The 72089-nt window shown below is 38.1% G+C and overlaps 1 protein-coding gene across 3 annotated transcripts; it reads right to left on the bottom strand.

Annotated features, from left to right (window-relative positions):
* Positions 1–24802: 24802 nt before the first annotated feature.
* Positions 24803–50880, bottom strand: VSTM2A (V-set and transmembrane domain containing 2A). Of its 3 annotated transcripts, none has more exons than XM_033194494.1 (5): positions 50395–50880; positions 48402–48568; positions 46195–46245; positions 43017–43353; positions 24803–24891 (listed from the first exon to the last, which is right to left on the bottom strand). In XM_033194494.1, exons 1-5 carry the CDS (start codon positions 50471–50473, stop codon positions 24803–24805), a joined length of 723 nt encoding a protein of 240 aa, XP_033050385.1. In that variant the 5' UTR covers positions 50474–50880. The 3 variants fall into 3 exon arrangements, with proteins under 3 accessions (XP_033050385.1, XP_033050386.1, XP_033050384.1); XM_033194495.1 differs by lacking the exon at positions 24803–24891 and adding an exon at positions 24937–25013; XM_033194493.1 differs by lacking the exon at positions 24803–24891 and having other exon boundaries at positions 42707–43353.
* Between the last annotated feature and the right edge of the window lie 21209 nt (positions 50881–72089).

Raw genomic sequence — 72089 nt, 5'->3', positions numbered from 1 at the left:
AAGCTTAAAAAGAAACTAAAAAAGTCCTCCCTTGACTCTATGTTCTCCTCCAGCAATGCCCTCCTTATCTGCTGACTTTTTAGAAAAATGTCTTGAAAACATTTTCTACACTTCTTTTCTTCGTTTTACATTCTCTCATTCCCTCTTGAACCCATGTAACAAGCCTCCATTCCTACCATTGTACAGAAACCTCACTCAAGGTCATTTGTGACCTTTATGTTTTCAATTCCAGTGACTATTATTTCTTGGTCCTCTTTTTTTTCCATGTGACAGCAGCAGTTAAACAACTTGCTCTTCTGTTCTTGCTTTAAAAAGTTTCTTCAGTTGGCTTCAGGGAATAGTTTAAATTACTCCTCCATCTGAAGGTATTTCTGCTAATGTAAAATCTCTCAGAGGAAAATTCTTCAGAAGTCAAGAACCTCTAGAGAATTATTAAAGAGGGACCATTTTCATGAATAGAAATTATCTTTATTCATGTAAATGGAGGAGGTGAGTAAGCATCAGTTATTTTTCATTTAAAACTCTTTTTCTCCCATTTGCCTGTTTACCTCATGAATAAGAATTTCGTGGTCAGCAAAGTTCCGTCTTGTTTTATCAATGCAATTTCATTTTGTTGTTTTGTTTAATAAGAAATTAAAGTGCACAATAGGATGCCCATGGTGATTTCTAGACACATTGTTCAGAAGGATGTGTCCTTCATGTGTGCATGGCTTTGGGTGGGTACATGGTCTCCTGTTGGCAGTCACCTGTCTCTGCTGTTAATTTATTTACTTCCTATTAAAGATTTATGGTAGTTTACAAAGAAAACTAAAATCCAAGCAGATAATAAATGTTAAAAGTGGAAGCATCAGAAAATAGACTAAAGATGGAGACAAAAAATGGTGCCAGAAATAAGACAAAGTTGAAAGAACTGAGTCAGCCAGAAGCTTTCCAGCAGAGAAAGCAGAAAGGAAAACCTTTTAGTTATATAAATCATTGTCCACAAGATGAAAATAAACTAAATTTTCAGAAGACGTACAACTAATTTCTTATGAGCACCAAAGAGGACTTCCTCTCAGAGATAATCACTGCATGTGGTACATAAAATTATCTTTGACAGCATCATTTACATAAGCTCCGTGAATGTGTTCACAGCTTCTTTATTTTTCATATGATATCATTAGATGTATGTGCTATTACGCTAAAGTGAACTAGAATGAGAGTAAGAATTCTCATGGCCAGTGTGACAAGGCCTATCTACGTAGATCTCTGATTTCTTTTGACCTAGAGATGAGGAAGTATTTTCAGGCAGGGAAAGACAGCAGTCCTTCCCCTGAAGTGTGGATTAGCTCAATAGAATTTTAATACGTTCTGAGTAGCAATGAGCTCAAGACTATGTTCCCCAGATGAGTTGCTTGAGTGCACGGAATCTGCTTCCTAATGGGAACCAAGCCACATGACATAACAAATAATCACTTGAGGTAGTGTTAATATTCTCTTTTGAAAGTTTGAGATTACCAAGGCATCTGTCCAAACGGAGATATACTTTCCTTCATTTCAATGACACTCTCTCTTACAAGTGAGCAAAGCAGTCAAGAAAACCAGAGTGACACCAAAAAGCCGGTTCATTGAGTAAGAGCAGAAAATTACAGTCATGTTAGGACACAGGGTATGAGCCCAGGAGCTTAACACCCACTAATGTCAACATAGAATGCTCAGTGTGTAGACAAATTAAATACCAACTAGACAAGTGGACATTCTAGATGGTTCCAAATTAAAATTGGGTGCCTTTTCTCTTCATGAGTTTAAAAATGCCTCAATGCTTTCATCATCTCGAGTTCCCGTTCTATTTTCAGATGTGTGTAAAGAGGTTGTTGGTGGTATGTATTTGTAATACTGGAGTCTTCTCTATTGTGTTCAATTAAACAAATCACCAGTGCATAACAAACAGCCTACAATCACATGAAATTACTCCTGCCTTGTTAAAATCTCATTTGTTAAAGGAACTCTTAAAAACTTAAGGTGCCTCCGAGGAAAAATTATTACTACTCATACTGCAATAGGAAATAATGCTCCATATAAATCAATACCAGCAGGGATGTTCTTATTTAAAAGGGATGCGCAGGTCAATTGCTAATTTCCAGTTGACAGCGTAATTTAGTAAGGCATACTGTGCCCTTATGGTGACTAGTGATCATTTTCAGAAAGAGCAGGGGTTATTTTTGTCAGATTCTGCTAGAAGCAATTTGCAATAGAAATAAAATAGAATAAAAACTTCAGATAGCTTCTTTTTAGATATTTTCTTTATCATAGACTTTAAACTGAGTGGCAGGAAAATTAGTGACAGGTGATTGTCTTGGCCAGGCTGAGTTTGGTTGAAGGAGTGCTTTGCCAAATGAAGCTGGGACTCTTGAACCCAGAGGCCTCAGGAAGGAGGCTGGAGGGGTGGCATGCAGCCGAGCCTCTGACCTCAGGTGTGAGGACAGCCACACAATAACAAGCCGCGTCTGCGCTCTGGATCAGGGCTTCCTGAACAGCATCTCCCGGGAGGTCTTGCTGAAATGCAGATTTTGATTCAGGCATGTGGGAGGGCACTGAGATTCTGCATTTCTAACAAACTTGCTGGTGATGAAGGCGCTGCTAATCTCAGAAACACACGGGGTAGAAAGGCTGTAGGCTATTCAGTTTCATCCAAGGCAGCCTTATCCACCCGCTACCCACAGGAATTACCTTATAAGGGAACATAGGGAGGCATGGTGCTGCTTATTTCCGTTGCCCATTACTTTATTTCCTAAATAAGAATAGTAGTTAACATCTTTTGAACACTTACTATATAGCAAGCACTGTTCTAATTAAGAACCAGCCTAGGCAACCTAGTGGGACTCTGTCTCTACAAAAAAAACTAAAAAAAATTAGCCGGGCATGGATCTGTGTGCTTGTAGTCCCAGCTACTCCAGAGGCTGAGGTGGGAGGACGGCTTGGGCCCAGGAGGTTGAGGCTGCAGTGAACCATGATCACACCACTGTCCTCCAGCCTGGGCAGCACAGTGGGACCCTGTATCAAAACAAACAAATGAACAAACAAACAAACAAACAGAACCTCACACCGTTACATTTTATGACAGCATTTTATTTAATCTTCCCAACAACCCTGTGATGCAGGTTCTATTATTATCCCTAGTTTATGGAAGAAGAAATTGAGACACAGGGGTTAAGATCTAAAATGATCCCAAAATGTGGCTGCCTGAGCCTGTACTCATTGCATTAGTTCCTGTTCAACATGGCCTGAGCAACAGGTCGTTTAAACTCACACTCACAGCGTCATCTTGAATGTGTTGTGCACAGTTTACTTCCTTTCAGGTTCTAGGGTCTGGTCCATTTATTTGAATATTGATAATGATTTTACCTTTTTACACTATCTGATTTAGAAGCATTGTTTACCATTATTTCCTTGATATTTTAAAACAATGTATAAATACAACTAAAGAAATAAAGAAGCCCTACATAGAAAGAATGGAATAGGCCACGTAAATTGAGTCAACTTGGAAACAACACATCACTGAATCAACATGCTTACTTTAACAAGAGTAAAATCCACTTGGATTTGGCCGCACAATTGTACAGATGATGTCTTTCATACTGTTTATGTTTATTCTATTGCTCATGTCTGCATCAATAGATGGTAAAATTATTTTTTTAAAGTGCTTTAACGTTTTAGAAGTATTAATAGAGGGACTTTCATAATAAAAATTATTAAGTTGTACAGGACAGTAAATATCCTTGAATCCTATAGCTTAATACAACAATCAATAGTGTTCCTGTGTATAGCCTTCTAGCATTAATTATATGTGTGTGTATACTGTGTGCATTCTGTATGCATATGTTGTATAATGTATGTGTGTATATGTGTGTATACGGTGTATATGTTTATTCTGTGTGTATATGTGTATAATATATATGCATGTGTATACTCTATGTATGTGTGTATACTGTATGTATATGTTGTACACTGTGTGTATAAGTGTGTACTGTATATATGTGTATACTGTGTATATACTGTATGCATATGTTGTGTACTGCACGTGTGCATATGTGTATACCACATGTGTGTATACTGTATGTGTGTGTATACTGTGTGTATACTGCATGCATATGTTGTATACTATGTGTGGGTATATGTGTATACTGTATGTGTGTGTACTGTGTGTATACTGGATGTACATGTTGTATACTGTATGTGTGTATATATGTGTATACTGTATGTGTGTATACTGTGTGTATATGCTATATACTGTATGTGTGTATATGTGTATACTGTGTGTATATGTGTGTACTGTATGTGTATACTCTATGTGTGTGTATACTGTGTATATGCTGTATGTATATGTATGTGTGTATACTATGTATATGCTGTATGTATATGTATGTATATGTTATACACTGTGTGTGTAATGTGTATACTGTGTGTATATACTGTGTATAGTGTATGCATATGTTGTATACGTGTATACCATATGTGTGTATACAGCATGTGTGTGTATATTATATGTATATGTTGTATACTGTGTGTGTGTATATGTGTATACTGTGTGTGTGTATGCTGTATGTATGTGTTGTCGCTGTTGTTAATGCAGTACAGTTATTATAAGTGAGGAATCTGAAACCAGGGAGTGATGTCTTTAAATTCTGATTCTACTATACCATCTGGGTGACATTGAGTCACTGAGATTCTACCATACTCTCTTGGTGACACCGAGTCATTGAAATTCTACCATACTCTCTTGGTGACATTGAGTCACAGATACACATTACTTAACCTCTTTGAATCTAAGTTTCTACCTTCAAGAGAGAAAATTGCAGTGTCTACTTCACATGTTTATGAGAATGAAGTAAGTTAATATGTGTAAATATCAGAAATGTGGTTGGCACACTGTGAGTACTTGGTAATATTAGTTATTATCATATTTTGTATAAAATTTCATGCTTTGATATTTTTCAAAAACATTTTTATAATGTTGTAAACATATCCTTTTACCCACTCCCATAATGCTTTGATTATAGAACCTTTGAATTGATATATGGGTTTTTTTTCCATGTTTGGATCCGTTCGTCTTGGAATAGACTATGAAAAGTGGTTACAAATAATTTAAGGCTTTATGTATTATTACATGTATTTAAAACATAATAGTAACACTTATATCTGATTAGTTTTGTGATCAACATGTACCCTTTTCATTAAATCCCACTCTTTTGGGTTCATTTATTTTTAAATGTATTTATGCATGAATTTTCTCTTTTTGCAAAATAAGAACTAAAACAGAGGGCTATATCAAGACCTATTGTCTACTTTCAGGGTAGGAATATTGGTCTCAGCACTTCTAACATCCACCCTGGTCCTTTGTGAGTTCCCATCTCCAATTTGTAACTGCTGAACAAGCAAAGCCTCGGAGTAATTGTCCAGCAATTCACCTCGTGTGGTTCTGCTGGACTAAAATCAGATCGTTCTTCAGTGTGATCTGGCTTGTTTATTGATGTTGAAGAGACAGTGGCATCGACGAAAAACCCCAATTCCCAGATTGCTTGGACATCGAACCTCTTCCTGTCTTCTCTGACCTCATCCTCTGATTGGGAGCAAATATTTCTCTGCTGCCTCACAGCAGCTATAACTCAGCTGAGGATGGCCACTCCTTCCTCCCGGGGAAGAACCATTGTAATCTGTGAGCAGCAGCCCTTTGTGATGGAGGCTTCTCTGTTTTGAGTGTGGAAGACTCCCAGGGACAATTCTAAATCCAGCTTCCCTGATGTTGTAATTAATATAAAACACTTGCAAATTCTAGCAATACACTTACTGTCAATCTTAGCTTTTAAAAATGGAATGAATTTTCATGAGTCTTCCTAGGCCTTATTTTGGAACTTTCTAATGAGACTTTAGTTTAATGGAAGCATAATCGGTAATCTTATTCAAAACCCAAAGGCATTGTACTTTAAGGAAGAACATTTCTAAGAATTCTTAAACACCCTTAATCTTTGGCAAGTTTGCTACTTCTTCTGATGTCTTGAAGGCTATTTTAATTGGTAGGTGGGAAGACATGAGTCACCATCAGTTTCTCACAAACCTTGGTTCCATCCCTGGTAGGGACTGTGTGAGCATTTTGTTTAGCATTGTTGTTTCATAGTTTGGAAAAACATTAAGCCCAAACAGCTTTCATTATTTGCCATGGCAACACAGTAAGAGGTTAAATCTGGTATTTTTAATCCTGGTGCTCGTGAGTTGTCTTTCATGTGCAGATAATAAAATGACACTTTTAATTTTTTATTTGCACTTCAGAAACTTCTTCACATACATTATCTTATTTGCTTCTTGCAGCTGCCATACGAGATAGGCAGGGCAGAACTCATAATTCCCCCTGACAGATGAGGAAATTGGGGCTCAGGGAGGTTAAGTGGCTCATCACCACCATGCCACTTCTCTGGTGAAAGGCATCATTTTTATGGAAAGGAGCATGGAGTAGGAGGAAGACACCGGCTTAGAAAATAGTATCTGTGAATCCTGTCTTTTCCTGTCTTCTATAACTGGCTTGGCCATGTCAGTTAAATTCCCTGAAATCTGTGTTTTTAAATGAGACACCTAAAATGAAACACACCAAATTACGGAAACACCTTAACTGCAAACCGCTAAGGTGAATTGGAAGCTTCAGATAATGAATGTGATGAGCCCGGAGTGGGTAGGTCAGGTAGGGTGGACCAGGCCAACAAAGAGGACAGATGACAAGGCAGGGAGGGGTGAAATGCCAGCAATGACATGGAAAAGCAGCTTTTGTGATGATTACAGCCATGTCCCACACAAGTTTTGGTCAATGATGGCCTGCAAATATGATGGTGGTCCCTGAAGATTATAGTGGAACTGAAAAATCCCTATCTCCTAGAGGCCTAGCCTTCCCAGTGTTGCAGCACATGCATTCCTCAGGCATTTGTGGTGACACTGGTGTAAACGAATTGCTGTGCTGCCTGTCGTAGGAAAGTCTAGCAATACAATGATGTACAGTACCTAATACTTGATCATAATAAATGACTATGTTACTAGTTTATATATTGATATGCTATACTTTTATTGTTATTATTTTATTTTATTTTTTTGAGACAGTCTCACTTTGTCACCCAGGCTGGAGTGCAGTGGTGTGATCTCCACTCATTGCAACCTCCACCTCCCAAGTTCAAGCAATTCTCCCACCTCAGCCTCCCAAGCAGCTGGGATTACAGGTGCTTGGCATCACGCCCGGCTAATTTTTGTATTTTTAGTACAGACAGGATTTCATCATGTTGTCCAGGCTGGTCTCAAACTCCTGACTTCAGGTGATCCACCTGCCTCTGCCTTCCAAAGTGCTGGGATTATAGGCGTGGGCCACTGCACCCAGCTGCTGTTATTTTAGAGTATGCTTCTACTTATTTGACCCTGAAGACCCTCCAGTGGGACAAGATGTGGAGGTGGAAGATGGTGATATTGATGATCCTGACCCCTGTAGGCCTAGGCTAATGTGTGTGTTTGTAAGACATTAAAAACAATTTAAGAAGTAAAAATTATGTAAAAATTTAAATAGAAAAAGTTTATAGAATAAGTATATAAAGAAAATCTTACATATATGTACATGTATATATAAAACCTATATAATGTGTATTTTAAGCAACATGTTATTACAAAAGAGTTAAAAAATTTAAGTTTGTGTACAAAAAGTAAACTAAAGTTAATTTATTATTGAAAAAGTATTTCTTTATAAATTGAACATAGACTAATTATACGGTGATCATAAAGTCTACAGCAGTGCACAGTAATGTCCAAGGCCTTTCCATTCACTCATCACTCACTCACTGACTCACCCAGAGCAACTTCCAGTCCTTCAAGTGGTAAGTGCCCTATGCTGGTGTACCATGTTTTATCTTTTATACTATATTTTTATTGTACCTTTTCTATGTTTAGATATGTTTATATACAGAAATACCTACTATTATGTTACAACTGCCTACAGTATTCACGACAGTAGCATGCTGTGCAGGTTTGTAGCCTAGGAGCAATAGGCCACACCATATAGCCTAGGTGTGTAGTGGGCTCTACCAGCTAGGTTTGTGTTAAGTACACTCTCTGATGTTCATACAATGATGAAATCACCTGAGGATGTATTTCTCAGAATATATCCCCAGTTAAGTGACACATGACTGTATTCGTGATTATTTCCTCTGTTGAAACACTTATCTGTATATATAATTGATGAAGACCTATGACATATTTTGTGCTGAAGAATACGTGGACCTTACTGTTTTGGACATTATTACCTTTTCCCATAGTATCTGCCACTTCTTGAAAATAATTGGATGAATAGGTTTTTTTTTGTTTGTTTGTTTTTGTGAAGAGACATTTTAAAAATAGCCTGAGATGTACCATCCTGAGGCTTGAATGATGTGTTTCTGGGTTGTGTCACTAATGACAACTTGCAGAGCATTGGGGTGTGGTAAATAGGGTTTTTATTGAACCAGAGAGTATCTGGGAAGAATCAGTATGGGATGGGGCCAGGACCACAGGGTGAATCCAGGCCATGAAGAATTCTAATTGCCTACTTATGTAATTTATGTTTTATGGACACATGGGAGATATTGAAAAGTGTTGAGCAAAATTATACTGTGCATTCATTGGATGGGTTCGTTGGTTACCAAGTGGATTTAACAAGCTAAGTGACTTTAACATTGGAAACTATTTACATTGTATGGTTTGTGTATTATTATAATTGTGTACATTTTCTTAATTTGTTAGATGTTTATAATAAATATGTAGATATTGTAAAGAATGTATAGGTTAATGCCTTGTGGCAATAGTTCATGAAACTATTCAATATGTGCATTCTCTACTGTATATTGTGGGAAAACAATACAGGACCTAAGATGAATTAGAGTGCATCAACATTCATTTTGGATTCTAATTTTGCTGAGTTTAATGGTGACAACAGTAACTTTACCTCTTCTAGTTTTCCTGTCAATATAATTAGCATTTTGATTTTAGAGATTTTTGATGGAATTCTTCCCTATTATGTTTTAAGATTGGTTCTCCTGGGGTCATCTTTATTGTTGTTTGATACCAAGAGGATCACCTATTTTTGCAATTTTATCCGTTCTTTCCCAATGCCCATACCCACTCTTCTCAAATTTATGAGTTTCTCTTTTCTACCCTCTCACTCCCTGAAAGAGCATAAAAGGAAGATAAAAGAGAAAGAAGAAAGGTGATCAAATTAATATGTAACAAAAAGAAACATCATTGTCAACTAAAAGCATAGTCATGTTTCTACAGATAGGTATAATTTAAGAAGCTTGTATAAATCATTTTCATTCACTACCTGAAACTGTAGATAATAAAATGCAACGTTGCACCACAATAAACATCTAAAATGATGTGACAATGCTTTTCATTCCAACCATGCTGTTGCTATAATAAAGGGAACCGGTATGTGTTAATACTGGGGAATATGAGAATGTGTGCTGTTGCTGCCAATTTAAAAATGAAGTGAGGCTCTTATTAAACATTTGATGCATTCCTGTCTTGGAACATTAAAATATTTTAGGCATGTCAGCCTTATCCATAACTGTCATTGAAGCAAATACATACAAAACAGATTCTTTAAGAAAAATCTGCAAGAGGTTCTGGGGAAAATGAGCTTAGTTTCAAGGCAACCAGTGCTGTATCTAACACTTTCTGATATTCTGAGAAATTTGAAATATAAGTCAGATACAAAAGAGTTTGACTATCTTTCTGATTCCTGAAATTCTGTAGGATGGAGAATACTCAGAACTCTCTCAGGCTTAAACAAGGAATTTAGGCATTTTCACACACAGCTCAATCAAGGAATCTTCATTCTTTCCTTTATTTTCTTTTGCTTCCCTCCTCCCTTGTTTCCTCTTTCTTTCTTTATATGCATGCATTGTATTTATACTCCATTTCAACTCCAAGAGCCTACACTACTGCTAGAGATAGATATACTTTAGAGAGACTTATGAAATGGGCCACTGGCATCCACCCATAGGTCTGTGATTCACATTTTCAAACCTTTGAATTTGAGTTGCAGACAAAATGAAATCTTACAGCAAAAATTCCTAACTTGGCATCATGTAGAAAATGTGTATGATGTACTTTAAGGGCTCATTGCTTCCATTATAGTTTTCTTTGCATAATCAACATAATCATAACTTTTTAGTAGCATAAGGTTTAGTGTATATTTTGCATCTCAGTGTGTGAAGATATAATTATTGTTTGTCTTGATTTTTAGTTGAAGATATTGACTTCATAATTACTTGGTGACATTGGCATCTGACATTAAAGACATAAGAGTAATAGCAAAGTGATTGCCGCAACTCTGTCCAAATCCTTGACCTCAATCATGCTGAGTGGTTAGAGTGTCTCAAATTGTTTTTGAAACACAGTAAAGTGTGTTGACATATTTTACAGCAACAGAGTCACCTTTTAAAAAAAGATTCATAGCCTTTGTTTTTTAGAGCAGTTTTAGGTTTACAGAAAATTGAACAGATAGTACAGAGAGCTCTAACATACCCTCTCTCTCCTCTACGTTTTCTCCTATTATTACCACAGTGCACTGGTGTACATTTGTAAATATTGATAAACTAATATTGATATGTAATTATTAACTGAAGTCTGTAGTTTACATTAGGGTTCGCACATTGTCTTGGTGTAGTTCTAAAAGTGTACTTCATGTACTCACTATTATAGTATCATACAGAATAGTTCCACTGTAACAAAACTGCTGTGCTTCACCTCTTCATATTTCCCCTGTACCCAGGAATTCCTGGCAACCATTAATCCTTCTAAGTCTCCATAGTTTTGCTTTTCCAGAATGTCATATAGTTGGAATAATACAGTATGCACCCTTTTTAGATTGACTTATTTCACCAAGTAATATGCATTTAAGGTTCCCCCATGTCTTTTTTTGTGACTTGATAACACATTTCTTTTTGTTAATAGGCTTTTACAAAATTCATACATAGTATTTTCCATATATGTGGGGTACATGTGAGTATTTGTTACATGCATATAGTGTGTAATGATCAAGTCAGGATATTTGAGGTGTCCAGCACCTTGAGTAGTTATCATTTCTATGCTTTGGAAATATTTCAAGTCCTCTCTTCTAGCTACTTTGAAATATGCAATACCTTCCTGCTAACTATAGTGGTCCTACTCTGTTATGGGACATTAGAACTCATATCGCCTATCTAACTATATGTTTGTATCCACTGAGCAATGTCTCTTCATTCCCCCAACCCACACACCCTTCTCAACCTCTGGTATCCATCATTCTCTGTATCTGCATGAGATCATCTTTTTTATTGCCCACATCTGAGAACATGCTATATATTTGCCTTTCTAGCTTATTTCATTTAACATAATGACCTCTAATTCCATCTATGTTGCTGCAAATGACATGATTTCCTTCTTTTTTATGGCAGAATACTATTCTCTTGTGCATACAGACCACATTTTCTTTGTCCACTTTTCTGTCAATGGACACTTAGGATTGATTCCTTATCTTTGCGGTTTTGAATAGTGCTGCAATAAGCATGTGAGTGCAAGTATCCCTTTTATGTACTGATTTCTAGGTTCACAGTAAAACTGAGCGGAAAATACAGAGACTTTCCATATGCCACGTGCCCCATGCAAGCATAGCCTCCCCTCCTATCAACATCCCCTACCAAGTTGATGAACCAACATTAACACACCATTATCAGCTAAAGGCCATGCTTTACATTAGGGTTCACACTTGATGTTGTCCATTCTGTGAGTATTGACAAAGCCGGAATGCTATGTGTCCACCATTATGGTGTCCTACAGAGTAGTTTTACTGTGCTAAAATCCCCAGTGTTTCACTTACTTATCCCACCCTCCCCCCAACACTTGGCAACAACTGATCTTTTTATTGTCTCCATAGTTTGGCTTTTGCTGACATGTCATATATTTGGAATCATACAGTATGTGGCCTTTTTAGATTGGTGTCTTTCACTTAGTAATATGCATTTAAGTTTCTTCCATGTCTTTTCATGACATGATAGCTCATTTCTTTTTAGTACTGAATAATATTTGATTGTTGGCAAACCACAGTTTATCTGTTCATCTACTGAAGGACATCTTGGTTGTTTATAGTTTGGGTGATTATTAATAAAGCTGCTATAAACATCTTTGTGCAGAGTTTTGGACAGGCATGTTAGTTTTCTAAGAAACTGCCAAATTGTCTTCCCAAGAGGTTGTACCGTGTTGCATTCCTACCTGCATTGAATGAAAATTCCTGTTGCTCCACATCTTCACTAGCATTTGGTGGTGTAAGTGTTTTGGGTTTAGATATTCTCACAGTTATGTAGTGGATTCCATTGTTTTAATTTGGAATTCCCCAGTGGTATATGATGCTGAGCAGTTTTCATAGGTTCTGTTGCCATTGGCATCATATTTTCTTTTGGAAAGATGCCATATTTTCTCTGGTAAGATGACTGTTCAGATGCTTTAACCATTTTTAAAATGAGTCATTTTTAATTGTTTTCTGTTTATTTGGGATACAACTCTTTCATCAGGTATGACTTTTGAAAATATTTTCTCTTAGTATGTGGCTTGTTTTTACCTTTTAAACAAATAGTTTCTTTCACAAAAGTTTTTAATTTTAATGAAGTTCAACTTATCACTTTTTTTTTCTTTCAAGGAGTATGCTTTTGGTATTGTATCTAAAAACAAATTGCTGAATCCAGGGCAATTTTCCCTAAGTTTTCTTCTAAGAGCTTTATAGGTATAGTTTTACAAGTCTTACATTGCAATCCATTTTGAGTTAATTTTTGTGAAAGGTGTAAGGTCTAGGTCTAGATTCTTTTCTTTTTTCTTTTTGACATTTGAGTGTCTGGTTATTCCAGCACCATGGGTAAAAAGACTATAGTTGCTCCAAAGTATTACCTTTGCTCTTTTGTCAGAGGTCAATAGGCTATAAATGTGTGGCTCTATTTCTGAGTTCTCTTTTTCACTCCATTGATCGATTTGTCTATTTTGTTAATAGCTTTATAGTGAGTCTTGGACTTAGGAAGTGTCAGTCCTTCACCCATGCCCTGCTTCAGTGCTGCATTAACTTGAGTCATTCTTTCATAATTTGCATTATACTTTCCCATTGTGGATTTGCCCACCATATCAGAAGAGAAACTGCATGCTGATTAAACCAAAATGGAAGTCTGGACCAATCATGAAATGATCTTGTCATCAAGAGAAACTAAAGAAGGAATTATTTATTTTCATTTGCTTTGTGCTGGATGCTGAGCAAGTCACTTGAGAAACTTGAGCAAAAGCAGATTAAAGCGAATGTCTAAACCGTTCATTCTCAGGCAGATCCTTGATAGTTTTGCCGTATGTGTATATAGGCTACCGGAGGCAGTTTTTGCTGCCAAAAAACTACCATCACATCTTACAGCAACAAAAATGGCGGAGAGTGCTAATATTTAGATAAAGGTTAAATAGATAATTTGTGAGAAAAAATATTTTCACGACAATTTTTAACATTAAGGAATAAAATTAAAAACCCTAAAAGCTTTTAGAAAAAAAGTTGGAGCAACCCTTAGATAAAATTCAGACTGTCTTCAGGCATTTTCTTTATAATGACAAATACCACAGACCACCTAGGCAATGAATGTCTGCAGAGTATTGAGTGGATGAAAAAAGCACTTAATGCCTATATCCTCATTATATCTATATTTTCAAATATATTTGCATAGATTTATATATTCTCTTATAATTTTAATTCCCTCTATATCACTTCTGTGTCCCTTTCTTCCTATTTTAAATATTTTTTTTTTCTTTTGTCTGGTAGCTGTATGTATCTTTAGCCCATTTTCCAACTAGTTAGTTCTTTTCTTATTTATAATCTCTTTAATATTAAGGGTATAATTCACTTATCTGTGTGTTTCTTTTTTTCCTTTTTTTCAAGTTGTTGTCTTTCAATTTTTTGTTTACTTACAGAAATTTTATGTTTCAACATAGTTTATTACTTTCCCTTGTAATTGCTTATTCCCAGTGCTTCATGCTTAGAAGTTTTTTTGCCACCAATTTCTAATGTCTTGATTTTTCCATGTAATTGTCTAATCCTCTAGAATGTTCATGCGTTTGTGGTGAATAGGGACTATTCAACTCCCTTTTTAATCAAATCATAATCATTGAATACCCCACCTTCCCAGTTCCTGTCCATCTCACCTTTATCATGTATTATTATTTAAATATAATCAAGCACTTTCTAGACCATTTGATGTGTTTCATTCATCTTCCTGTCAATTGCTGGAACTGCACCACAATCTTTTAATTATTGTAGTTTCATTATCTTGGTGGTTAACTCTCCATTCATTTATCTTTAAAAATCTTCTTTGGCTATTTTCCTTCATTTCTTCTCTAAGATCAAGCTTAAAGTAATTTGGCAAAATTCCAAAAAAGAAAAACTCCACAAAAACTATCTAGGATATATTTGGAGATGCATGACTTTAGGAAGGATTGTTATCTTTATAGAGACTCATTCTGAAATAGTGTATAATTTTTCTATAATTAGTCTTCCTTTGTGCCCTCAGTATTTTGCTTTGTTTTGTTTTCTTCATTTAGGTATAACATATTTCTTGACATTGTTATTCTTGTTAAATTTATGTGTGTGTGTTCTCATTGTGAATGTATTTCCATTTCCATGACTTTTTTCTAACTAACATAGAGGAAAATGCTGTTTTGTATATTAATATTTTATCTTTTACCATACTAGAGTCAATTACTAACCCTAAAAAAGTCAGTTTATTCTGTTGTGGCTTTCAGCAGATAATTATATTACATTCCAATTGTAATGATTATACTCTTTCCAGTTTCTCTCTTTTGTGCTCACTAGATTATTAGATCAATATTAAATATTAAACATTAATAGCAGAGATTCTGGTTGTTTCTAAGCTTAATAGAAGTGTTTGTAGTGTTTAAATGTTAAAAATGTGGTTTGTTGTTAGTTTTAAATAGACTTAATTTGTTTTATTGAGAAAGTATCTTTCAAATTCAAGTTTATAAGGTTATTTTAAAAATATTTTAAATGTTATCAATACCATTTATTGTCTATGGAGGTGATTTCTATTTTGCTAGTGTATTGAAGTCTTGTACTATCTTACCTAACTTCGTCGTATTTTAAGTGTATACATATGCTTGGGCTCAATGCCTGGGGCTCCGCCACACAGGGGGTGTTTCAGTTGTTAGAGCTGTTGAGTGACCAACTTGCTGATTGTAGAAACTGGCACTGAGACCCCCACATTCCCAGGATGCTCTGGTATTCAGTTGGTGACACTGGATTCTCTCCATCAGGGAGGGGGTGGGCCTTTGCTTGGGAACACACAGGCTTTCTGCATGTGGGTTTTCCTCTCTGTAGTTGTGCTTTTGCCGGCACTATTATTCCAACATTGCCTCTGATTAATGTGCTTATTGCACAGAGGACACATGTTGAAGGACTCAGTCCCAGAAGACTCACCATGCTACACTTAGCCTCCTTCTCACCCAGAAGCAGCTAACCTAATGAAACAAATGGCCTGGCCTTGGGAAGACTTAGCTATACCCTAATTGGAACCAACACCCAGAAAAAAAGAAGCACTGTCCTAAAGATAGTAGATGATTTGAATCAGCATCTGATATGGGGTGCTGATTTTTCCAAAGCTTGAATATATGGGTCCAGGAATCAAGAACCAACTGGGAGTGTTTCCTCCACTGTTACACAAGATTTCTCACTCACAGAATATTTATCTTCTTCCTTCATCAAGCTCTACTACCTTTGGTTCCAACGGAAGCATGCCTCTACCAAGTGAAAGCACTAGTTTCGTTTAACTGAAAGTAGAGATTACTCCCTGCCATTTTAAGCTTTATATGCTACTGAATATGCTGTAGAGTATCATGACATGTAACTTATATTCTTGTATAGTCTTTTCATGTTTCATCTCTTTCTTTCTTTTTTTTTTTGAGATGGAGTCTTGCTCTGTCGCCAGGCTGGAGTGAAATGGCGCGATCTTGGCTCACTGCAAGCTCCACCTCTGAGTTCAAGTGATTCTCCTGCTTCAGCCTCTCAAGTAGCTGGAATTACAGGCACACACCACCACACCCAGCTAATTTTTGTATTTTTAGTAGAGACAGGGGATTCATCATGCTGGCCAGGATGGTCTCGATCTCCTGACCTCATGATCCGCCCGCCTCAGTCTCCCAAAGTGCTGGGATTATAGGCATGAGCCACCGCGCCTGGCTGATCTCTTCTTATAAGTCTTAAAAATTTATTTCTTCCACTTTTTTATTGAATTTATTACCCAGAGTTTTACTTATTTTGCTATTATTTGTCCAACAACTTTCTCATATCTGTTCTTTAAAGTTTTTCCATTATATAGTTTATTGTTTTTATCTTTATTATTTCTTCTTATCCTGTGGTTCATTTAAATGGTAATTGTTACCTTCTGAGGTTGAGAATATAATTTATACAATTTCTTTCTTGTTTGGAAATAAAATATTTGAGAGCATCCATTTTTCTAAAATTCAGAATTATATATACAAAACATTAATTACCCTTTGTTTTAGTTTGTTCAGGCTGTGAAAATAAGAATACCATAGACTGGATGACTTAATCAAACACTGACTTCCCATGGTTCTGCAGGCTGGGAAGTTCGTAGATTTGCTGAAGATTTGCTTCCGGTTCATGTGTTCATAGTCAGCTGTCTTCTCACTGTGTCCTCACGTGGTTAAAAAGGAAGAGGCAGGTCTCTGCTTCTCTTTTATAAGAGCAGTAATCCCTTTTCATAGACTCCACTCTCATGACCTAATTATTTCTCAAATGCCTCAGCTCCAAATACCCTCACTTTAGAATTAGAATTTCAATTTATGAATTGATGTTTCACCAATATTTAGTCCATCATGGTCATGGTGTAATTCCTTTCTTTTATTTTCAGTGAGGCTGAAAATTTTCATATACTGGCTATGTTTTTCAAGAAAAGTTATAATTTGCCCAAATTTTAAATTGCTGAGATATTTTTCCCTGTTTATTGAAATAAGAGTTTTTAAATTAATATGTGAGGATACTTGATTTTTGACAATTATGTATGTTGGTTTTTCTCCCTTAGTTTTATATCTTTTGATGTTGAATCTTTACCTACTTAAAATTTAGGTGCTGTACTGTCATTTACTCTTTTCTCATTTAGATTTTACTTTGCTAGATTTTTTTCAAAGAGTCCATCAATTATTCATTCATAATGCTGTAAATAGCCCTAATTTATTTATTTTCTTTACTGCCCAATCTTCCTTTTGGTGAATATACTACTTGCTTATATATTCTACTGTTAATGATTGTTATTTATGTTCTTCCCAATTGTGGATTAGTAAAATAATTCTAAGAACAGTTTCACATGGGAGATAGATGTGGGGTAATGGGCATCATTGTTTTGTTCCTCATTTCTGATTATAAAAGGAATAATATTCCATGTGTCATAATTAAGAACAATGTTTGCTAACATTTTTTAAAAATACCCTTTACCAGGGTATAGATGAATGCTTTTCTGTTCCTATAGTTTTCTAATCATGAATGGATAATGAATTTCATCAAATGCCTTTCCCTCATCTACTGAGATCTATGTATGCTTTTTTCTTTTAGTCTGTGTAAGCAAGTCTCCAGCTGCCACCATCTGAAATTCTCCTCCTGAAGACTGTCCTGGAAGCTGCAGAAAACTGTTCTCTCTCCTCATAAGGCAGGCTTGAAGTGCCTAGGTATCAACCTCCAACTTTCTTTTTTCCCTCCCAGGGCCAGCACCCTCAACCGATGACTGACAGGAGCTGGTATTTACATATTCCAGATACTCCTTCGGCTGGGGATAACCCTGAGGTGTGTGTTTCATGCTGTCTGAAACCTCTGTGGGAGTAAACTCCAGTTGCATGCAGTGGTAGTGAGTTTGATAATGTATTCTGCCTAAATCTTTTTAATCCTATTTCGTCCTCCTCTACTGGTGGTTCTTGAAACTACTAAATAAATTGATTCGACTCATATTCTTGTGTCTGCTTCTGGGGGAAATCCAATCTAAGATTGTTGAGCATTTTATTGTTGGTTTTTCCAACTTTGCATTCCTGAAATGCAAATAACCATGCTTATTTCAAGTGATATATTGTATATTGCTGGGTTTGTTCTGCCATTATTCTATGGATGATTTTTGCTCCTACATCCATGAGTTAGATTAACCTGTAATGGCCTTTTCTCTCACAGTCGTGGTCAGACCCTCCAGCAAGATAATGCTTGCCTTATAAAATGTATTGGAGAGCATTCCTTGTCTTTCTATTGACTGCAATAGTTGGTGAAAGACTGGAATTATTACTTCCTTGAATGTTTAAAGATATGTTTGGAGCCATCCATGGCTTCACATATTTTACAAAGTTTTTCCATCCTGTTGAATGTGTATATAAATACATAAAGGCCTCTAAGGTGCTGCTTCTTCCTGATCTCCAGATCTCATCAATAGGACATCGTAGGGGATGGTCAGGCTGACTAAATTATGGCTCAGATCTGGAAAATCAATGCAACTTGGAGGCAAAATTATAATGTAAAGGTACTTCCATCCCTTCCAGGTAAACAAATAGAAAACAACAAAAAACAAGTCAGACACCTTTTTCTAAAATTCTAACTGCAGTAAGGTAGGAAATTACCAAATTATAGACTACAGGACAGGAGCCAGGAACTCTGCTAATTTGCTCCGGTAAGTAGCCCACATGAGGACCAGCAGCAACCACTGTGCTCAGCATGGAAGCAAGTCTGTGGTGGCCCAGAGTGAGGACTCCGCTGCCCCGGGTACTACCAAAGAAAGAGGGAGAGCCACGTTTCCTCCAGGGACAAGACACTACTTTTTACTATTTTGGTAAAGAGGAGAAATTCCTGGTCCTTTCATAAAATTACAGCCTTTACAGGACAGAGAACCAATGCAGACTTTCTTCCATCTTTAAGGTATACCTTTCAACTGTATGTTTAGAAGCTGCAGAAATATTACACGTGGGTATAGTGGTCTCCTAGGGCTTAAGGGGGTCTAAGTACTTGCTGCCTAAATCTTTGACTAAGGCACCTTAGTGACCCCAAGATATAGTATTAGTTCTAAGCCACTGTCTGGTCACACGGCGAGGTGTGAGTATTTTTTTTTTCCTCTAATAGTCTCCAAAAGGCCTCTCTCTGTGGGAGGGTGAGAGTAATACTCCCAGTACACACAGGACATATTATCGTTGGGGCCAATGCGCTCTTCAGTTATGGTGCTCTAGGCTTATAAACTCTGCTGGTGGGTTTAGATCAGGGGGTGTGACTTTATTGTGGTGGTCCATAGCTCTGCTTTCAAGAACTGAAGAACCATTCTTATGAGGTTATACAAATTAAGCGTATCTTCAAGAAGGTTGTCCTTCTCTTTCTTCCCTTGTAGCCCCATGGGCCATGTACCATTCAAAATTGGTCAGACTAGTGATTACTCAGAACTTCATCAAAGTCTGCTCACTCTCTGGGTACTGGGGATAGCACAGGTGGACTCACGGGCTGGCATGCTATTCTCCAGTGCGTTCCTCAAGCTTTGAAGAAGGAAATGTCTTCTGGAAGACCCCATGAGTTGTCACTAGGGGTTGGGGATAACTCAAAATAGGAAGGAGTTCAGAGGATGATAAGCCAGAAAAGAAAGAAAGAAACCCGAAACAACAGGCAAAGACCACAGACATGAAAATCAGCCCCATCGCCTCCCAATGCCAACAAGAGTCACAACCACTTATAGCAGGGGGCAAATAATGCATTTTTTCTTCTTTGAATCATTTCTGACTTCCTGGCTTTTAATAACATAATAAGAGTGTAAAACTAAAGTTATCATTTTCTATGATATATTCTCAATTATGTTTGCTATTGGTATTCTATTTTGGAATAAATACATCTGTGATTTTTATTTCAAATTGTAGGTTGCAAAACCAATTTAATGTTTTGTGTCAAGCATGAACAAAAAAGAGAGAACAAAATAGAAAATATTATAATGCACTGCATATACAAAATAAGGGTATTATTTTATGAAACTTTTGTTTCTTTTCACATACAGTGAGATACAATAAAATACTGAACCATTCTTTAGATTTAACACAATCTGGTGGACAGTTTATATTATGCCTATTTATTTTCAACCTCACCTTTGATTCCTATCTTAGCTGGGGCATAAAGCCAACATAGATTTCAAGACGAGTAAATACATGCCATTCTCCTCTGAGCTTTAACTACCTCAAAATGGTCTGTTTATTTCTTTAACAATGAGAACATAGCTAAGTATGCAATGATTTTATCACAATATTTCTCCAAGACTGTAATTTGTCCTCTAGGGTTTGTATTGTGGGGTCTAAGATCTAGTTTTTTGAATATCTGATAACGTGTGTGGTGTACATATTGCAGCTTCTTTTCTTTACCTTTTTAATTACACTGCTTTCTCAGCACCTGTCTAGGAGTCAGTCTCTTCTTTCTGTCCACCTACCTTTCAATTTATATACTCATGCTTTTATTTTGAATTGCATTTGTAGTTATTACAACGAGTTCAGTGCCACATCCACTCAAAGTGATCCCAATCTTTCACTCTTTGCTTTGGCCCCTCAAAGTGATCAACTGTAAAGCAGAAGTACTGACTGCCTTCAAGCTTCGGGTTATTAGGACCTTAGGCTGAGAGCTGATGGCCCTACATAACTGATCTTCTGGTTTTGTAATGAGAGAACACGGAAGAATCTCTCTGGAAGGAAATTGAACACTTTAATAGTTCTGCCTATCTTTCTTTGCCAGATCAATTGTAAATCAGCATAGAATGTCTCTAGTAATTCGAGAGACATTGTAACTCTAGAAAGTTAGTCTCTACTGCCTCCTGTATCCCTGCAATGTCAATACAAAGGGGCAGCCTGGCTGGAAGACTCAGTGCTGTGCCCCAAGGAGTTTTGCTAACAAGTTAGTTAAGCACCAGAAGAGGTCAGGCTGGGCAGGGAGCTTGTGTCCTGATTTTGCAAGTCATTCATGTTGGAATTTCCACACACTCCTGCTCTGTCCTGTGCCCTCCCCTTGGCGTGGTCTTGTCTAAGGCGCCCTTGCCTGATGATCTTGCCTTTCGCCACTCTCCCCACACTTAATGCTCTTATCCTCTTTCTCGACCTTGAGCAAGCCTAGGTGGACTTTGCCTCTGGGGTTTTCCACAAGTCCTTCCCTTTCCCTGGAAGGCTCAGCTCCCAGATCTCTTGCCTGGCTTCCTATCATTCAGACTTGCATAAATGTCACCTCCTCGGAGCAGCCTCCTCTGACCTCCCTGAGATACAGGGTCACACCCCTGTGTATCATCCTATTGGATTTTCTTCTTAGAATGTATCAGTATCTTACATGTTCTTGCTTTTGAATGTTTATTGTCTATCTCTCCCTAGATCTAGGGAAGAGCCTTATCAATTTCATTGCTGAAACCCTGAAGTCTTAACACTTCCTGAAACACTGAGTGCTCCCATAATTAATGAGCAGTTCTGAAAATAAAATTACTTGGGCCTAATGTTTGAAATTATGTGCACACATATTTTTTTAGCTTCATAGTCTCAACTCCAAAATATAATCATCAGAGTTTTATGTGTTACCTCAGACAGGTTGCATTGACCTCCTGCAATTATTTTTTCTTATACAAACTAAGTTATGTTTACTATTTTCACTTTAAAAAAATATAGGATAAATAACAACCATTTATTTGAATGGCATCTACGTATCCATTGCAAAATTACATTACTATTCCTGAAAATTCAGCCAACATCCTCCTGTATCATTAGTCCATGCTGTTAACAAATTGCAATAATTTTTTTTCTGAACTTAAAAATGTGTTTTTTTGTCCCCCCTCACTCACCCACACATATGTGTGCCTTAGCATATCTTCCTAAATTATATATAGGCAAACCAGTTCAAAATGATAATTAGGTTTTCTTAGATGCTCAAAATCATCTAAACATTCTTCTTTTAGGCCAGCAAATCATAATCAAATCATTCAGAATCAATGAATTGATTCTGGCCATATGAAAGACCATCTCCATAAAACAGATTTGCAAAAATATACATGGAATTTCAGTGGGTTCACGAACTCCACTAAGCTTATTTACTAACCCCGTCTAGCAGCTTTTGCTTTAAATAATTTTTATCTTATTTTATTATTTTATCCTCATCTGTTTTCATTTGCATTATTTTATTGCAAGCAATTTATAAGTCTTTAAGATAGAACAAAAGCATTCAACTTAAATTCAAGTAAGCAATTTTAATATTTTAGGATTCTCTCTTATGATAAACATTACATACTCTTGGAAACAAGGTTGAGAATGCTAACTTATTTTTAAATCTTTATTCATATTCATAGTTATGGTTATTTACAAAGTTATAGTTGCAGAGACAAAATATAAGGTTAAAATCTCTGAAAGATCTCCTTAATTTGTTTTAGTTTCTGTTCCAGTTTTTAAGGTTCCATATTAACTTTTTAAGTTTGAAGCAAATAGTGCACCATGTTCTTTCTCAAAATGGCCAGTGAGTTGGACTCTTGGTGGCACAGTGACAGATAAATCTTCATTATTTTGGACACTGATACAATGAGCCAGTAGCTCATTCCAAACTAGCATATGTCTTTGATTATGAGCATGGCAAACACTGCTGATACAGGTACAAGTCTTTGTTGCTTTAGAAATGACCAATCTCATGACCTAAATTTTGAGTAAAAGTACATTACATGTAGATTTTTCCCAATTTGACTGAATTTGAAACAGTATACTTATGCTTTAATATATGCAAACTTTAAGGCCCAGATAACTTAATAGATGGTATTTATCTTACCATTATTTTATGCATTTTTAAGTATTAAACTTTGAAAGAAAATACATTTCTAGATTAACAAAATAGCGCAATCAAAACTTTTATTAATTTTTCTCATTAAACTGAAATGATAAACCAAATGAATGAGAAAAATGGCAGTAAAAGATTTAGCATGAAATATTATTTCTCAGGTAATGTCAAGAATATTATGAAAATATTCTTGCTTATAACTGAATCAAATAAAATGAATTTACCTTTGAAAAGCAGAGGTACTGATTGCCTTCAAGCTTCGGGTTATAGGACCTTAGGCTGGGAGCTGATGGCCCCACATGGCTGATCTTCTGGTTTTGTAACAAGAGAAAATGGAAGAATCTCTCTGGAAGGAAAACTTAGGTCATTTATCTCTCAAGCTATATCTGTTCCATAATGTGTATGGAACACTTTAATAGTTCTTCCTATCTTTCTTTGCCAGAGTAGAAAACAGGTTCAAAATAAAATAGTCTGAATTATCATAAAGCCAAAAATAAGAATGGAATATTTAAAATTATAATTCACTTAACCAGTGAAAACTGAACACATTAATCTTATTTAGTCAGGGACCTGCCATCATCTTTTGCATATTGTATTTAGCCAACAACCAAATTTTAATTTTTAATTAGGAGACATTAAAATATAATTAGCAGCAAATAACAGAATGACAAAGGTACAGAAATTCATAAAGGTCAAAGGAAGCAGCATTTTTAGCCATAGCAAGAAATGTTCTAACATGAATTTTGGGAATTACGGTGAGAGCTTCACCTTCCCCACATTCACCTCCAAGGCAAATTTTCTAGAAGTAACATTTCTATTTGACAAGAGTACAATGATGATAATACAGAAATAGCTGTCAAAACCAGAGAGTGTACATTCTTCCGAGTCAAGAGACTCTCAAACCTCAATAAACCTTTATCCCATGTATAAAGGAACATAGCAAATTCCAACTTAGCACAGACGTAACAAAATTAATTAATCGATCAGAGACTAATACAATTTTGAATATGCACTTTCCAGAATGAAGCAGAGGACAACAGAGACCATCTGCAGCTCTCAAACCTGTGGAAGTGAAACAATGGATTACAAAATTCACGCAGTGTATGAATTATCAACGAAAAACAAACACTTGGTCAAAAAAAGTTGGTCAGTGGTCCAACACGTAGATATTCTTAAGTATATATTTATATATATAATGATAAAAATTAGCTTGCATGAGGGTCGCAGTACATCTACTTTGAAGTTATAGCACATATACTATAAGCAATTTACAGAATTTGTCAGGTTTGCATATACAGGAATTGCTAAATGAATTAAAATACATTGAAATATAGAACACTCAAAATGTAGTTCTATAAACCTCCTAGGATTGACGGAGATTGGCCATAACCAGCACTTGCCACCATTGAACAAGAACTGTAATCAAGAAAAAGAAGAAAAATCCAAGAAAAAGGGGGAAAATAAAAAAAAAAATCTCTCTTGTGTTATTCCTTATTTAAAGTAATGTCCTCCTTGTTGACTTGCAGTGTTGATAGTTGTGTTCCTGCCCTAAAAAGGGGGTTTTGTTTGATGATAGCTTCTGTTCTGTAGCCTTTCGATCTCTGTTTGCTTCCTGAAGATACTGGATCCTTTAGTAGGAAATCAGTGATATCCATAGTAAATATTCCCTATCCTGATGACATTCAGGCCAACCCTCGAGCAGTCAGTGAGATGATTTTAGTCGCCGAAAGAAAAGGGAAAAAAATAGATCTTGCTATTAAAAAAGTTCCATCGCTTCAAACTAATTCTCTTGAAATAAAAGATCAGTGTTTTGCCAAAGAAAATATGATCAACAAAGCATGTGATAGCCTCTTCATTTATGCTTCCGGAAGCAGGCGCTCCTTGTGTAGTGAATTAGAGTACAGTGGGTGCAGGGTGGTGCTTGGAGTTTAGGGTCAACTTTGCTGTCCGCTCCGTAGATTTTACAGGCGATTTGCTCTTTGCTTTAAGAAGAGAAAGTGATATTGGAAAAAAGTCAGCACTTTAGATTAAAGCAAAGCACCCTTCACAAAGCCACAAACAAGAAGCAGGACAGAAAGTCCATGGCTTGTAGCTATCCTCGCACCTGCGGAAGAAGTTATAAGATATTCGCTCATCTTGAAGATTTCCAACGCTCCTTATTAGGCTGTTTTAAACACATACATATATATATTTAATTAGCTCGCCAGCTTGGCTCTGGTGCTCATGAATGTCTTGGCATGCACTGCAAACAACAACACATACAAAGGATTTCAGTCCCAGGAAGTTGGTGTTGTTTGTTTTGTCTGTTTTCAAACAATGCCATCCCATGGCTGGGAACACCGAGAGGGGCAAATCCAGATACTTTTCCCTCAAGTAATTCCTTGAGGGTCATTCCCTAAAGTCATCTGGTTCTTCCTATAATGGTACCTTAGAACACATCCCTTTTTTTTCCTACTGCGTGAGCATAAATCCACAGGGCATATGACACAACCTGAGAACAGCAGGTTCCTCAACGAGGGGGGAACTTGCTCTAGGGTGGGTGCATTTGGGCATTTACTTTTAGAGTGTTTTTTTTTTTTTTTTTTTAATCCTCGAAATCTTGGAGAAAGTTAGTGCTATCAAGAATTGGAAACTCCTGAAAGAGCTCCAAGATTATCTCAGGGAAGAAATTGTAGTTTTGCATTTTTTTCTTCATATATTTTATTCAATAAGCTTCTAGCTACAAATGACATATTGAATACCTTTATTAGTAAAGAACAAAAATGTGATGAGGATCAAAGCATTACCTTCTTTCATCTTTAACTGGACAAAGATTAAATGTGTGTGAAGGGGGTAAGCGTGGGGAAATGCAATCTTTTGAATACTTCATCTAAACCATGTTTGTGTCCACATTGGCAATGATAAAAATTGTGGCAGAACCCCTTTTTCTCTAAAAGTCACTGTATGTAGAATAAATATTTGGGGCTTCCAAAGTAGCCATTTAGTAAACTCACATTACTATAGTTCTGCTAGGTTACTTTAGTGTTGTCATTGATTTGCCTTACTGGTAGGAGGGCTATGTATTTACCAGTATATAGTATCTGCTCACAGAAACCTAGTGACTGGAGGAAGACTCAGAGGTTAGTAGTGGGGCTCTGCAGAATGGTCCTCTATTCAAGTTGGGTGACAAGTTTCAAAAAATGCAACTGTGATAGCTCAGTTCACATGCAGTTCTAAGTACAGAGATTTTACAAGGAAAATGTACACAATCTATGTAGAACCAATAACATCAGAGCTTTCCAAAATTAAACACGTATTCTCATTATCTTTTGAAGAGAAACTCTTTGACAGGGATTCATTTAATGAAAAAAAAAGAAAGAAAAATAAGTTATTAAATGCTTCCCCAAATAGGTAATGGTCCTTGATTTCACACAAAGTATGTCTGGTATTGAATACAAGTTTTAAAATGATGAAAACAAATATAACTTGGTAAAATAATTCACTATTTAAAATGTATTTTGTGAAATAATGGTTTTCTTTTCAACATGGGCGTTGCAGATTGGCTCGAATTTGTTGAAACTGCACCATAACTTATGTCGTCCCTTTTCTTAATTAATCAACCCTTCATAGGACATGCCCGATCCCATTAGCCCAGTGAGATATTATGGAAACAGCTGCTTCATTTTGACCCACCGTTTCCTATCATACTATATCCAGCATGTGCAAGTTAAAGCGTAATTTACATGAGTATTATAACTAAAGAGAAACCCAATGATGCAGTGTAAAGAACATTTTGAGCCTACTAAAATTTTGAACTTCCATCAGACATGTAATCAACTATTGAAGCATGGTACTTTTGTTTTCAGATTGTAATCATTCAGCCACTCTAGGTGCATAGCATATTTTTAATTAAATGCAATTCATTTTCACTAGGAAAATTACAAAGATTTTTTTCCTATATAGTGAATTCTAAAGCAAATGTGTATTGTCATCAAATCACTGACTGTGTTTCTCTCCTTTCTGTTTTTATGTCTTGAATGAAAAGATATGTACTTCTTTGTATGCCCAAAGACTTTTAGAAGTGACATCTGAGAATCTAAAATGCTATAATTTGTCCTGTGTAATTTTAACAAATCATCATAGTCATTTTCATTCAGATTTATGCTAATTACATAATGCCGTTACTTCTTATCAAACATGTTATGGTTTATTGTATGGAAATATTAACTTTTATGTAACAAGTAAACTTCGGCCACTCTGTGCTCATTTTACAGATAGAAATGCTTTACTTTTGTGAAATACTCAGAGCCAGGGTTGCCGTCAGGACCCCTGAGTTCTGATTTCCTCTGCTGCCACTCACTTTTGAGATCTTAAATGAGATACTATTTCCCCATGTTTCCTAAAGTGAGCATAATAACTGTGTAGAATTGTCTTATTCTCGTCATGTTAGTATGCCAGGTATTGTGTTGTGATAGATTGCCTGTTTTGTTTTATTTGATTTCTTTTGTTCTCTGCTGAGGCCAAGCAGGATAAGCTGTTATCCCCTTAATACAGGCACACGTTTAAGCAACTATTGCCCTCAGATAATTGCCTGTCCATTTATCTGTTCCTAGTAGCTAGTTGTAATCTCTCTCTCCTCTGAACTTCAGCAGTATTTTCTTTTGCTAGGTTCTTTACCAGGCCTACATTGTGTGTAATTAATCATATTTGTCTTACCTCACTGATTATGCTATTAACTCATTAAAAGCAAGGAGTAAAATTTTTTGCAATTTTAAAAATTACTTTCAATGTGTAAAGCAAGGCCTTGAGAGTTTTCAAACTTTACCCCCAACATAAAATGCTCTGTGAAGAAGAAAGGAAGATGCTATTATCTAAATTATATGAAGAAAATTTACAGGCAGTAGGCTTAGATGAAGATAGGCCTAATAGGACCTAGAGGTTTCTCTTGGACACAGACTGCCATTTCATCATGTCCTTCGACATCTGTTTAATCATAATGCCTTTTATTTGCTTTGTTTCTATGCTTAAAAATTTTCATAGTGCTCTCGCAAGTGTAATTCCCCCATCTTTGTAAGGCGGAGGAGGTGTTTTCTTCATTTTGTAAACGGAAGAGTCTGAGAAGTCTTAGAAGTCTAAGCAGGGCAGAAACTTGGCTGCCATTTCTCATCCTTTTCTCTTCCTCATGCAAGAGTGGTGTGGGCCTTGCCTCTCCTGAGATGCAGCAGGCAAGCATTTCTCAAGAGAGTGTGACAAACGAAAGCCCGACCGAGGAGAAACATGGAAAAAACCTTCCAGGTATTAACTTCACTATGGTTATGATTTCAGAGAATAACAGAAATTCCATATATTTCATTACCAAAAGAAAGTAAAATTAAAAACAATCAAAGCACAGTAGTTGAGACCTTGGCAGCCTCAGCAGTCGGGCGGAAACGGTGTGGGGCTGCTCCCCTCAAGTAGACTGCCTGTTGCCAGCCAGAGAGGGCCACTGCCTGGAGAGGTCAGGGTCTGCTTCTGCGTCACTGCCTGAGTGCCACCAGCTCCTGTTCTCATGCCTCTTGCCCTTCCATGCCCCCTCATATGTCCGCCAGGTAGAAGTGCGTGGCTGCCTTTCAGCACCTTCCTTTTCACTTTAGACCTCCGTCTGTGCTACCATTTTTCCCCTGCGTCTGCAGTCACCAGGCTGGGAGACAGTGGGCAGGCTGAACGGTGCTGCATCTCTCCGCGTGCCCACACCTTACCCTCCAAAACGGCTGAAACTATTGGGGACCTGCTAGGTGCCAGGCAACATGCAGTAGGCACTGTGCCTCCATCATATTGGTTAATCCTCACAATAACCCTGTGTGACAAATATGCAGATCAGGAATATGTAACCCAGCAATGTGGAATAACTCATCCTAGCAGGGAGCCATGCAAAGACACAGAAATGAAGAAACAGCAGTGTGGTCCATCAGCACAGAGCAGAAATCTACCGCTTTCTGAAACCCCCTGGGGCAAGCAACCTTGCTCCAATACCCCGCATTTGTTAAATTGAGATGCGCAGCTGTCATTTGAATGTATACTCATCTTTTCAGAGGAAATGCACCACATATAACATCGTTTGCATATAACATACTTCATACTTGATATAAAACTTAACTTTTCCCCAACTCTGAACTGATAAATATTGAATATGAAAACATTACCAGCCTCTTGGTTTTTCTATGCATTAATAAAACGTAAAGCTTGTTTGTTCTTTGCAATGTACCAAATTTCTTATGATATAACAATATTTTGAACTTTTCATAGCATAGACTTTTACAGCTTACAAAGGTTCCTCTGAATTTATTTAAATATTCATTTAATACCTGGCTCTACTATTATTCTAGCATTCCTTCTTCTTTTCAAAAACCTCTTTTCCAAGCTTTTTATTCAAATTTGGTAGTCTGGGCCCAGGAAAGGTTACATTGATGGATCAAAGTACTATCATTAGTTAGTGGCAGGTGGGGGATGAGAACCAGACTTCTGGGCTCTAAGAAAGATCCTGGAAGGGGATGTGGGTATTTAATTCAAAGTGCTGAGTGAAGAAAATGAAATAAACAACTTATTCCATGTACATTTGACCAGTTCTCCAAATATCCACTTTCTCTTGGCTTTGAATATTTTCTGATGGATTAATTTCCTATGTAAATACAAGTTTAGTTGGCTTAGATATGGGGTACCATAAGTATTTTCAGGGCATTGTTCTGCAGAGTTAGGCATGATTCCTGATCGGCTTTTCTTTTCTTTCTCTTCTTGTTTGGGTATCTAATGGAATCAAAAGGAGCAAGGGAAAAGAAAGAAAACATTTTCTACTCCCACCCGCCACCCCACTGTGACTGCGTGGTCTGACTCCAGAATCCTTGTTTTGTAAAAGTGAATATGAGTGAGGGTCATAACAACAAACTTAAAAATAGAAATCCTCCAACAGTAAAAGTAGCAACAGTCAAATACTTTTCTGTCTGTGAAGAAGTCCAGCTTATGAGGAACTGAGTGTCCATTACAGCTCTTCGAGTACACAGGCCCCTTCAACATATTTCTCATTTATTACAGGTGCCAGCTTCAGAAATGAAAATCGCTGTGTGAGAAAAACTGAGCTAGCTTCTAATGCAATTTTTATTCAGGTTTGAACATACTAAATCACTGTTTAAGGGGAAAGGTCAACCAATAGAATGATTTTATCCCATAATTTTTGGAGAAGAATATCTTTTTATTAGAATGCTTATGCGTCCGGTGCCAATTTCTTCCAGAAATCTGTTTTTCAAAAGAAATGTGCTTCACTTTGACCTAATACATAAATTGCCTATTTAATGTGCTCTGGCATGCTGGTAGCAGCTGTTTAAATTTCCTTTCTTGCTTTCCTTTAGTCAGCAAATTTACAGCTCTGTTCTAGTTATGAGGGCTCTTACTGTAGCTGAGGGAGAGTGCAGTTGCCCATGAATGCAGGTCTACAGGACAGGGTGCATGGGTGCCACTCCATTCACCAAAGACCGTTCTCTTCTGTTGCTTAGAATCCTCCTCTGCAGCTGGCAGGCCTTTCTACCTCCTGCAGCAACTGAAGAGTGGATGTGTGCAAGCAATGCTGCCTTCTTCCTGCTGGGGACACGGCACATCTGAAAACAGTACATTTTCATGGTAGCACACCCATACAAGCAAGAACTGATTTTGTGTAGATGGGATGATGGTTATGATAGAAGCTGCCAATAATTTTGAACACTTATGATTTCTTTACCTCTGGCTATGATCCCAGGAGTTAACCATAATCATTTTACTGATAGGGAACTGAAGCCGAAGGAGATTATGTAACTTACTGGAGTTTATTCAACTAGTAGGTGGTACAGGTGAGACTCAAATCTGGATTTTGTTTGACTATAGAGCTAAGATGGTACAAATATTTGCATCATAATTTCATATGGCAATTCCTCACAGCTGAAAACTTTATACTTTTCCAATTCTGCCTATTAAAAATATATAGAGATATGAATGGCTTTGGCAAAATGTAAAGGAGAACAATATAAATTGGTGGAAAAACAAACAGAAACCTTTCCAAGAATGAAATTCTAATACTGCATATATTTAATAACTGCTTTAATGCATAAATAAGAATGATTTATAATTAGCACTCTATTTACTGGTATATAGACAAATGTTGCTAAAATGCTTGAAACTATTTAGTCACAGAGTTTAAAAATGCTTCCTGCCTGTCTGCTTTCATTATTCATTAGCATTCTCTTTATTAATCATGTATAGGTAGTTATTAATCCAGGATTTATTTGAAAAATCACAAATTTCATATTAGGAATTCCACATGTGGTTTTGTTGCCCTGATCATGAATGGTGCTAAATTTGACTAAGGGTTTCAGAAAGTATATTCAAGATGGGGAATGCAATAGAGACAAATGGCATCCATGTGCACTGGCATCCTTTCAGCGATTGTGCACCCAGAGCCCTTCCCTGGCTCAGTGAGGACAGCTTGCCCTGAATTAGGAAGCCAGCAGAAGTGCATCACAGCTAGTATTGTTGACTACTAACTGAAAAGGTCAGAGAAAAGAATAACTCGTGAGTTGAGGAAACAGGGGTCAGTTTGGCTGAATATCTGAGAAATCGCTCATCAGTTGGTGAAATAAAGAATACCTCTCCTTATCTACGTCCTCTTTGAATGTTGCTATAGACCTCCACCGCCAATATTGTCAGAGAAAAATCTCTCATCAAAGCAGGAAAAACATCTCATATTTTTAAAGAAATGGCAACTGAGGAACTCAGAGTGAAAAAAAATAGAAGAAAAAGAAAGAAGGAAAGAAACATAGCTGCAAATATGTGATTTCGTTTCCCATATATCTTCTTAGATAAATTGAAAAATAAAGATATAGCCATGATTTATAAATATAAAAACTAAAGACCAGGAGCGGTAGCTCACCGTTGTAATCTCAGCACTTTGGGAGGCCGAGGCAGGCAGATCACGAGGTCTAGAAATCAAGAACATCCTGGCCAACATGGTGAAACCCCGTCTCTACTAAAAATACAAAAATTAGCTGGGCACGTGCCTGTAGTCCCAGCTACTTGGGAGGCTGACACAGAGAATTGTTTGAACCCGGGAGGTGGAGGTTGCAGTGAGCTGAGATCACGCCACTGCACTCCAGCCTGGGTGACAGAGTGAGACTCTGTCTCAAAAACAAAAAAAAACCCAAAAAACTAAAAAATGAATTTTTATGGTTCATTAATGTCTGACTTTGAGGAAGGAATTATTGGAGGACCTAACGTCAATAGGACCGAAAAGAGCATAGATTATATGGCTTCAGAAAACATACCTGTTTTAACACAAGGAAAATGTCTTAAGATTTTACCCATATTTTTTCGAAGTTTGAGCCAGTGGCTTTACCCTTTTCCTTAATCTAGCTATTTCAAGTTTTCTTAATTAGAATGCTTTATTAATTGCCTTCATTAGTAGAAGTTATCTTCTTAGCTATCAGCATTAAGTAATTAGAAATATTTGAAGCAAGATTTTAAAAATTCACATCTCATTTGTCAAGATATACAAATAAAAGGACAGAAGTAAGCCATTGCCTGGGATTTGTTCATCAAACTTCCCAGACATAATTTGTCCTTAAATATCATTTTAAATAAATTAATATTATCATCATGAATATGTAATGAAGGATAGTCCAGGGGATGTTTTTTAATCTTTTCTGATCACTGCTACATAGGCAGTCTTGAGTTGTTTTCTTAAACATTCTCAAATTACATTAAACTTCAAGTATATTCTTAGCAGTGGTATTATCCTCAGAAGTGTTTTGCACTATACATAAACCAAAACGTAATTTTCTATCCCTAAATATTTAACTCTAAGTACATGCTAAACATAATGCTAGGTGCTGCAATAACACCTAAAGTTCAAGACACAATTCCTATGTTCACAACCTTTATAATATTTTCAGATAGTTTGAAATAGAGTGAGGTTTTAAATTCTAAAGTTTTTTTTTTCTATTTAGTGGTTGTGATTCTATTGCTCAATCCCTAAATGTTGGATTTTTCAAATTAACTATTTACAATGCTAGAAGTTAGAAAATTGCCTTCATAACATATGAATTTGTTTAATCAGAAAAACTAAAGGTAAAAGATTATATGCATGGCTGAAGAACAGGCTCCTCAGGGTGTGTCTGTAACAGAAGCATCAAAATGAAGCAAGAAAAACACTGATCTCATAACAGAGCCCTTCACTGCACAGTGCTTGATACCTTTACATTTTCACATTTGAAGTATTTCACTGCATTATTTAACTTCATTAAAATGTTTCTCTTTGAAGATAATAATAAAATTGCTAGACTTAATTTCATCTTTAAAATTTTCTCTACAGCTTCATATTTGTCAGCTTCATGGACTAAGAAACCACAACTCCTAGATTTTACTATTTGCTTTAATTCAAGCACTGTTTAACCTATATCAGGTATGTTTTATACCTATAGGATTCTTAATTCATGCAAAAATGCTCTCTCAGAGTCTGTTTTGAAGCAGTTGCATTAAGTAAAACATAATACTCATTGATAAATCTTCCTGTGTCCAATTTCCCTTGATACTCCCAATGACAATGCATTGCTCCTCACTTTGATCTTCCTTGGAATTGGGGGCTGTGTGAATCATCTCATTGACAGGAAAAACGATTGCATGATATTTTATTTACTTGTATGTGTTTGATTTATTTAATCAATATGAATTCATCAAGATCACACCTATTTGCTTAGAAAAACAAGACTAACTTGATGGTCAGATTCTCCACCCAGACTCCAGGAAATAAGATATAATAAAATACAAAGTTCCTAATTTCAATGCATTTTCTGAGTAGACCATTTTCACAACAGTACTTTAGGTACATATATGTACATGTCTAGATATTTTTAAGATTTTTGTCATGAACTCTATAATTATACACCATTATTTTACTTTGCTTCACTTTGTTGAAATATTTTATGTGTTTGCTAATTTATTTTCTCTCTCATGAGACAACTGTTTACCATTTTTTAATTGGAAACAATTTAAATTTTCTTTTTCTACTTATAACAAAGTAATATGTTATCATTGTACAATGTTATAAACAAGCAAAACAATAAAAAATTAAAAATAATAACATATTGACTGCTGTACATTTTCTTTTTTTCTTTTATTTTTCCGTGCACGTGGCTCAGACTGATTTAAAGCTTTGTACGCTACATTTTTTCACTTTAAAGTTTTGTATCCTATATTTTTTCACGTGATGTTATGTACTGAGTCCTTTCTAATGTCTCTAAACATTCTTTGAGAATATGATTCTAGAAACTGCTTAATGTTCACTGTATGCTTTAACACATTCACTAGGTAACTTGCCTTTTGGTCATCTGTGTATTTTCAGGTGTATGAAAAACTCCGTGATAAGCATTGCACTTCATGACTCACTATGATATCCTTGGAATTTCCTCCTGGAAGTATAATTTCAGGGACATATGGGCTGCATAATCTAAAGCCTCGTGACGACTCTTCCCTGACAAATTTTCCTTCACAAGGGAAGTACTGATTCACCATGCCAATGGCAATGTAGCAGAATGTCTGATTCACTGTAACCTTTATGATGCTTGTTGATTTAGAAAACTTTTGCCAAGATTATATCTGTCAATTTTTTTTAATGACAAAGGGTTTTGACTGGGACTGCATCAAATCTATAAATACTTCTGAAAAATCTGACATGCTTGCAATTCTGAGATGGGCCATCCAAAAACAAAGCATTGTAACTCATTTATTCAAACCTAAACTCTCTCAATGAAGTGTTTTAGTGGTCATCATATTCATACTACTGATTTGCAACCATATTTTTTCAAAAAATGATTATATATTTTATATTTTTTACTTGTTGCTACTATTGAGGATTCAATATTATTCCTAAAATTATTTTCTACTTTGGTGTTGGAGTTATGTAGAAGGTTGACCTAAGTTTATACTTTTATCTTAATTTTATTCATATTATATGATCACTTTTAATATCTCTAAGTGACTAAGAGTGGGTTATAAAATCATAGCATCTGTAAATATTGACGTTTATTATTTTCCTAAGTATGACACAAATATTTCCTTGTTTGATGCTTTACTTTTTAGTTACATATTATTTAGTTAAATAAAAATTTAAAGTTATAGCTAAATATTTTCACTTGCAAATTATTTTGTAACTTTTAACCTTCAAAGTCACAAGTATCTTATTTTATGTTAATCTTCCTATATTTGATTTTTATTTTCTGCTTAGCTTTTTAACTGGTGTTCATTTGGATATATATTGTAAACTGTGATTATATGTCTCCTTTTGGCATTATTAATTAAATAAATCCTTCACTAATTGTTACATTTTAAAATTCATTAGATATTATTTTGTATAATTTCCGAGCTTTCCAAGTTTGTTTTTATTTGCTTTAATCTCTATTCATATTTCTGTTTCTTTATTGTCCTCTTAAATAATAGTTATTTTGTAGCATATTTTCCTATCTGGTAGGTAAAGAGAGAGAGAACTAGGGCATTGCTGAGCTCACTCACGTGCTAGGTTTACTCTGCTAGATTTTTAAAATTCAATATTTCATTTAATGCTAAAAATGATCCTTGGCAGATAAGTATTACCATATCAGTTTTATACATAAGATTTTGAGGTTCGGAGAGATTTTGTGAGCAGCTCACCCAAAGTAACATGCTGGTAGATAGCAAATCTAGGAATCAAATCTGTATCTACCTGGTACCATAAACTATGAAATTTTTATTATTAATTTATATTCCTATTTCATTTTTGTCTCTTTTTAAGTCTTTAAATAATACTCTAACTTGTTTATGTTTTCAGATGTATTACTAATTACTTTGTGATTTTAAAAACTCAGAAAACCTTTTTTGAAAACTTGAATTTAATTAAGATGAGCACCAGTTTGTATAATTATGGCTTTAGAATACTTGTTATTTATTCAGGTTGCAGTTTAAATTCTTAAAAATACTTTGGAATTTTATCATGTTTTATAATAAAGATCTAGTTACAACCTTGGGCAAGACAGCTGGTGGCTAATATGTTGTGTTTCTTTAGAGGAAAATTTATCATCAATTAATGGCATTGTGACAGAAGAAAAAAAAGAAAGCTCTGAAATTATAAACCACAAAACATAAGCCAGAAGTGGAGATCTAGTCTTCCTTTCTTAACCCATCACTTCCACACACTCAGGAAGGAAAATATTTGCCTAGAAGAAACAGGTGGTAAAAACCATTAACTCTAATCATTTCATTGCTGATAATGGTACATAAGCATATGCAATAATAGTCATATTTTTACAGCAACTAGCCACCGTTTATTCAGGGATTATTAAGTGCCAATCTTCATATGTACATTGGCAAATTCTGTTTCATGTCTCCTTAACTACAGAGGAACTAGTAGTCACAAGCAAGCCTTCTTGTGGCCAGTTATGAATGGAAAAGCCCATCCAACCTACAGCTAGGCCTTGATATTCTAGGCCCAAATAGTTCTGAACTTCAATGAGTAAAATTAAATATGGTTTGCAGGAGAATTTAACCAGTATAGAATCTTAATCTACATAATTCTGGTTCAAATATAGCCCTAGCAGATTCTTTGGCCTGTATTATCCAAATCATTCCCTCATATCTATTTTTCGTCTTATTCATAGACACTTGATTTACATAGTTGCCAATTATATGATAGAATTACAATGATCAAATTAATTTAACCTGTGTAAGCAGCCAAGTTGGCTCATTTAAACAAAAATCAGCAGTAAGGGCTGAATTATATGACTGACTCTACCTCAAAGCAGTGCATCATTTACTCACATATTAAATGAGACAAGCAATCTTCCTGCAAAGACCCTCAGCCCCTCATCTCCCTCCTCCCAATGGCTTTGACATCCCGTGTTAAGATGAATCCTGCTGAATGTGGCCACTCTGGGCTCCTGGCAGCTGTTGCAGCAGCTGCCTCTTAACAGTCAGGTTCATATCACGGTGAACACACAATAATTGTATTTCGGAGTTCAGAGAATCAGCATTCCTGCTGAACTACTACAGATTCCACACATGGAGACACAAGTACCACCTTCACTGCAGCCAGTTTCCTTACAAATACCAGCTGTTGATCACAGGAGTGAACAGATTCACAAAAGTCCACCCCAACACTGGAAACAATAAGAGCAACAGAGCAGAGCCTCTAAAAAAAGAATTTTGTAGCATGACACAGATAGATATACAGATATATGTCTCATAGTAAATGATAAGAAGAAATTTTTTTTACTCTGAAAAACTTCAAAAAGCGAATGATTCTTTTAACTTTTGGAACATAGCATGCTTATTTCTGGTTCTACAATCATGCTGGTTCAGTAGGCACTGGGTGGAGTCCTGGAATATGAATTTTTAATAAGGTTCCTGATGAGTCTGGCATAGGTAGGCTGCACGACTCACTTTCAGAAACACTGTTTGGGAGTCTTGATCAGTTCTGGAGTAGTGGCAAAATTATCTAATTACGAAAACATAATTATACAAAAAAAAAAAAAAGAACATGAGCCCCACTTGTTCAGGGCACATAGAGGAACTACAAAAGCAAGTCACGAAATTTGTAGCCAAGAAGTTATAGTTAGGGTGATCAACTGTCCCGGTTTGCTTAAAACTAAGAGGTTTTCCAGAATGTGTGACTTTCAGCACTAAAGGTTCAACAATACAAGGCACAGTGAGGGCTTCAAAGTAAGTATAAACAAATTGCTGAGAACTTGATGAGTAACGAATTCTGACAAAGAGAAAAGGGGAAAGCTTTAATAAAGGAGTTTTCATTTTTGTAGGAACTCAGCAAATAGGGAAAGGAAACAGCATTTGTAAAGCCATAGAGGTAACAAAATATCTGAAAACATTCCTGCAATACCAAATGGAAAGACTGAATGAGATTAGTAACCCAGAAGAAACAAGGCTGGAGTTAGACTACAAAAACTAATGTTGGCACTTTGAAAATAATAATCATTTCATACATGCTCTGTTGTGATATGTCCCTTGTATTAGAGTTAAAACAAGAAATTCTTATTGGAATAGATTGGATTAGATTAGGAAAATGAAAAGAGCCTGTATTGACAATAAACCAGTATTGGTTAGAACAGAAAAGATGCAGTTTCTCAAGGATGTTTTAGGGAGACAATTACTAGGACAATTCAGTGTGTCAACTGACAGAAGAGATGAGAACATTTTCAAGGCTTCCTCAAGACCAATGACTGTGATGAATGCTATTAAAGCAGTTTGGGGTCATAGGAGGAAGAACATTTCTTTTTAGTGAGAAAGCTAAGATAAATTCAGTTTTGAATATTTGAGTTTTAGATGTCTTATCTGAGTATCTACCAAGAAACAAACCTCACTACAACCTAGTGCCTTAAAATGACAGGAGATCATCATCTGTCTCTGTTCTGCGTATTGTCTGTGCTTAGCTGGGCAGTGCTCACTTGGGCTCCCTCATGCTGCAATGAGATAGCCACTGGAGCTGTGACTGGAGGAAGGTTGGAATGGCTGGATACCCAAGGTTGCTTCCAGGCTTGCACACCAAGGGCCATGGCTGAGCTTCACTCAGTAAGGTGGCTGCACTGCCTCCACAGTGGCTGGCCTCCAGGAGGGCTCAGCAGGTACTGCCTGCCCCTGTAAAGGATAGGTCTATAATTGGCACAGCTCACTTCTTCATACTTTATTGGGCAGAGTGGTCACAGGCCAGCCAATGCTCAGGGGAAGGAAAATAGGCTTCATTGGGTGAGATGGAGACAAGTGTGCAGACATTCTTACTCTGCCACAGTTCTTGCAGGACATATATGTAGATGCTTTGGGGACAAGAGTGAATATGAGTCTGGATCTACAGAAATGAGTCAGAAGTACAAAGGTGAATGGAACAATTTTCTAAGAAAATTTAGCAGTCAAAACCATGGAAGTGGATGAGAACATCAGGGAGTTGACAATGGGAAAAGAACTATATTTAAGAGAGGAATTTAGTGGGGGAGGCCAATAAAGGAGAGAGGGCAATGCTAGGAGCCAGTAAATAGGGGACCAGCCAGCAAAGAGAAGAGAGGTAAGAGTGTAAGGAAAGAGTGATCAAGGGAGAAAGGTCACCTAGAGACTGGGAAGGCTGAGATGTGGGAGGGCGGGGAATTGGAAGCAGGAGACACCAGTGACTTGCATGACAGCGTTGGGAGTACGAGTGACCTGGGCAATTGACCTGGAGGAGCCAGCATGCAGCTCTGCACACCAGGGGTTGATCCACGGCCAGGTTGGGGAGGAGGAGCAGGAAGCTGCTTCACAGTTCTGTGTGACCTTGGGAAGGTGGGGAAGGGTCAGTAGAAAAAAATGAAGACAGAGAGAAGAAAGGAAAGACTGGTAGAGGTGGTCTGTGGAGGAGATGTTTGACTTCTGGAAGGATTGGAGACACTGGATGAGACAGGGAGAAACAAGTAGAGAATGGCTTAGTATATTGGGGTATTTGGGGGCACAGTGGAGTGGCATTGAGTCCTCTGTGCTCTGCAAAGAGGGACCTAAACCACCCCATCCTGGTCAAGATCCTGGGACTTCCACAGTCAGTTATGCTTGGTGCCACCCTCCTCTCCGAAAGGTCTTTCTTCACCATATTTGCTCGTGTGAGCTCTCCCTATTCTCCAAGCCCCTTCATCCAGGTTGCCCTCCCTGACTCCTCCAGCAAGAAGCAAGAATTCACCTTCTCAGAACATCTATAGAACATTTCTTCTACTTCTAACTTTATGTATTGCTTTTCTGATAACATCATATTTATTGGCATCCTCTCTTGATAAGCTTCTTGCAAATAGAGCCAAAAAAAGTGGGCAGAGGGGAATAGGTTTGATATGATCTAAGTTGGTCATGGTACACAAGACCGGAGAGTGTTCAGAACAATTGAAGACGGCAAACTTTAAAGGGATTGCAACAGCCAAGTTTTGTTTATCTGTTTGCCTAACCACTTTGCTTCAATATTTTGTTTTAATTGTTGATCACAAAGTGGAGGTAGAATTCAAATAATTTTACAAGTAAAGGATTCACAAAGATAAAAAAGAAACAATTTTAAGTGGGAGGGGAAAGTCACATGCTCAAAAACTGTCGGAAAATACCTTAAATAATAGTTAGCTTTATCTTGTGATAGGTAGATAGTCATAGACTATCTTTTCCATCTTCCTCTATTCATGTAAATCTCTGCTCTAGAAAAACTGGTTAAATTAATTGTATGAAAATTTGAAGATTTTATATAAAATTATTTTCAGCTAATATGTTTTCCTTCATAAAACAGAAATTCGACAGAAAAATAGTATCAATTAAGAGGTAAGTGCTTCAGTTTAAATAATTTAGTCAACTAAGTCAAAGATGATGATGAAAATAAAGGGTCAAACAGGCCAGCATTTTGTGACAGAGGTTGATATGACAGTGTCCCATATACCATAGATGAAGGATGCCTCTTTGTGTCAAACAATAAAAGATAAAAGGCTAGTACAATATAGCTATTGACTTCCAAAAGTAAGATTTTGATTTTTGTGCCTTCACCACATCTTGCCTTTCACGGAATAATGAAATAAAGATGCATGATAAATGGAATGTACAAATATTTTGTTTTCTTGCAAACTAAAATACAAACTCCTTGAGGAGAAGAAGTGTGTCTTCCATGTTTGCGTCCCTATGCTTTGTATGTGAGTTCCTGGGAGGGATGGAAGGTGAATAAATGAATGAATAAATGAAACATGGGTATTGAAATAAGCTTTATTTGAATATAATCTGAAAAATTTAAGGCAAAAATCATAAATCAGGATGTGGGTATTACAGTGAATATAATATATAAATATCCACCTCAGATACTGAATTATATATAATAATTGTGCAAGTATAGGAACTTACACATAAGTCAGTGGCTGGGCTGCCCCAGCTTCTGAAATAGAAATTAGAAAATGTCGATAGAAGTATATAAAAATATTATCCAGTATTCACTGGTTGGAAATATTGAAATTAAATATTTCGAGATATTTCAGGTTACTCTTTGATACAAGCAGATACTTTTAGTGAACAGGACTTTTAATGAATATAAACTTCATGAGTCATTTGTTTCTCTCCTTCTATCTTTAACTCTGGAAAAGGCAATTTTGTATCTAACAGCAAGGCTGGTAATGGGATGAGAAAAGAGCAGTAATTTTCATTTGAAAATTGTTAGAAGAGATCTAGAGTTTATCATTTAGCACTAATCACAGCGCTAAGAGATATTAAAATAAAATAAATAGATAGTTTTGATTGCATTATTAAACCCCAAAAGCTAAGAAAATATTCTAGAAATAGATAAAGCATTTCACTGTACCCTTGGAATTCTTCACTTGGAATAGATAAGCTGTTTGATTTTATTCTGCCGAACAGATTGATGACATCTAACTTGGAACAGTCTATGTAGGATAATATTAATAATTTCACTTCCATGATTGGAGTTCTTGCTAATTAGGTTGTAAACTGTCTGCTTAGTCTACTCTGTAATTTTGCCTGCAGTGTCTAACTTCTTTTCTGATAATGTGAAGAAATCTTCCTGAAATAATAGTCACAAAGTTGTAACCATCATTTGGTTACCATTATAATTTAGCATATACCTGTGTGTTTTGTGTGTATGGATACACACACATATGTTCCAGCTATATTAGTTTGTCCTTTAATTTGGGAAACAGAAAAGATGATAAAGAAAAAAAATTAGACAAATCCACACACATTGGGCTTCACAGAGGCTAAGCCATCTATTCATCAGACTGACATAAATTGCAATGACCAAGGCATGCCAGGAGAGTTGCTCATCTACATTATAAGGCAGGGCAAACTCAGAGAACCCTAATCCAAGTGCCCTACAAATATGCAAATCACATCCATTAGGAAGTAAAGCATTAACAGAAAACCTATTTTGGCATACAATATTTTAAAAACATTTAAAAGCATTGTTCACAAGCAAGGACTTAAAGATACAAACCTATATGTATTTCTACATGTATATATATTTGATATATATATTAAAGTCTGTATTTGATTAGGATGATTTCTGAGATGTGTGTGTGTGTGTGTGTGTATGTGTGTGTGTGTGTGTATTCAGGATGATATGAGATGAGATCTCAGAAATCATTCTGGTGAAGTAATCAGACTTTTTAATTTAATGACTGAAGAGGTCTTAAATAATACTAGCAATGTAATTTTCCATTACTGATGGTAGCATCAATACTTCTTCAGTGATAAAATATAAAGGGAAAAACCTAAAGAAGGATGAAGTCGGTATGTTTGTGCTCCCTTCATCCCATGTCATGTGTTTGAGGAAAGCGTGATGGCCGCGGGGTTGTGCAGGGTTCTGCTCATTCCACGAAGCCTTTATCCCACATCAAGGTTAAAACTTCTATGCATTTCCATTGGCTGAATGACTGCATACATTAATGCCATTCAGAACAGCTTTAACTTGCACAGCAGCCTTCAGAATCCTGTGACTAAGCTTCTAAATTGGCCTGGAAGGCACATTCACAGGAGTTGCCTTATCTCTGCACCACCTACTGTCTTCAGTCCCCCCTCTGTCCTTCCATTATCATCATCACAGGCAGCTGAGGTTTCTCCTTCAAAATCAAATAGTCCTGCTTGGAGGACTTGGAGAATAGTCCTGCTTAGAGCTATGGGTCGCTGAAAATGCATGATATGGCATGTCTCTCTCATTTACATTTTGATTAAGTGAAAGCCTCTTAATTTGGGTCATTATCGATACATAAATCTGTAGAGAAAATGAACATGCATTTGTAATGTAACCAACATTACATGATTTATTGTTCTTATAATGTGTAAATACAGAAAGGAAAAAAACCAGAGTCCAGCTCTCAGATGCCCTGGAAATGCAGCACCACTAGGGGACTCACGGGGCGCACCCACATGCTTTGAGCTCTGAGTGAATCAGTGCAGGCTCAGCAGTCACCTCTCATAATCACTTGCACTGAACTAGGTCTCCGATTTTAAAAACCATCATTCACAAATCTGTCTACTCTATACAACTGACCTTTCTGTGGAGGGTTTGTGAATGGTAAAATAAAAGGCTCGAAATGGGTTTCCATACCTGATTGTGGACTTTGTTTGGGCATTTTGGCTACCGCTTGAGGGCTGGAGGTGGAGTGCATTCGTTGGTTGGCAGAGCCATGGATGCTGCTGGGGACAGCTGCGGAGACGTTCTTGCGGGGCTTCATATCCTGCAGCCACATGGGAGAGGCTTCGAAGGCCTGCATTCTGCGGGCATGGCTGTTGGCATTGACTTTCAGATAGGCCTGGGCCTTGTGTTCCTGAAGCTCCCCGTAGTTGGCGTCAGTCACCCTGCACTCGTATAAGCCTTCATCCTTTTTCCTCACTTTGGAAATCTGAAGCTTGTGGGAGATGTCATTGCCTTGGACTTTCACTGTCTGAAAAATTGCAGGTAAAAAAAAAAATAAAGTGCTGCATCAAATGATTTTGTTCCCCTTTTTTTCCCCTGAGCTTGCTAACATTGGAAAGCTAAAGGGTCTCAATGGCCCCATAGCCATAGTGAAGGAGCTTTTTATTTCCTTAACATCACATCCGAAGGCCTTGGTTATCCTATTCCACCAACCACTGCACTTGCAGACTCAGGGGATAATTAGTTCAATGCAGCCAGTGCCAGATTCTGTCAGCCATATGCCCCCCATTGTCCACATGCCAATAGCAGCTCTGTCATTTTTCCATCATGGGATTGGCCTTTCCCTGCTTAACTCAGTTCAATGAAGCACAAACCAATAAGGCCAACTCTATAGGTGAAACAACCTCTTTCCTTCCCTGTGGGCTATAAACTAACCCCCTCAACTCTGAGACATCAAAAAAATATTTTGTTGGTCATGGGTTTGAATGAGAATGCACTTGTATCCCCACACTGGGATGACTACTAAAGGTGCTGTTAATGAACTTGGATATTAATATTTTTTCTTCTTAAATTTTATGTGCAGTCTTGCCTCTAGTCATGGGGTGGCATGACTTGGGGATACAGCTTCCTATCACCTGAAGTCTTGTTGCTCAAAGTATGTATCCCATGCCATTATAGGGACTTTATGCTACAGAGACTTGGGATGCCATCGATAAAACATTGGCTTGATTTTCAAAATTGAAATTGGCTTTCTTATTTCTTCTAATAAGTTTTATTCCAGATTAATAGCAAGATCAGATATCTGATAGATATACTAGATATAATATATGATTTTCTATTATATATCGTATAGTATATATATAAGCATCTTTGTCAGAACAGTTAGGTTTAATACATAATCACATGTTCTTCGTAACTGAGACAATTATAGGTTTCATAAGACATTTGGGATTCAAGAATTTGGTTGAATTTGAAAGATACAGAAAAGAAATGAAGGAGGCTGAAAGTTATTCTTTCTGCTAATGGCCACTACACTACACTTTCAAACAGCCATGAATTATTAGAAAAACCTGAGAAGCACTCATCTGTTTTTACATATAGAGGTATATATACAAATAATTTCCAACAATTGAACCCTATGGGTTTAAGTGTATATAAAATTACATATAAATACACTAATACTATAAAAATGGAAATGAATACTTCCACATTTATTCTGGGTTAAATCTCCTAATAAAGTTTGAGGTAGCTAGAGTCTTTATATTATTATCCCATTTTATAGTTGAGTAAACTGAGGCTTGGGGTGTTTGCGTCAGTGATTTTCAGCACTGAGTGTACATTAGAATCACCTGGGGTGCTGTTAAAAATACTGTCATGTGGAGTAATACAGAAATATGAAGTCTGCACCTCTAGAGGGTGGAGCTTATATCAGTAGTTTATAACAACTCTCCTGGGAATTCAAAGTTAATCACTGTTGGTTGAGAACATATGTTCAAGGTCACACAGTGGGTAAACAGGGAACAAACTACTTTCTGCCTCAGTTTGTGTCTAAAACTCTCTTCCACTCATTAACTTTTATGCACTATTGGCATAGATAATACCATCAACAGTTGTGTGTGTAATCATGTTTCTCATTGTATGCATCAGAGGTCAGGATGTATGAGACTATTTTTGTTACTGGCCTTTAGATGATAGGGGGACGGGTGAAGGCTGAAGGAAGAATAGTCACCAAGCAATCTGTCTAGTTATATATGTATGTGAAAAATAAAATAATTAAGAAAAAACTAGATTTCACCAATAAAGTTTTTCTAATATTGTAGGAAAACAACAGTTTCTGTGATATAAGAATAACTGAAGTATTCTAAAAAGTCAGTAATTTTATGAGTTTTAAATCAGAGTTTATGGTTGATATTGCATGTTTGTCATTTTTTCTTCCATGTTGAGATTACACATTTAGATCTCAGAATTAGATACTATGTACAATATATTTGTACATTTTTAGTTATGATGCAACTCCAATCTTCTACCACTTTATGCTATTGTAAGAGCCTTAAAATACATTTTCTTTTAAAATGTAGGTCATTGGGATTTTAGATTTCTAAAAACAAATAATAACCATATGTTTATGCTTAACAGATTTCTTCCTTCTGTATTACATAACTGTTTCGTTTCTATTTATCAAATGAAGCAGTATTATTAATATTAACTGATGCTATGTGGCTTCATTTGAGGTAGAGTAAAAAAATAAGACTTTCGTTTTTTAAATTTTACACACACTTATTAAAAGTAATAAGCAATAGAGTGGAACTGTAAGTTTACATTTTCAATAGGTCAAGCTCCTATAATAATGGTTTTACATTTATATTGGCTTTTGGCATTATATTTATATGATTCTGAATAACAGCACTGGAAATACATTCCATGCATTAAAGTGACATTCAAAATTTAGTTGCTTAATTTAATCACAATTTCAGTATCCTGTTGGATGCTTTATATTTTTCTCCCTAAAAATACTTTCCTCTGCTAGTGTTTTACTTTCTACTGAAATATAATTATTTCCATAATTTGAATAGATGTTAGCATTGTATTTACTCTTACTGTTAGGTAAGTTACAAAAAGCAATGAAAGAAAGTGTCACACAACCTCTCTGGATAGCATAGGATTCTCTAGAATGTTTAGATATATACGTGACTAAAATATGTAATTTTCTTTAGGGACTCTAAACGTGCTTCCATTTGTATGTATCTAGTGAGGCAAGCAAGGGGCACCCGGCTGTCCTGCAGCGCTGGCAAGCTGCCTTCTCGGGGACAGGGAAGGGCTGTGCGTCCCGGGCCTGGGCCCGCGGCCCCCGGCGCGCCCCCGCACTCACGCTGATCTTGGTCCCGTCGCTGTCCCGGTCTCTGTCTGGCAAGAGCTCCACCTGCGGGCAAGGAGCGAACGCTCAGTCCCGCGCCAGGCCCGCCTGACCGCCAGCCCCAACGCGAGCACAGCCTTCGCGGCTCCGGGCAGGGCCGTCAGGATGACATGGGGACAGGGGAGCGACCAGGGGCGTGGTCACCCTCGTCCAGGCCCCTACCGCACCGCCCCCACGCTGTCCCCGGCGTACCCTACGCTGTCCCCGCGCCGCCCCCATGCTGTCCCCTGCGCCCTCCTGGCGCTGTCCCCGGAACCGTCCCCGCGCTGTCCCCGCCGCTCGGAGGCTGCGCTCCGAAGGCTGAGCCGGGAGCCGCAGGGTCTTTTTCGCGGGTTGACCCGTGCGGACGCTGGCCCGGAGGTGGCGCAGGCGCCGGGGGTGGGGCGCCGGCGTGAGTGAGGGTGAAGTGCCCCGGGACGAATTTCCGCGCCTTTGCCCCGGCTGCCATTCCGCCCGCCGTCCCGCCCCGGGGTCCTGGCCGCAGATTCTCTTGCTGGCTCGCGGGGGCTCCGCCTCTCGCTCAACTACGTCTCCCTTCTCGCCCGGACCCCCTTCCCTTCTCCCCTCCTCCCACTATTTTCCTTTTCCTCTTCTCCTCCTTTCTCCCCCTCCTTTCCCACCTCCGCACCCTCTCTCCTGCCTCTTCCCAAGTCACCCTCCCTCCCCTCCATGCTCCCCACTCCCGTAGTCCCTTCTCTCCTCCTTCTTGTCTTCTCTTCTTTCCCTTCTCCACTCTCCTCCTTCTCTCTTCTCTCTGCCCCTTCTCTACTCCCTCTCCCTTCTCTCCCTCTCTTCCTTTCCATCCCTCTCCTTTCCCTCTCCCTCCTTCTGTCCCTTCCCTCTCCCTCCCTCTTTCCCTTTCCTCTCCCGCCCTCTCTCCCTTCCCTCTCCCTCCCTCTCTCCCTTCTGTGCCCTGTCTCCCCCATCTCTCTCCGTCTCTTCCTCCCCGCTTCCACCTCTCATTCTCTCTCCTCTCCCACCCCTTCCCCCTCTCTTACCTTTCTCCCTCTCTCCCCCTTCTTTCTCCCTCTACCCCTTTCTTTCTCTTCTTTCTACTTCAATCCTCCCTCCCTTCCTTTCCCCTCCCCTTCTCTCTCTCCCTCTCCCTCCCTCTTTCCCTTTCCTCTCCCGCCCTCTCTCCCTTCCCTCTCCCTCCCTCTCTCCCTTCTGTGCCCTGTCTCCCCCATCTCTCTCCGTCTCTTCCTCCCCGCTTCCACCTCTCATTCTCTCTCCTCTCCCACCCCTTCCCCCTCTCTTACCTTTCTCCCTCTCTCCCTCTTTTCCCCTTCCCTCTCCCTCCTTCTGTCCCTTCCCTCTCCCTTTTCCCCCTTCCCTCTCTCCTCTTCTACCTTCTTTCTCCCTCCTTCTCTTTCCCTTCCCTCTCCCTCCCCCGCCTCCTTTCCCCCTACCCTCTCTCCCTCCCTCTTTCCCTTTCCTCTCCCGCCCTCTCTCCCTTCCCTCTCCCTCCCTCTTTTCCCCTTCCCTCTCTCCTCTTCTACCTTCTTTCTCCCTCCCTTCTCTTTCCCTTCCCTCTCTTCCCTTTTTTCCCCCTCCCTCTCTCAGTCTTTTTCTCCGTTTCTGTGCCTCTCCCGGTCTCCCTCTTTCTTCTCTCCCTCTCTCCCTCCTCCATTTTCCCCTTTCCTTCTCTCTCCCTCTCTTCCCGACACCCCAGGTATCTGTTAGATTTGGAGGTGAGAGGAGCTGGCCTCTCTGGTTCTCTGGTTGTTCAGCCCGGGGACTGGGGTCCCAGATGGTGCCTTGTGCCCCGAGAAGGGAGAGGGGGTGGGGCGGGGGATGGAGGCCGCCCACCGATTCCCTTCCCCCTCCTTCCGTCCTGGAAAGGGGCTCGCGGACGTCCCAGGAAGTGGCAGCGCGGTAGGGGCAAGGCGGGCATCTTCCTAAGAACCAGAACTTATAGGAGGAGGCGCTTCCCAGTTTAACAGGAAGAAAATGGGCAGCAGGACTTCCTTCTGGGTTTTAACTTCGCGTCCCCAGGACAAATTCCCTCTCCCTCCCTGGAAGCCCTGGGGGTCACTCGCTTCCACAGAACCCCGGCGGATCCCCAGGGGTGCCCAGGCAGCACCTCGGCCCTCAGTCCCGGGCCGGACACCCTGAGGACCCGGCAAACGAAGGGGAGACGAGGGGTCGGCGGGCTCCGCTACCTGCGCGCCGGCCCCCTCGGCCCCGGGCTCCATTTCCTCCGGCCCCCGCAGGAACCACCACTGGATCTCCAGATAGACCGAGGCGGAGCCGCTCTGGAAGGCGCAGGACATCTCCACATTCTGCCCCTCGGTCGCCGTCACGTTCCGCGGAAACTCGGTAAATTTTGCTGCAAAACAGAAAGGCATCCTTTTGGAATATCCACACCCCTCTTGCCAGAGTCTCTTTCCTTGAGAGCTCGCTGCATTTTTCCTGGACTTAAATAACAACAAAACCCCTCTCTTACATCCTCGGCTTCGTCTGGTTCCCCCGGCCCCCTTCCTTTGCCTCTTTCCTGTCTAACTTTTGGTATCATACCTAAATCACTATGTTGTTGATCAAATCCAGATAATGGAAAGGTTAACAAGCTTGCCAATAACTCTGTTAGCCAAGATCCCCGCAGGTAGATCCAAATGCCTTTTGTCAGATTGCAATATTCCGCAAAATTTACTGAGAGAGTTAGTGAGATACAATGTAGACAATCTGTCAAGTTGATATATGAGGAGAGTCTCTTGCCTCTAAGTTTCTAAACAATCTACCACTAACTGGATGTTTCATTTAACAGAGTAGATCATGATTATCTGTCAAAATGCACATTCCTGATACAGCAAAACAGTTATTAGCAACACCAGTGAAACGTGCCTGCAGCAGTGAAACAATTTGCACACTTTATAAACTGTGTATGTTTCCTTCTCTCCAAAGTAACCTTTATTTGTTCCCATCAAGTCACCGTATTTCAGACTGCCATACATCCTAGGGTGTAATGATCACACGTCTAGGCTGAGTTCAGATGAAATATTATTTAGAAGTCACTATGGCAATGTTTCTCAGCCTTTTCATTACCAACCTTGACACTGCTAGTTTGCATGATTCATGAAACCATGGTGAAACTCACAAAAATATAATGTTTCCTTCCCCCTAAAGGCATTTCTTGAACATGCAATGCTCTTATCTTGTTACCAACATGGTTGTTCTTATCTTATCTAAGGGGCACTTTGCAAAGAGCTGATGGTTCCCTAAAAGTAGTCTTGGAAAGATTTGTATGGCCAATGGAAATGCACAACCACAATGCACACTTACGGAGAGGAGGGCTGTGAGGACTGCAGAAATGATTTGGGGTGGATGCACTCCTCCCCCCCTCACCTCACCCCCGTTTTAAAGAGAGACGTGGTCTCTTTTCAACATTTTATGAAATCCCAAAAATAATCTCTAGTGATATGAAACTGTATTTATACCTAAAACAGGGAAGCTATTAAGGAGACATTCTGATCGGAAAAGGACTTTTCTATTCTAGCTGGCAGACGGAGTATGGCATTTCTGCTTGCAGAAGTGATGCAGTCTTTTGGCAGCAGAGATGTGATCTGTTCATGGTGCTGAAACGACCACTGCAGCCCACGAAGTCCTGAACAATCGGATTCAGCAGACTGCTGCTGCTTGTCATGCAAGTTGTGGCTTTTTATGGGTCCTCAGAGGAGTCTGTCCTTTGATAAACACACATACAAAAGGAGTCACAGGGACCTAGAAAAGGGAAACTCTAAGCCCAGTCTGACTACACAAGGAAGAGGGACTGGTAATGGAGAGTCCCCATATCCAGCCTTGTGTTTGTTTGTGATGATTATGTATGCATGAGTGGCTACCCTGTGCATGCACACAGATAGAAAGCACACACACACACGCACACACACACACACCACATCGACCCTGTGTTTGTGCTCACCGAAGAGCCCACCTCATTGTCAGGCACCAGCTAGATTTTCTCTCCAGCCTAGCTTGTCTACAGTTTAATAAACTTTAAAGAAAATCGTCAAACAGAACACTATTTATACAGCCTAAGCCCACTCTTACTTGCTAGGAAGCTTATTCTATCTGCCTGTCCATTCTTTTTGAGTGTAAGAAACACACACACACACACACACACGCGAGCAAATGTATATTTGCCATTGAGCACAGACTTACCGTGAGAAGAAAGCCCTTGTTGTACATATAAAACGGAAAAGAAAACAAATCCAACATACGCCAAAAAGATCCCCATCATTCCAAAAAGGGAGGGGGGGTCACATCAGTGTAGCCAACAGCCGAAAAGCCCTGAAAGAAAGGCGTGCGAGTGGATGGCAGGCTCTGTCTCAGAGCCCTGGGCGCGACACTGCAAACATCCTGCTGCTTGTTCGGCGAGGGCTGGCTGTGGGGAGAAGGGACTGCGATTCTGGAAGGTTAGAACCAGCTGGCTGGGATTCAGCGAGGCTTCCAGCGGAGCCCAGGCTGGAATCGCTGCGAAGTGTCTCGGCTGCCTGGCTGCCTGCTTCCAGCTACCTGGCAGCTCGTCCAACGTCAGCCCGCCGCTCCGGCTTGCGTGATCACTGCCCTCCCTAAACACGGAGCCGGTTTGGGAAGTGGGGAGTGGGCAAGTGGGGCGGGCTGAGGACTTCGCCGGGCTCGCGGCGCCGCAACTTTTCCCTCTAATGGCTGCGATGATGCCTTTAACTCTGTGCGCGCTGGACAGCGCCCCGCCCGGGAGCTCGAGCCGGGCGGCCGCGGAGGGCTCAGGGCACAGCGGCTCCGCCGGGGTCTCCCTTCTGAAGAGCAGGGACGTCGGTTTTTTTCCACTTTGCTTCTCTCCCCCATCGGGTGTCTTTCTGGCTCCGCGGATCAGATCGCTCGGTGCCGAGGAGGACTATACAGTGGCGGGATTGCGGCGCTGGTGGGGGGCTCAGAGAGAGAGGTTCCGGGAGGGAGTTGGGGCATTGCTGAGGACCGGGGAGCAATGGGATGGGGGAGAGACGGCTGGGCCGAGGAAAACAGCCATTTAGGGAAATGCCGCTTAACCAGTTATTAACTGCTCCAACCAGGAGCATCACATGCTACGATTTCACACGAATTTCTTGCTGAACAGCCTTCAGTACAAGCAGCTCATGCAGGAGCCATATCGCTCCAGCTGGCAGACGGAGAAGAGAAAAAGTACAAAAAGTCACGCATTAAGGGAATTTTCTCGAAACAAAAGCCCACCATACTATGTTTACTTTTAAAAAAATTATATACCTCCTGCCTTCGTTTCCTTCATCTTCCATGTATTTTGGAGGGGGGAGGGGTTTTACATACCGTTAAGGTCTTCATTACGTGATTTTGTTTTGTTTATTTGCTTTTCGTTTGCATAGCACAATAATTCTGTAATGTTCCCTGGGACTAAGTGAATAAAGAATCTTATTTTAGACACAAAAAATCACAGTAAGTTTCAGAATGTGGAAGAAATCTACTTATCTGCCTTGGTGAAGATTTGAGATGTACATTCTATTTTTTATTAAGAACCGAAACAACAATGTATATTATGTTAACAACTCAACTATTACTGGATTTAAATCTTTTTAGCAAAATTAATAGCATTTACCATCTAAGAAGAGTATACATTTTTTATTCCCATTATTATTTCTATGCAACTATACCACAAATTTTCAGTATTAGTTGGAGATATGAATTAGTTTTAACAATGCTATCAGGAAGCCAGTGTAGGGTATTTTCATTTTACAGATAAAGAATTTGTAGTTGCCTAATACCTTTACTCGTCAGGAAAAAATTAACATAGTGGTTGCATTTCAAATCACTTATCTTCTATTGCTGAATGCAGCAATAACTTAAAGCTCAGAAAACTAAAGACACAATAACTTCATCACAATATTGTTTATTTTCTGAAAATATATTTATTTTTCGCTGTAAGTAGGGTCAGAATATGGGATTTGGAGACAATCATGGGAGATATTTTATATCTGTTCATGTTTAGGCCAACCAGACTCTGTATCCTCCTTGTATTTAGCAAGGGATTTTGAAGTTTATCATTCTAAGAGAAGGAATCTCTTTATGTTCAAACATTCATGGACAATGAGTTCAGAACACAGAAACATAATCCAAGTTAACACACCTGAACCATACTAAGCACTACTTGGAAAGTAAACAACAAAACCTTGTATATGCTTTAAATGTTATGCCTAACAGGATGTTTTCAATGTGCTATCATGATTTTGGCTTTATTTCAACCTTTAGCATAAACATGAGTATAATATGTCATGGAAATGGCCTGACCTCAAGGTTATCTGCTGTTAAAACAGTTCTCAATATAAAGGGCGTTTATTTTAAGTAAGAGGAGTTCTAAATTAATTTAGCAAAGCATTTCAACTATTTTTAAGAAGTACTTCATCAAGAAGTATTGTTATTGAACAATAAAAGTTCAATAAAAATAAGCTTAAGGTTGTGAAAAATAAAGTGTGAGAAAGCTTTTTTAGTAAAATAAACCATTGAATTACTTTAAAAGAAAGTTATAAGCATTTAAGCTATGAAGGAAACAAAGAAGAAAGGAGGGAAGAAAGAAAGGAAGGAGAAAGATGAAATTGGAAAAACCTTTTGTTCTCCTTATGAAAAGTGCCTGATAGATATTTTAGTTTTGCCAATGTAGACCAACACTTTTTTCTTAAATATCTGTTATATCATCTCAAGGACTGTAAATAGTGCTAAAAAGCATGTATGCATTATCTTCTATAGGTCATTTGCCTTGTTAATGATAAACTGTCTCTATATTAACAGTTTGAAATGAGAAAATTTAATTAAGAAGTAAATATATTCAATATATCACATGATCACAGTTCTGAGACTAGGTCCAATTCTTTGTACAAGTCCTTGTAAAACACTGTACTCTCCCACAAGATTGGAAGTAAATTATCAGGAAAGAAAATTTGTCTGCATCCAGATAAAAGAGAAATATTTCCTGCCCATTTCTCCTTTGCCAAAATGATTGCTGATGCCTTATCCTATAACAATAATTGCAAATCTCTTCTTAAAAAATACCTATTGATAGTGCTCCAACAATCAAAGTCTGCCATCTCACTTTTTGATTGCTTTCTTGTCCTGTTAATTAGCTTTTGATCATTATTTTGCTTCTTAAAAATTCAGACATTTTCCCCCAAAACCTAAAATAGAAATGTTTATTTGAATATGCTCTTTCCTTGAGCATAATACAATGTGTTGGAGATCATTCCATTGTGTTCCTTTGGCATCATATTTAGATTATATTTATTCCTTTTTTTTACATATTCAAACTTGGTTTACTTACTCTTTCAAACACTGTTTCTTTGTGATGTCTGTAGGCTTCTACATAAACTTTCAGAGCAATTGATCCACGTAACAGCTAAACTGGCGAGGGGGAGGGTCTTTATATTTTGTGGCTATGCCCTTTTCTCCTAAGGATTCGGGGACATTTTTCCATCTTAAAGTTGAAGGAGATCACTGTATTTCACTCCCATAGGCTCATGATAGAAAGGTTTTCCATATCACACTTTCAAAATTTGTCCTAAGTTGAGGCTTAAGGGCCAAATGTAAACTTTAAAAGTTTTTCATAAGTAACTGGAAGATACAAAATTAGATATTTCCTTTAGAAATAACTTTTAAAATGGCCATCTAAAGAACTGGAAGACAATCCTCACTGGGTTAGATGAGCTGTTCCTGTCCATGCCCTGGGATGTGTATCCTACTGTGTTCTTGAACGCTTTCTTTGCAGATGATCAAAACTGCATAAGAAAGAATATTTCAGGGTATTGAGAAACATTTTCACTCACAATCTCATTCCTGGATTAAATTCTTTTCTCACTTCAGGAAATAAAAGGAAATAGTACAGAGTCTTTAAATGTTGAAGCAATATAAAAAATATCCACAAAGAAATTCTATTTCAGTTGAAGAAAATAAGAGTGCAGGAGAAAGCTGCTAACTCATACTAACCAAAGATGAGCTTTTCATATTTGCTTTCCACTTAATTATAGCAGTCAATGCTTTGGCCTGCTGGATGTATCAGTCTCTTCCTGTTGCAGTTTAAAAGACACAAGAGAGTCTGTCATGTGATAATGACGAAGAAGCAGCATGAATAATGCCTCTTTCCATATGTGTACAGTGTCTTCACAGCATGTGTGAATTTCAGAATTGGAATAGAATTTAATAAGCAATTAATACAAACCACTCATTCTACATATAAGGAACCTGCCATAATTAGTCACTTGTGTCACAGAAGCAAATCAATACTTTATTTCTTCAGGATCCTAAGATCTAAAATGCTTTCAAGGTAGGGTAAAACATTAAGTATCTTGAGGCAAGCAAGTAAAAGTTGTTGTTTACTAAGAAAAGTACCACATAAAACAAAATTAATTACACCCAAACTCTTTTCTAGACACTGGTAAACAAGTCTTTTAAGATTCTAGAATCCTAGATAGTCCCTACATCTCAACACAACTTGTTTTCTCAGAATTTGTGTTTTATTTTAAAAGTAGACAATTTGTAGAGAGAGAATAACTGCTGGCCACTGGAGGTGTCAAACATTTTAAAGAGGCAGGTGACCTATGTGGACACTAACTGCCCATTAGGTGGCTACTGTTGGTTTTAATCTTCCAGATGGCATTTCTCCTTTTATCTCTTCCTTTTATACATGACTAAAATGTAAATTACTTACATCTGGCTTTCATTCTGTGGAACTCACTGCAACTTTGTAATTGGAGTTCACGAAGTTAGACCTCAAATTATTCATGAGGTCATGTTATGTCATTTTAAATCGTAATGTCTGGCCTAGAGGCAACATCCAGGAAAGGCAAAGGGAAGCCTCAATATCACAATCTGCTTAGATGCCCTGTACAAAACTCATGGTCACTTACATTCATTTTTCTTTTCTCTTATGAGAAATTAAAATGGGCTCATGATCAAAACTAAGCTGTGCCTCTCAATTTCTTCATTAGCAGCCCAGTTAGCATCAATATTATGTGTCCATTCCTTTGTGAAAAATATCTTTAGCTAGAGGCCACCAGATAAGAAAAGCTGAGGATGTTGTGGCTGAATGTACTGTCTCAGGAATGCTCCTTCCTGTTTCAGAATTATGCTGTAGTTAAAGCTCAGGATTTGTGATATTTAATAATTTCAATATATGTGTTTCTTATTAAAAATTCTGTTACGGATTTTTAGCATAAATAACCAAGTAATCGCCTTCCATATCTATTTTTGTGCAGCAGGATAATTATTTAGAGAGAGAAAACAAAACTATGAGAAAAGCAACAATTTTTTATAAAGTCTATAATTTCTAAGTTTGTCTATGGTTCTATGCCTTTATTTACAGTTGGAATGAATGTAAATAATGACTTAAAACAATGCTTGTGAAAATCTTTCAAGAAACAAAACAAGTTATAAACATTTAGCTAGCCTTACATTTTTAAGTATACACATTCTCAGTTAAAAGTGGTTTCTGGGCCAGGCGCGGTGGCTCACACCTGTAATCTCAGCACTTTGGGAGTCTGAGGCAGGCAGATCATAAGGTCAGGAGTTTGAGACCAGTCTTCCAACATGCAGAAACCCTGTCTCTACTAAAAATACAAAAATTAACCAGGTGTGGTGGTACATGCCTGTAATCCCAGCTACTCAGGAGGCCGAGGCAGGAGAATCGCTTGAAACCGGAAGACGGAGGTTGTAGTGACCTGAGAGCATGCCATTGCACTCCAGCTCGGGTGACAGAGCGAGACTCCATCTCTAAAAAAATTAGTGGTTTCTGAGTTCTACCAACCTGAGGTTAAATTTCCTCTCAGTATTTATTATCTATATGTTCTTAAGCAAGTGACTTACCCTTCCTAGACCTCACCCACTTTCCCTGTCAATAATAGTTCCTGTTTTATATTTTGTGCAGATCCAGTGAGATAATGCATGCAAATGCTTGCTCACACTGTCAGGTATACAGTAGTGTTCAATAAAAGTTAACTTATTTTTATCATCATTTATCCCTATCTTTGACGCATGAACCTGAGGCTTTGTAAAATTCAGATGGAATGAAAAGGGAAGTCTCATTAAACCTTATAGTGATATTTTTAGGAAAATGCATGGGAATATTCTGAGCTCCTGAGGCAAACTGTGGTAAGTATACTCTGTGGATATTGAGGAATTAAGAACTAATATTTAAAAGAAAAGCTGAAATTAGTTCAAAACAAGACTACATAAAAAATATACTAAGGCCTTGAGACTATATTTATGAGATATGCGTGAGAAGAGGGCCAGGGCAACAGTCTGGAGTTCTATATTTGATTTAGCAGTGTTCTAGCAGAGTTATTTTGGGAAAAGGGTTTTGGTATGACTCCAGTATGTATGGAGCTTCCACCCATCCTAAAGTAAACCGAGCCAGATATGTTATTAAATGGCGATGAAGTGATTCTTTATAATAATAAACTTGATTGGAGCTAATTGGGTCACAGTAGGAAGGGCTCAGCGACTTAGGTAAGGGATCCTAGTCATCACAGAGCTCTGTGTAGTCCCTGGACTCTTAGAATCCTCCGCTGAGAATCAGCGGAGCATCATGGAAATCCTAGGTTGGTTAAATATGTGACACAACTAGAATGGTCCTAGTTTATGCCAGTTGTCCCATCGTAATTACTAACAGTGAAAGAACACAAACACATCACAGCCTTGAGCACATCACATCCCCCCATATGCCTCCACTTCCTGAGCCCGACACAAACACATCACAGCCTTGAGCAATGCCTCCACTTCCTGAGCCCGACACAAACACATCACAGCCTTGAGCAATGCCTCCACTTCCTGAGCCCGACACAAACACATTCCTCCGTATATTTCAAAGAAAAACAACACCTAGAGAACCTCCGATAAGGTTGCAACCTTTTGTAAAAGCGCAGGAACCAATAAGAAAGCTGCTAAAAGCATAATTTAAAATGTAAACCAATTGTAATGCCTTGTTCCTCTGTAACCTGACAAGTCCTGTTTACCTCAAGCTATAAAAAGCAAGCGCGGGCATTGTTCCGGGCCCTCTAGTATGTTGTAGAACGGAGGGACCAAGTTCGAACTTGTATTAAAGATCCTTGCTGCTTGGCTTTGACTCTGGACTCTGGTGGTCTTCTTCGGGGAATAAACGGTCTGGGCATAACAACAGCACACACTTTTATTACACTGTCAAAAGCTGTGCCTTTTGGATGGTAAATGATATGACTACCCTAGCTGAAGAGTAACATGAAGGCCTTAGATCTGATATCAAGTTAGGAATCATGACTGGGTAATTGCCAAGGTACAAGATGAAAGATCATTTAAGAGTCTCACAGGCTGGGTGCGGTAGCTCGTGCCTGTAATCCCACCACTTTGGGAGGCTGAGGTGGGTGGATCATGACGTCAGGAGTTCGAGACCAGCATGACCAACATGGTGAAACCCTGTCTTTACTAAAAATACAAAAATTAGCTGGGCGTGGTGGCACACACCTGTAATCCCAGCTACTCAGGAGGCTGAAGCAGGAGAATTGCTTGAACCCAAGAGGTGGAGGTTGCAGTGAGCCGAGATCGCGCCATTGCACTCCAGCCTGGGCAACAGAGCCATACTCCGTCTCAAATAAAATAAAATAAAATAAAAGAGTAGTATAATAGTCAGAATTTAGTTGGGAGATTATTTGAGGTGGATAAAAGAAAATTTTGATCCCAAGTCAGAGTGTTCTAAATTCAGAGAGTAGGAGTCGGCTCACTTTCTCTTTGGAGAGACCTATAGGTCCTGTGGGAGTGACCCCAATGGCTGGGCAGGATCACCAATTAGTCTTGGTAATTGCTAAGACTGGGCAAAGACACTTTAGATGTAAGGAAACATGGGTACAGGAAACTATACTTTGGAAACTGCACTGCAATTTAAGAAGCAGAAAATAAAAAGATAAAGCAATTCTTCAAAATTTCCTGGGATTTGTGCTATATTCAGAGGGCTTGGTTACTAATTGTGAATATTGTGTTTGCTGCTCCATACTGAGAACGGCGGAGGTGTATGTTGTGTGCATGAATGCACGTGCACAGGCATGGTGTGCTGTGACAGTGAATTTCAGGGGTGTGATAGAACTGGGGAGACAATGTAAATGTAAGATTAAAGGGAAAACTAGCTGGCACTCTTTTAGTTGCAATCTTTTAGCTAGACAATATGATTGGACCACATGTGCTAGATACCCTCATTCTCCAAGCGAGATGTACCAGCCTTCTGTACTCTGTGGGGCCTTCTCTTTTCCATACTGCTCCAGACCTTCTCCAGTTCTCTCTATTGCATCTTAGAGTTATCTCTTCTTCTTCTTTTATTCTTTTTTTTGAGATGATGTCTCACCCTGTGGTCCAGGCTAGAGTGCAGTGGCACGATCTCGGCTCACTGCAACCTCTACCTCCTGGTTTCAAGTGATTCTCCTGCCTCAGCCTCCCGAGCAGCTGGGACTACAGGCATAGTGCCACCACGATCGGCTAATTTTTTTTTTTTTTTTCTTTTAATAGAGATGGGGTTTTGCCATGCTGGTCAGGTTGGTCTTGAACTCCTGACCTCAGGTGATCCACCTGCCTTGGCCTCCCAAAGTGCTAGGATTACAGGCCTAAGCTACCGTTCTCAGCCTGGAGTTCTCTCTTCTAAGATTAGAGACATAGAGAAACTTCTCTATGAAGTTTCTAGATCTAAAGTTTCCAGATCTAAAGTCTTTTATGTTTTTTCCCAGTTGCATATATTGAGTAATACTATGTATCAGTAGTTACCTATTTATTTTCTAGGTTCATCGTGATTAATGGGCCACAAACAGAGATCATACAGATTAAATTGGCTTATTACTGTACTTTTGTGCTTAGTTAAATGTTTAAGTGCTGCCGTGAAGAAGTCATCCCCATCAAAAAAGGAGCCCATTACAATGCTGCACTGCAGAAGGCTGACCCCACAGAGCTGGCTTTATGGAAGCTAGTGATGCTTCACTGATACTTGGTAATGTCTTAGCGAATAGAGTGTCTTCTGAGCCCTCCCAGGGAACAGTGGGAATGTAAACATGTTTCATATAATAAATACATACACTCCTATCTTCCTGAATCTTTGGTATCTTTCTCCATATTATACTATGGAAGTTAATAATTTTAACTTCCTTAAATTTAAACCACCTTTAAATCCAAGTTTCAGTTACCCAGCCAAGCAAACTCTTAGAACCACTTTCAACTTCTAATGCTAGTATGGTAAATCTTGGATCTCATTTAGTGAATCACTTTAAGAAGTTAATGAAAATGTAATAAAATTAAATATCCATTTGCGATTATTATTTTAAAAATTTCTTAACACAAAAATATAAGAACTGTCTTAATATTAAGAAGGACATCTATTACATATCAAAATCAAATATCACATTTAACAGCAAAATGTTGGTGTGTGCCTCTGAGTTTGGGACTTAGAGAGAATGCCCACAACCTTCAGAACCATTCAACATTGTACTGGAGGTACTAGCTAACAGCACATTAAGTCAAGAATAATGAATAAAATATGTGAGAATCAAAAAAGTTGAAATAAAACTGATAAAATTTACAGTTGATATGATTATATATGTAGAAAATTCAAAACCTAAAGATAAATTGTCAGAATTTATACATAAATTTAGAAAACATTGTTGCATATAAGGTCAATGTATCAAATCAATTGTATTTCCATATCCTAGCAACAAAGATTGACTATTAAAATCATTTAAAAAGATAAAATTTACAAAAGAATAAAGTTATCAAACACTTGTGAATAAATCCAATGAAAAAGTGCAGGATCTCTATATAGAAAACTATTAATGTGTTGAGAGAAATATAAGAATATCTAAATAAAATGAGGGTGTTTTCATCTTCATTGACTGGAAGACACATGAGTTTATGTATTCACACAATCTAATAAAAATCTCAAGAGGTCATTTGTGGTGATTGACAAGCAATTTTACATTTCTTCTGGAAATTTTTGAGGATAAAGAATAGTAAATTTTTTTTTAAAGAAGAGATATTGCCTTAGTCAATATGGGCTGCTACAACAGAATACCACAAGGCTGGGTGGCTTATAAACAACAGAAATTTATTCCCCATAATTCTGGAGGCTGGGAAATCCAAGATGAAGGCACTGGCAGATGGTGAGGGTGCACTTCCGGATTTATAGATTGTTGTCTTCTCACTGTGTCTTTGCCTGAATATATATGGTGAAAGAGCTCTCTGGGGTTTCTTTTATAAGGACACCAACTCCATTCATGAGGTGTTCACTTTCATAACCCAATCATCTTCTAAAAGCCCCACCTCCAAATGCCATCGCATTGGGGATTAGACTGTAACATATGAATTTTGTAGAGGACATAAATATTCAGACTATAGCAGCTATGAAGCCTTGATCTACTAGATATTAAGACAATATAAAGAATTGCTAGGACATTGTCATATTAGCATGAGGTTAGAGAAATGAACAAATGATATTAAAGGAGAGAATTTAGGCATCTGAAGGTGTATATATGGACTTTTACATATGATAAAGGTGAGATTGGAGGTAAATAATCAAAGGAAGATATTTTCTATAAATAATGGTTGGTCATTTGGATGGCTGCATGGAAACAACGGAAAATATGATTCCTAACTTCAAACTCTGTTCAGAAAAAAATCTAGGTTTAATATGATCGAAATGAGAACACCAAAACATTAAAGTTCCTAACAATAACATAGAGGAAAATACTCTTGATTTTGGTATAGGGAAGTATTGCTTAAACGGGGCTAAAATTACCACCCATAAAGGAAAAAATTGACTAATTGAACTCCATTAAAATTAAGTTCTGTTCACCAAAAGACACTATTAATTAAGAATGAAAGATGTAGAGTAGAATAGAAAAGCTCATATTCAGAATATACTAAAAATTTCTATAGGTCAATAAGAAAAGGCAAACTATTTTTTAAAATCAGCAAAACACTTTACACTCACTTCACAAAAGAGAATATCTAAAAGGTGAATATAAATACATGAAGACATTTCATCTCTTTAGTAGCAACTCAAATGTAAATGAAAGCACAGTGAGATAGTATGCTCCCATTAGAATCGCCAGATTTAGAAGATTGTTATTTTCGAGTATTATTTCAAGTATTGACCTGTGAAGGAATATGTGAAGCAATATAGGAAGGCTCATGCAATGTGGTGGGAATACCACCAAATTAGTACTAGTACTTTGGAACACAGTTTAACATGTCTGCTAAGTGTAAGATGTACTTACACTATGAACTCTAATTCCATTCCTAGGTATATATGCAGTAGGAATTTGTGTATCTGTACACTAAGAAACTTATGCAATAATATCACGATAATTACCTGGCATAATCCATGATAATTATATTTAAGTGGTCAAAACTGTAAGTAACCCTAATGTCTATCTACAGCTTAATAAGTTGTCACATATTCATATAATTAAATATCAGATATCAAAGAAAATCAGTAAGTATACCTATAGACAACAAAATTGGTAAGTCTCATAAATGTATTGAACACAGGAAGTTAGACACAGAAGAGTACATACTCTATGGTACCATTCAATAAAGTTTTAAAACCAGGTAGAGCTATACTATGGTGATGGAAATAAATACTGGAAAAGCGAAAGGGGTGTCATGTGGGTAGAGGCCCAGCAGGTCTCATCATATTCTATTTCTTGACCTGGGAACTTGTTCTATGGGTGTTCTCTGTGTTGATTTGTTGATCTGCACATTTATGTTATTTTTAATTAAAAAAAGAAATTCAAAACCATTACCATTAAACTGATATCATGAAACACTCATTCTTAGTAGTCTCAAATGGGCCTGTGGTGTTGCTTGTAACACTATTATTTTCATAGCAATAATTATAAATCTATTAACTATTATTTTCAAAGTAATAATTATAAATCTAATAATCCCTTACTTGGTTCACTCTACACTCTCCACAGTTACTATTTCATACTCTTGCCAGCTACCTCTTCCTTCAGCTTCAAGAGCTCTCCTTTTGCAATATAAAGACACCCAAGACACCCACTATTGCTGCTCTAAATATTCGATAGAGGCTATGGAAGGAAAGCTCCTTCAGCTTTCTGTCACCAGACACACAAACTTACCTGCAGGAGTGAAGCTAGCACTGTAAGACAGCAGGTTTATTAGTAAGAATTAAATTACGTTCAAAGTGACGAAACCCCCAAATAACACCTTAAGCAAGACTGAACTTCATTTCCCTTTCTCACATACAATGTCTGGAGGTCAGAGAGATTCAAGGCTTTTCTGACATTCTGCTCTCTGAAGTCTGAGAGAGGCTGAATGTGGTCCTCGTCTTTGTGGTTCAATGTGGCCACATCTACATTCCGGACAGCAGGCCTGGAGAAGGGAGAGGGCGAAGGACCAACCTGACAATGGTCACAGGACTCAAGGCAGCTGATGCAGGTTCCCCAGGGCTGGTTTCCAGCTGTTCTGTTGCCCTGTGGCTCACTCCACACAGACTCTGTTGGTGTCGCCTTATTCCCCAGATGGTCTTTATGGGCCGAATTTAGGCTGGTTCTCAGATGGCTTTCCCTTTTATAATATATCCATTTTCCATTCATGACTTAATCCAGTGTAATCAGGATTGAGCCAACAGAAACTCACTGAAACTTATTTCACCAAGTTGACTAAAAATGTTCTTGCAAAATAAACCAGTGGACATTTTTCATGTCTTACCTAATTGGACCTGTCAACATAATTTAATTCTGATGACCAACTTATGCATCTAAAACTTTATTTTCTCTTGATTTTTAAGCATCACAATCTTCTATTTCTTTTCCTATTTCCTTGGCTGTCCCCAGTACCTTTTTACCAAGGCCCTCTTTTTCAACCCTTCATTCTATACTAGTACTTCTAAGAACTATGTCCTATGCCATATTCTTTTCATTCTTTACCCAAGTCTTAACAATCTCAGCTATTTCAATTTCAGTTACATCATTGAGAATCTCCAGGCCTACGTCTTTAATTCAAAACTTCTCTTCTGAGATCTAGGACCTTCTGACTATTGAAAATATTCACTTTAATATTTCCCAGGCACATCAAACTCAACATGGCCAGGACTTATCTTGTGATCTTCCCAAATCTGTACTTATTTTGCTGTTTACTAATACAGCAATGGCATTATATTGCAATCATTCTGCAATTAAGAGAGCTTCAAGTCATGTTGCTTTCTTCTTTTTCCCCCAATTTCCAATGAATCAACAAGTCCTGTTGATTTATCCTGTTATTACTACTTGAATTTCAACTCTTAACATCAACACCAGGCTAGCTAGATTACCACACAACCTTTGAATGTGATTTTCTGTCTTTACTGTTGCTTTACTGTATATCTTTTCCACCCTGCAGTAAGAAGGAGTTTCCAAAACTGCAAATCAAATATTGTCTGTCTTCCAACATCATCCCTGGAATAATAGCTGTAATATTTTGGGGTGCCATTCCTGCCTAGCTCTTTAGCTTTACCTCTTGCCACTGACACATTTAATTTTATCTTTCATTTTTATCTGGTAAAAAATAATCTATGCTTTGTCAGTACAAAAGATGTTTCTCTCCAAGAACAACGTTTCTACCTCCACCTCTCCCATTTCAAGTTTTCACAAGGATCACTCTGAATCAACATAACGATAACACTTGAATATCACTTCAAAAGATTCTTTCTGATCACTCTATGCTATAGCACACCTTTTCTGCACTTCCAATCACCTGCATTTCTTTTATACAACTTGTCACTCTGTGGTAATTGCTTACTAATATTCTATTTTTCATTACAGACTATTAGCTCTGTTTGTTCATAATTTGAGTTACTTTGCTCAATATTTTTCCTTTAGTACACAGTTTAGTGTCTGTCAGAAAAAAAAAAAAAACTGTCCCTGAGAAGGAGATGATGTTGGAAGAGAGATAATATTTGATTTGCAGTTTTGGAAGCTCCTTATTACTGCAGGGTGGAAAAGATGTGGAGTAAAGCAACGGTAAATATAGAAAATCACATTCAAGGGAGTAGTGAACACAACAAAAATGAATACTTAGAAACTGTATGTACTTTTGTTCAATGCCAAGACCATTGGTAAGATGAACAATTGCTTATTTACAATGACCTGAGATTGCACCACTGCACTCCAGTCTGGGCAATGGAGCAGGGCTCTATCTTAAAAAAAAAAAAATTATTTAGGGTGGTGAAACTATTCTGTATTACACTGTAATGGTGGATACATAAATAATGTACCTTTGAAAACCAACTTTACAGCATAAAGACTGAACTTTAGTTATGTACATTTCAAAAATTTAATTATGAGTTTCCAGGATGGAAAGCAGAATATGAAGAAATATTCTAACTCTACTGCAAGTGTTAGAAACAACTTCACTGAATGGGGTGAGGAATAGGTGCTGACTTCAGTTAATTTAGAAATAAATAGTCTATAGGATTAAAAGGAAAGGAAATATGCATAAGGACTATTTTCAACTAAAGACTTGAAAAAGTTGTTTCTATGGGACTTAATAATTTTGAAACCACTACATATATACTGGAATTAAACAAATAAATGGATAGAAGATGGTTGGAAGCTAGGTTTCTCACTATTAGAGTGGAAAATTGCAAATAAGCAAGAGAGAAAACCAGAATGATCCATGTGATAATGGATTACAGTTGGAAGCATCCAATAAATTTGTTTAAATTGGTACAAAAACAGTTGGTTACACATAGAAATAAGTAGATATATGTGTGTAGAAATTGTTAGTATACACTTATATATATGTCTTTGCAGTTGAGAAATCCTAGATGCAAAAGTAACACTGTAGCAATGAGCATAGCTACCTCTCAGAAGTTAGTTTCTAATACCATTCTTCAATAAAATTAATAGGGGCCTCTTGGAGAAATTCTAGGACTGGAGAAAAAATACACAAGTTAAGCCTGGAGCATCTTGTAGTACCAGCAGAGAGTGAAGAAGTGCTTAAAACAGTAAGAATGATGAAGACATGTCAAAGGGACATAGGAGCCAACTGAAATAATTCTCAGTTGTCAAAACTGAAAAAATTTAACAAAAATTAAGCAAAGTAGTGTTGTGTTATAACACTAAGTATAAAATAAGTGTATTTGATTCCATACTTTCATAGATCCTTGATATGGTGTGATGAGAATGTTTTCATACTTCTGTGATCTTCTTCCACTAAGTCTATAACCTAAGTCTATTATGAGAAAATGATCACATTATTGTCTACTGAGAGACATTTTACAATTGCCTGACATTAGTATTCAAAACTGTGAAGGTCATAAAAAATAAGGAAAGTCTGAAAAATTACAACCTAAGAAAATATGATGAATAAATGTATTGTGGTATACTGAATTAGATCCTGAAAAAAAAATAAAATTAGGTAAAAACCAAGGAAATCTGAATAAAATATAAACTCTACCAAAAGATAATTTATCAACATTTGTTTATTAAGTGTAACCAAATAATTATTACTAATGTAAGATGTTAATTGTAAGATAACTAGGTGTGGGGTATATATATGAGTTTTCTTCACTAACTGCATTTTTTCTGTAAATCTAAATCTGTTTCAAAATTAAAAATGTTTACTTAAAAATATGCAAAGAGTGATGTAAGCAAGATGGTGAAACAGGAGTTTCTTGTACTTGTCCCCTCAAAGTAACATCATTTGGAAAAAGCATCCATGCATGAAAATATCTTCAAAAGAGCAAAAGAATTCCAGTGAGTGACTACAGCATCTGGGTGGAGCACGGAAATGAGAAGAGACACATTGAAGAGGGTAGGAAGCACAGTTTCACATTATTCATGTCACCTCTCCCCTACGACCACAAAGCCACAGCACAGAGATCCTTCCATGATTGAGAAGGATAGTGAAGTGAGCCCCCAGTTTCACTGTAGACCTTGGCACCAAGCCAGCCTCTGTGGATCCAAGTTCCAAGCCTGCACCTGCAGACCAAGGCTCTAGGCTTGCCCTAGCATCAGGCTAGCCCCTAAAGAACTGTGGTTTAGGCACAACCTGTACCGTGCTGGCCCCCAATCTAGACTCAAGGACTGCCCCAGCTCCAGGTCAGTTTTCATAGACCCAGGCTTCAGGCAGGTTGGTTCCACAGACCCAGGCCCTACTCCACTCCCACAGACTTAGGGCTCAGAATTTCCCTTGCAGATCCAGACACCAGGCCCACCACAGAGAACTCTGGCACCAGATACTTCCTCATGGACTCAGGACCTAGGCCTGTACCCACAGACTCAGGATCCAGGTCTGCCCTCAGGTCAAGCCCTCCTTTCCCTCGACCCAGGAATCAGGAAAACTTATTCAAGGGCTATCTTCTGCAGCAAGCTCAACCATAGGCCTCACTAATCAGCCTGCCAGGAATCTCTGGATTGGCTGACTACTAGAGGGTTTTCCCTGCCAAATTCAGTTGTAAATACTGGAAGAGGTGCCTGCTTCTTTAAATGTACAGGAACTGGCACAAAGACATGAGGGGTCATAAATAAACAGGGAAACATGACACCACTAAAGGATCAAAACAGGACTTCCGGCGGATCATGGCATACGGGAGGCAGGACTAGATTGCAGCTGCAACTTGGACTGACAGAGCACTGTGTGGAGGCTCCCATTATGAACTTTTGCTCCAGAACAACTGCAGGAATACATGAGGAAAGCTGAGAGGAACCACAGATTCCCTGAAGGAAGCGGATGGTTTCTGCAGGACCTGGAAAACACTCCAAATACTGTGAGTGCACAAACTCTGGAAGGGGGAAGGGGAGATCGTCTGCCCCGGAACATACACCCCCACTGGGGAAACTGACAGCCTAGATTGTGGGAGAAGATTCTGACCTTACCTGAAGCTGAGTTAATTTAGAAAGCCAAGTGAAATATGGGGGTAGAGGAAGCAGAGTGAAAAGCCCTGAGAGCTTGCTGGGCTCCCTAACCAGCCGTTTTTGCCTGGCCTCACAGGGGTCCTTTGTGAGGACAGCCAGAGGCACTGGGAAAAGACCACAGGGAGAACAGAATTTCCAGCTGAACTTTGTGACAATTTGAACTGTTGAGAAACCTCCTGGCCAGAACTTGGGTGAGGGTGTGAATCCTGTGTGCAGACTCCACAGGTGGGGGAAGAAGGAAAGTCACAGCTGGGAGGTGGGTGGCCTGGGAAAGTTCTCAGTCTTGCTTGCTCACTGCCTGGAAACAGACTTGGTGCTGCTGTGGGGAGCACGGTAGAAGTGAGACCGACCCTTTGGATTGTGTGAAAGCTAGATGAGGTCTGTGGTTGCCAGTTTTCACCCACTTCCCTGACAACCTGCATGACACGGTAGGGGCAGCCTTAATCCTCCAAGGATTATGGAGTTGTGCAACTTCAGTGACCTGAGAACCTCACCCCCATCCCCAACAGCAGTTGTAGCAAACCTCACCGAAGGAGAGTCAGAGCTCAGACATGCCTAACCCTGCCCCAGTCTGATGGTCCTTACCTACCCACCCTGGTAGCTGAAGACAAAGGGCATGTAATCTTGGGAGTTCTAAGGCCCTGCCAATTGCCTGTTCCTCCCCATAGCACCACAGCTGATGCTCTCCGGAAAGTGCTGCCTTCTGGCAGGAGGCCAACCAGCACAAAAATACTGAATTAAACCACCAAAGCTAAGAATCCTCACAGAGTCCATTTTACCCCCCTCCACCTCTGCTGGAACAGGTGCTGGTATTCATGCTGAGAGACACATAGATGGTTCACATCATAAGACTCTGTGCAGACAACCCCCAGTACCGGCCCGGAGCTGGATAGACTTGCTGAGTGGCTAGATCCAGAAGAGAGATGACAATCACTACAGCTCGGCTCCAAGGAAGCCACATCCATAGGAAAAGGGAGGCAAGTACTACGTCAAGGGAACAACCTGTGGGACAAAAGAATCTAAACAACATCCTGGCTAACACGGTGAAACCCCGTCTCTACTAAAAATACAAAAACTAGCCGGGCGAGATGGCGGGCGCCTGTAGTCCCAGCTACTCGGGAGGCTGAGGCAGGAGAATGGCGTAAACCCGGAGGCGGAGCTTGCAGTGAGCTGAGATCCGGCCACTGCACTCCAGCCGGGTGACAGAGCGAGACTCGTCTCAAAAAAAAAAAAAAAAAAAAAAAAAAAAAAAAAAAAAAAAAAGAATCTAAACACAGCCTTCAGCTCTAGACCTTCCCTTTGACAGAGCCTACCCAAATGAGAAGGAATCAGAAAACAAACTCTGGTAATATGACAAAACGAGTTTCTTTAACACCTCCAAAAAATCATATTAGCTCACCAGCAATGAACCCAAACGAAGAAGAAATCCCTGAATTACCCAAAAAAGAATTCAGGAAGTTAGTTATTAAGCTAATCAGGGAGGTACCAGGGAAAGGCGAAGCCCAGTGTAAGGAAATTAAAAATACATATATATATAAGAATTGAAGGGGGAAATATTCAAAGAAACAGATAGCATAAATAAGAAACATTCAAAACTTCGGGAAACAATGAACACACTTATAGAAATGCAAAATGCTCTGGAAAGTCTCAGTAATAGAATTGAGCAAGAAGAAGAAAGAAATTCAGAGCTCAAAGACAAGGTCTTTGAATTAACCTGATCCAACAAAGACAAGGAAAAAAGAAAAAAAAATATGAACAAAGCCTTCAAGAAGTCTGGGATTATGTTAAATGACCAAATGTAGGAATAATCAGTGTTCCTGAGGAAAAATAGGAATATAAAAGTTTGGAAAACATATTTGGGAGAATAATCAAGGAAAACTTCCCAGGCCTTGCTAGAGGCCAAGATATCCAAATACAAGAAGCGCAAAGAACACCTGGGAGATTCATCACAAGAAGATCATTGCCTAGAGACATTGTCATCAAGTTATCTAAAGTTAAGATTATGGAAAGCATCTTATGAGCTGTGAGACAAAAACACTAGGTAACCTCTAAAGGAAAATCTATCAGATTAACAGCAGATTTATCAGCAGAAACCCTGCAAGCTAGAAGGGATAGGAGCCTTATCTTCAGCCTCCTCAAAGAAAACAATTATCAGCCAAGAATTTTGTATGCAGTGAAAGTGAGTTTCATATAGAAAGAAAAGATACAGTCTTTTTCACACAAACAAACTCTGAGAAAATTTACTGCTACTAAGCCACCACTACAAGAACTGCTAAAAGGAGCTCTAAATCTTGAAACAAATCTTGGAAACACATCAAAACAGAACCTCTTTAAAGCATAAATCTCACAGGACCTATAAAACAAAAATACAATAAAAAAACAAAGAACACAAAAACCAAGGTATACATACAGGCAACAAACAGCTCAACGAATGGAATGGTACCTCACATCTCAATACTAACATTGAATGTACATGGCCTAAATGCTCTGCTTAAAAGATACAGAGTAGAAGAATGGAAAGGAATTCACCAAGGAACTCTCTGGTGCCTTCAAGAGACTAAGGACTTGCATAAACTTAAAGGAGGGGTGGGGGGCAGTGAGGGAATACATTTCATGCGAATGGACACCAAAAGTGAGCAGGAGTATATCAGACACAACAAACTTTAAAGCAACAGCAGTTAAAAAAAGAGAGACATCATATAATGATAGAAAGACCTTGTGCAACAGGAAAATATCACAGTCCTAAACATATATGCACCTAACATTGGAGCTCCAAAATTTATAAAACAACTACTAATAGACCTCAGAAATGAGATAGACAGCAGCACAATAATAGTGTGGGACTTCAATTCACTGACAGCACTAGACAGGTGATCAAGACAGAAAGCCAACAAAGAAAGAATGGATTTAAACTATACCCTGGAACAAATGGACTTAACAGATATATACACAACATTCCACCCAGAACTGCAGAATATACATTCTATTCAACAGTGCATGGAACTTTCTCCAAGATAGACCATATGATAGGTCACAAAAACGAGCCTCAGTAAATTTAAGAAAATTGAAATTATATCAAGCACTCTCTCAGATCATAGTGAAATAAAACTGGAAATCAACTCCAAAAGGAGCCTTCAAATCCATGCAAATACATGGAAATTAAATACCCTGTTCCTGAATGAGCATTGGGTCAAAAATTAAATCAAGATGGAAATAAGAAAATTATTCAACCTGAACAACAATAGTGACACAATCTATCAAAACTTCTGGGACACAGCAAAAGCATTGCTAAGAGGAAAGTTAATAGCCCTAAATGCTTACATCAAAAAGTCTGAAAGAGCACAAACAGACAATCTAAGGTCACACCTCAAGAAACTATCAAACCCAAACTCAGCAGAAGAAAGGAAATAACCAAGATCAGAGCAGAACTAAGTGAAATTGAAACAAGAAAATACAAAAGATAAATGAAATAAAAAGCTGGTTCTTTGAAAAGATACAACTGATAGACAATTAGCAAGATTAACCAAGAAAAGAAGATAGAAAATCCAAATAAGCTCAATAAGAAATGAAATGGGAGATATTACAGCTGACATCACAGAAATACAAAAGATCATTCAAGGGTACTATAAACATCTTTATGCACATAAACTAGAAAACCATATTCCAGATAAACACAGATGCTAAAATCCTTAACAAAATACTAGCTAACCGAATCCAACAACAGATCCAAAAGATAATTCACCATGATCAAATGGGTTTTATACCAGGGATGCAGGTATGGTTTAACATATCCAAGTCAATAAAAGCGATACACCACATAAACAGAATTAAAAACAAAAATCACATGATCATCTCAATAGATGCAGAAAAAGCATTCGACAAAATCCAGCATCCTTTTATGATTAAAACTCTCAATAAAATTGGCATACAAGGGACGTACCTCAATATGATAAAAGCCATCTATGACAAACCCATAGCTAACATAAAGCTGATTAAGAAAAAGTTGAAAGCGTACCCTCTGAGAATTGGAACAAGACAAGGATGCCCACTCTCACCACTCTTCTTCAATATAGTGCTGGAATTCCTAGCCAGAGCAATCAGTCAAGAGAAAAAAATAAAAGGCATCCAAACTGATAAAGAGAAAGTCAAACTGTCACTGTTTGTTGATGGTGTGATTGTTTACCTAGAAACCCTACAGACTCCTCCAGAAAGCTCCTAGAAGTGATAAAAAAAATTCAGCAAAGTTTCCAGATACAAAATTAATATACACAAATCAGTAGCTCTTCTATATACCAACATCGACCAATCTGAGAATCAAATCAAGAACTCAATCCCTGTTACAAAAGCTGCATTAAAAAATAAAATAGGAATATACCAAACCAAGGAAGTAAAAGACCTCTACAAGGAAGACTAGAAAACACTGCTGAAAGAAATCGCAGACAATATAAACAAATGGAAACACATCCCACGCTCATAGATGGGTAGATTCAACATTGTGAAAATGCTCATACTGCCAAAAGCAATCTACAAATTTAATGCAATTCCCATCAAAATACCACCATTATTCTTCACAAAATTAGAAAATAAAATTCTAAAATTCATATGGAACCAAAAAAGAGCCCAAAGCAAGACTAAGCAAAAAGAACAAATCTGGAGGTGGAGGCATCACATTACCTGATTTCAAACTATACTAAAAGGCCATAGTCAAAAAACAGAAAGGTACTGGTATAAAAATAGGCACAGAAACCAATGGAACAGAGTAGAAAGCCCAGAAATAAACTCAAATACTTACAGCCAACTGATCTCCAACAGAGCAAACAAAAGCATAAAGTGGGAAAAAGACACCCTTTGCAATAAATGGTGCTGGAAAAATTTCATGTGGCTAGTCATAGTCACATGAAATTAGATCCTCATCTCTCATCTTATAAAAAATCAACTCAAGATGGGTTAAGGACTTAA

Source organism: Trachypithecus francoisi, unplaced genomic scaffold, assembly GCF_009764315.1.
Source record: "Trachypithecus francoisi isolate TF-2019V2 unplaced genomic scaffold, Tfra_2.0 Lachesis_group4, whole genome shotgun sequence".
NCBI classification, from domain to species: Eukaryota; Metazoa; Chordata; class Mammalia; order Primates; family Cercopithecidae; genus Trachypithecus; species Trachypithecus francoisi.
The sequence above is the reverse complement of the archived record's forward strand: the minus strand, read 5'-3'. Positions and strand labels throughout refer to the sequence as shown.

Excerpts from the sequence above, each read along its gene's own strand:
- VSTM2A (XM_033194493.1), bottom strand. The coding sequence starts at position 50,473 with ATGATGGGGATCTTTTTGGCGTATGTTGGATTTGTTTTCTTTTCCGTT. Across the intron at positions 46,246-48,401 it reads CCGAGGGGGCCGGCGCGCAG|GTGGAGCTCTTGCCAGACAG; the intron begins GTAGCGGAGCCC and ends CCTTGCCCGCAG. Across the intron at positions 43,354-46,194 it reads GCGACGGGACCAAGATCAGC|ACAGTGAAAGTCCAAGGCAA; the intron begins GTGAGTGCGGGG and ends GCAATTTTTCAG.